Source organism: Cannabis sativa, chromosome 2 (assembly GCF_029168945.1).
Source record: "Cannabis sativa cultivar Pink pepper isolate KNU-18-1 chromosome 2, ASM2916894v1, whole genome shotgun sequence".
NCBI classification, from domain to species: domain Eukaryota; kingdom Viridiplantae; phylum Streptophyta; class Magnoliopsida; order Rosales; family Cannabaceae; genus Cannabis; species Cannabis sativa.
In genome coordinates, this window is record NC_083602.1 from 58,714,104 (window position 1) to 58,786,192 (window position 72,089).

At 34.4% G+C, this 72,089-nt stretch overlaps 3 protein-coding genes and 1 long non-coding RNA gene across 4 annotated transcripts; 2 read left to right on the forward strand and 2 right to left on the reverse strand.

Annotated features, from left to right (window-relative positions):
- The first annotated feature begins 33,217 nt into the window (after positions 1-33,217).
- On the forward strand, positions 33,218-33,938 carry LOC115721071 (uncharacterized). The gene has a single exon (XM_030650316.2). It carries the CDS (start codon positions 33,476-33,478, stop codon positions 33,770-33,772), a length of 297 nt encoding a protein of 98 aa, XP_030506176.1. The 5' UTR covers positions 33,218-33,475; the 3' UTR covers positions 33,773-33,938.
- Positions 33,939-35,515: 1,577 nt separating this feature from the next.
- On the reverse strand, positions 35,516-37,475 carry LOC115718429 (uncharacterized). The gene has a single exon (XM_030647208.2). The coding sequence runs from the start codon at positions 36,182-36,184 to the stop codon at positions 35,732-35,734; it is 453 nt and encodes a 150-aa protein (XP_030503068.2). The 5' UTR covers positions 36,185-37,475; the 3' UTR covers positions 35,516-35,731.
- A 135-nt stretch (positions 37,476-37,610) lies between these two features.
- LOC115718428 (josephin-like protein) lies at positions 37,611-39,317 on the reverse strand. The gene is made up of 2 exons (XM_030647206.2): positions 38,756-39,317; positions 37,611-38,360 (listed from the first exon to the last, which is right to left on the reverse strand). Exons 1-2 carry the CDS (start codon positions 38,837-38,839, stop codon positions 37,893-37,895), a joined length of 552 nt encoding a protein of 183 aa, XP_030503066.2. The 5' UTR covers positions 38,840-39,317; the 3' UTR covers positions 37,611-37,892.
- A 5,553-nt stretch (positions 39,318-44,870) lies between these two features.
- On the forward strand, positions 44,871-46,851 carry LOC115709612 (uncharacterized). The gene is made up of 3 exons (XR_009686322.1): positions 44,871-45,126; positions 45,941-46,015; positions 46,290-46,851. It is a non-coding gene; the product is annotated as an uncharacterized LOC115709612 (long non-coding RNA).
- Positions 46,852-72,089: the final 25,238 nt, after the last annotated feature.

A 72,089-nucleotide genomic window follows, 5' to 3' on the forward strand; every position in this document is an offset into this window, starting at 1 on the left:
AAATTAATATTTAAGTTGATTTTCATCATCATACTTAAATATTTGAAATTTTTCTTATATATTAATTAAATAGGAAAATTATATTTTTTGTTGTAAATTAATTTTATTAATTAATTTTGGGCCAACATTAAATTAGAATAATTTTTCCAGGATTTATTTTTTATTTTAATATGCATTTTTCGAAAATTGTATTCTTATATACTTTAATTTTTCGAAATGCAATATATATTTATAGAAAATTAAATTTGAGTTGTAAATTAATTTAAATTAATTTTGTAACAACTTAAATATTTTTTCTAAATATTTATTGGAAATTATTACTAAGATGGAAATAATTCATGTTATTTTCATATCCATCTAAGTAAAATTTATAAATATTAAATTAAAATTTATATTTAGAATTTTTCATTCTAAATTGGAAATTTTAATTAAATAAATATATATTTAAAATAAATAGAATAAATAAAGAGAATAAAAGAAAATACAACTCTTTTTAAATAATGAGCTTTATTATCAAGAGACATTCGATCTCCATTGTGGGTTTTACACCGCGTTTGTTTTAGTGAGTAATCCTCCCTAATGGAGGAACGTTCATTAGCAATTTCGCACCGTTTAACCTCGCATGATAAGTAGCTTGTAAGTGTTTTGTATGGTATGGATCACCCTAATGGTGGCGACCATACTTGACTTGCAAATTATGAAACAATGGTGGAAGCTCATAAGATAGAATTGCCTTGACTCTCGCCTAAACGGGACAACGCTGAATTCCAATCTTGATCGAATAAAAGGTTGCTAGAATGTTTAACATTTTAGACGAGCTGACAACTCTATTCAATGAATGGTACCTTTGACTCTCGCCTAAACGGGACACTGATATCAGTTTGTTGAAAACCTTGGAAATTATTTAGGATTATAAGTTTTAGTATTTTCACTTTTCATTCCTACTTGCTATATGCTTACAATTTCTGAATTATGTATGAATTTATATTGAACCATGTTATTTTCTGTTATTAAGTTGTAGTTTAATTTCGAATCTTCATTGTTGGTCTAACTTGGCTTGTTTATCTAATGAGATAAATCCCTAGTGGATTTTCACCATTAGACATTCATAATAGTGTTAGATCTCCAAAGATAAATATTGTATATGCGACATCTAGCTGTTCATCAATTGATGACACCTTAGACTAGTATTTTTACGATATGAAACAAGAAGATTATATAAATAAGATTACTTTGACTTTCGCTAATCGAAGCATCGTTGGATTCTTATTTTAAACGAAATTATCCTAATTCCTCTTAGCTTATTCATTTCGAATTAGCTTTCAAAACATATCATTGGATGAATGGTCTATAAATCATTTCATGTCATTTTATATGACGCATATGATTATAATCCCGAAATTCTATTCTCAATTGATATAAATCCTCAATCTTAGAAATCTCCTACTTGTATGGGCAAATCTGACTTAGAGTTTGTATTAGTAGTGCTGGTCCAAGATAGAATTACTCATAATATTTGGTATAAATTTAAGTCTTTGACTTTAATTTTAGATTCCAAATAGAAATTTTCTTATATTTCTAATTCCAGAATACAATACAGTTACACTTTTTTAAGTGTTTAATATCCATCTTCTATTAATGGATTAAAACTGTATGGAATATGAGTTAGGTATTCTGTGACCAGGATCCACTTAAAGTATTCTAAGAACTCTTTCATGTAACTAAACCTATGTCATCAATAGACACTACCATTTTTTTTAATCTATGGCATTTGTATCTTGTTCATAGTGGATTTGACAAGATCAATCTCTGCAAAGAGTTAATATGCCTATATCCACTGAAAGTAGTTCATCTCATTCGCAGATGGATGTACATTCAGGGGTGGATATGAGTTTTTCGTTGTATTCTTAAAACGATAACTCTAGATTATACCTTTTAGTAAGAAATTTGAAATGTTTAAAAAATTTCATTAATTTCTAGCGATGGTTAAAACCATTAAGGTAAATGGTTAAAGATCTTGCGAACTGATAGGGGTGGAGAAATAGTTAGTAGATATGCAGTTCAAAGATCATTAAATTGATTTTTGAATTATATCCAAACTTACCTCCCCAGAAATTTCGAGTCGCATGTTGATGATTAGTTACTAGTCGTTGCCTAATTCCTTCTATGGTAATACAATTTCAGAATGATGTAATGGTTGTATACTTAATGTAAATCATTACTAGATTCATGGATGACCTAATCAAAATCTTAAGAAAAGCTAGAACCATTAACCATGGTTTGTTAGCTATTCTAAGTGATTAGGGGTGGACCATCCCATTGTCAATAGATAACAAAGTGTTTGTTCAAACAAATACTACTTTTCCAAGATAATGACTAAGTCTGAAAACAAGTAGAAAATAAAGGAGATATTTTTTTCTTGATTCCAAAAGTGTTCTATCATCTTATATAACATATGATGATCCCACTGCCTCTGTTGTCTTGTCACAACCGAAGAGATCAATACCATTTAGTTTTTCTTAGACATAATTCACGGTGCCTTGTCGTAGTGGGAGAGTTTCTAGGAACTCACCTTCTTATGACTTGGGAGACACTAGTGATTAAAAATCCATTGTGAGTTTAAACAAGTAATGGATTGTCAAGATAAGAAACTAAGAAGAAAGCCAATAGAACTATGGTTTAATCCATTCACATGGAGTAACCTAAAGTTTTCTATTACAAGGACATAAAAGGAAATTTTCGTTTATAAGTCCATTCAATGGACTTAACAAAACTTCCTGTTCCTAGTATTATAGGTTTGAGTTTATCTAAACCTATGGCTTGTGGTATACCTGGTAATTACTTACTCTAATGCAAGCAACTTACTTTAGTAAGATGCTGAAGCATTTTCTTTCTAATGGCAATCTATAGAAGCTTCACAACTTCTTAGACATAGATTTTATTTATCTAAGGAAAAGTCTCAACTATTCCAGAAAAGATAAAGCCATGAAAGAATTTCTTATATCAACAGTGAGAGGTCTTAGATATGCTTTTGTATGCCTTAGACCGTACACTGCTTGAGTGGGAGTAATGAGTAGGTATCAGATTAATCCAGGAGAAGAACATTGGAAGACAATCAAGTAAATTTTAAGATTAAGAAGAGGAACTATATGTTAGTCTATAAGGGTGTGTTTAAAACTCTTAGACTACACCATATCAGATTTCGAAATTTGCCTTTGTGCTAGAAAATCTTTCTGATAAGATGGTGATTACTCTGGGGGTGGAATAGTGATTTCGGAGAAGTGTAAAAACCTATCTGAAGTCTCTAGGTCTACCAGAGAGAGACTGAATGTTAAAGCTGCAGGAAAGGTACTTATTCAGTCTAAGGAAAGTTCTATACATCTTTGGCACCATTCCAAATTGCCTTAAACTACTAGTGTTAATTTCCTGATTAACGAAAAGTAGTTGCCAAAGGTATAGAATCCAGTATCCCAAGAGAGTAAGCATATAGAGAGGAATTTCACATTATCAATGATTTTGTGATTAAGGAAGAGTAATAGTGGAGAAAAGGTTGTGGTTAATTCAACCTTTCAGATCCTATTACGAGGAGTTTACTACTACTACACTTGATTTGTATATCAAGGTGTTGAGATTAATTGAAACGCACTTTTTGTTTTATATTAGTGCAAGTGGGAGTCTGTTGGGTTTTATGCCCTAAATAAAACTCATTTCAATATAATCAGATTTACTTGTTAATATAGATCAGAAATAACATTTAATGTTGCATGGTTCACATGATTTATTTCATGATTATATGTACATAATGTATAAATTCATCTGAAACCCTTTTCACATACTTGATCCTGTTTATTGTGCCGTCAACACATTGGAAAGTAAACATGACTATGTGAATAAAGTTTCCTAGATTTATCAGACACAGGGTTTTACTGATATGATAATCTACAACAAGAGTTTACTTGTATTTGGAGAAATACTATGTTCTTTCCAGAGCATTGGTTAAAGTAAAGCTCAGGTTGGATGCATGGAGTATGCATCGGAAGGGACCGATATTGAACTTTGACTTAGATTTAATTAAACTTACCGTAATATCTATTCAAGTCAATATCGCCTAGTTGATCCTAGATCAAATGTTCTTAATCCTGTTATGATTAGGCTCAATCTTGAGAGGCTATTCGTGTTCTTTGATTTGTTAGTTAAGCCTACTTTTAGGTCAGGGTGATACGTACATTTTGGGAACACGGTAGTGCAATTGAGTGGGAGCGCTATCATAAACATGGAATCTATAGCTTCTATCTGGCGAATAGTAAGCAAAGGATGATCTCCTTCGAGCTTGACCAAACGAACATAAATGGTGGAGTACTCATTTCACATTAGCTGAAATATCATTTATACGGGGTCAAGTGTTTTAAGGAATAAATACATTGTAGGGTGTAACGGTAATTTAATCCCTTTACGTGCTGTAGATCATTCATATAGAGGATCATTGATCACATTAGGATTATAACAATGGATAACTAATGATGTGTCTATATGGTGGAACATATAGAGCATTCTATATACTGAGAGTGCAATTCTAAGTTCTATGCGTGGATTCAACGAAGAATTAATAAGTTAGTGAATTTTAGTGCTAAATTCTTGATCTACTTATTGGAGGCTCGGTTATATAGACCCATGTTCTCCCCACTAGTTGAGATAATATTGCTTGTAAGACTCATGTAATTGGTTTTGATTAATCAATTATAATTCTCAAATTAGACTATGTCTATTTGTGAATTTTTCACTAAGTAAGGGCGAAATTGTAAAGAAAGAGTTTATAGGGGCATATTTGTTAATTATGATACTTTGTATGGTTCAATTAATAAATATGATAAATGACAGTATTATTTAATAATTATTTATAGTTATTAAATAGTTAGAATTGGCATTTAAATGTTTGAATTAGGAAATTGGCATTTTTGAGAAAATCAGATACAAAAGGTGTTAAAATTGCAAAATTGCAAAGCCCAAGGCCCAATCCACTAATGCTTGGCCGGCCACCTATTGTAGCTTTTTTAAATTGATTTTTTCATTATTTTAATGCCATATAATTCAAATCTAACCCTAGTGGAATGCTATAAATAGACAGTGAAGGCTTCAGAAAAATAACACTTTTCTTCTGACCTTTTCTATTCAGAAAAACTGAGCCTTCTCTCTCCCTATCTTTAGCTGACCACTCTCTCTCTTCTTCCTTAGAATTTTGAAATCCTTAGTGTATGAGTAGTGCCCACACACATCAAGCAATACCTCAATCATAGTGAGGAAGATCGTGAAGAAAGATCATCAGCAAAGGAGTTTCAGCATCAAAGATTCAGAGAAAGAGATCCAGGTTCAGATATTGATAATGCTCTGCTACAGAAAGGAATCAAGGGCTAGATATCTGAACGGAAGGAGTCATATTATTCCGCTGCACCCAATGTAAGGTTTCCTAAACTTTATATGTGTTTAATTTATCGTTTTAGAAAGTTCATATTTAGGATGTTAATAAACATACTTGTGAGTAGATCTAAGATCCTGGTAAAATAATTTCCAACAGATTCACCTTGTTCTTCCCTTTTTGCCTCTTCATTAAGCAAACTATCTTTGACTAAATCTATAGTCAAAGTCCCTTCTGGCATGGAATTAGAAACCGTTATCACCAACGTTTTCCAACTGTCAAGTAAAGAACTGAGGAGTAATGATGCTTACATCTCATCATCCATATTCATCTTCATGGCAACTAACTGGTTTACAAGACTCTGAAATTGACTTGTATGCTCAAACATACAACCACCATCCTTGTACTTCAAATTTACAAGTCTTCTAAGTAGAGAAATTTTATTACCAGCCATTCACTTCGCAAAGAGATTTTCTAGCTTTTCCAAACGACATTAACTCTGGTTTCATTAAAATTATGCTCATGAAGATTTATATCCATCCATCGTCTAATATAGGCAATAGCTTTTCTATGTTGAACTTCCCATTCCTCATCATCTAACTTAGACGGCTTCTCACTACCTTTAATAGGTTTGTACAAATCTTTACAATAGAGCAAATCTTCCATCAATTCCTTCCAAGCAGAATAGTTTGATAAGTTCAATTTCATCATTCCATCAGACTTATCCAATTTTCAACACACAAGAATTCAACACCAATCAACTTTGGCTCTGATATCACTTGTTGGGAAAACCTATTGCAATTAACCACAATATTTTCCCTCTTTGTATGTCAAAAATGGGATACTTATTAAACACAACAATAAGCAATTATCAAAACCAAAGCACCACAAATAATATAAAACACACAAATCAAGCATAAAAGTGAGACACCAAGATTTTTACGTGGAAACCCAATGCGAGAAAAAACTACGGGACCGTAGTCCGCTCAAATCATCCACTATCACCGAAGTTCAATAATGGGATTGCAAAGTTTTTCTCTAGTAAAACTAGAGACTCAGAATAATATCAAGATTAAACAATTTTGGATCACCAGTACAATCATCATCATCATCTCAAAAGATGGATACTCAAATAGAAAATTTTGGGTTTGACTAAGTGGGTATTGTAGAAGAGAACCTTCAAGAGGTCAATCACCAAATCGGAACTGGTAGATTTGAAGAACACCTTGCAAGGATTCACCACCCAAAATTTGAGATAAAATGGATGAGAATCAACCACTTGATCTTCAATGCAAAATAGCAAAACCTCTTTCTCTCTCTAGCTTTCTTTCTCTTCTTTTCCTCTCTTTTTCTTTCTCTCTTGGCTGCTGGTAGAACTTGTTGTCCACGACACAACAATCAACCTTTTCATTTTTTTTTTCTTTTTGTTTCCTTTTAATTATAAATGGGCTTTAGCCCTTATTTGGTCCAAGCCCAAAAACAAGGGGCGGACCCAACAAAATTTAACATTATTGAACTACTGGAAAAATAATTTTTCAATTTGGTTGCATAGAACTCATTTTTGGTAGATTTTTAGTTTTCAAGAAAATCGAAAAGCTTATTGAAAAGTTAGGATTTTTGATATTTTTCTAATTTTCTTGTTTGAGCATATTTTTTTAATCATATATCAACTGTTAGAAAAGATTTTGCATGAAAATTTTACATAAAATTAATATTTGGTAAGTAAGTTGCTTAAAATGACCTTCTATGGCCAAAATGAGTAAACCTTGCTAAAATATCTTCTTTTTGAAGCTTTTTCTATTTTTTCAGCTTTTACACTTCATATTAATCATGATTAAGCCGATGCAAAAATAATTTTTCAAAAAAGATGCATAAAACTTAGTTTTGGTACATATGCTATTTTTGCTTAAATTTTTGAAAAACTTACCAGAAAGTCTCAATTCTTGTCATCTAATCAATTTAAGTGCATACACATATTTGTTTTATCATACTTGAGGTATGAGAAAAGGTTTAAAATCATAACTATATCATTCTTTACGTGTCTCTCTTACTTTCAAGGATTTTGACATGATTTTTGGCAGATTGAATGTTTAACTTGTTTTGACTACATGGCCTTTCATCTTTTTATGCATTTTGAAATTTCTCTTTACCTATTGTATCTCATTGGTATAAGTAATATCTTGTATGATTAAGGGGGAAAAATATATTTAGTTTGACCTTGCTTCCTATATGCCACCCTTTTTGATAAAATCCAAAGGGGGAGAAATATTGGAATTGATTATTTTGGCATTAATCATATTATGCTTCCAAGTATTAACAAATTTATTGAGTATATGATTAAGAGAGAGCTTTATCATGTCAAGAAAAGATAACAATAATTATGCAAAATTAAAACAATATAAATCAATATATGAATATATTAAGGGGGAGCTAAACTCAACATGTTTTAATTTACTTTTCGTTTCCTTTAAAATGATTAAATATTTTGATATCATCAAAAATGGAGAGGATGTTGACTAAAGTCAATCACTCACTTATTTTGATGATAAATAAATATTTGATTATTATTTGTTAGTAATCTTTTCTTGATTATTTTGCAAGTAAGTTCACAAAGTATCAATATTTGCTCGGTAAAGTCAAACATAATCAAAGAACTGGACTCAACAAGTATATCAACTACTTTATACTTCATAAGAGCAAAAGCTTCATTAAGAGATCAAGAATTCAAGACCCTATCTAAAAAAAGATTTCAAAAGTTTAAAGTCAAAAATAAACCCAAAAGTCAAAGTCAACTCTTGAGAAAAAGTCAACTTTGGATCAAAACATGCAAATCAAGCTAAGAAGTTCATCTACATCAAGACTACACACAATCAAATGGTATAAATTTACTTTAGTCTTGTTAAAGTGATTTGCATAGTACACTAGTGTTTATAAGTTCAAAAGTTTCACTAACTTGTGCGACAAGTTATTTCACAAAAATGATATCTAAATTTTCTAAATTGATTTTTAAGATCACATATCATTTAACTAATAGAACACAACTAGAATTTTCAAAATCAAATAAATGAGTAAAAAGTTATGCACGTTTTAGTTCAAAAATGAACTTTTTACCCCTGTTATCCATCCAGAATTCTGGTTTCCATCCAAAATTTCAGTTGTAATCGATCCAAAATTCTGGATCACGATATAATTGACCTCAAAAAATGTGCTAACAACTATAAATGAATAGATTTCATTCCTACACTATATGAACTCGTTTTTCACTTAAAAATTAAGGTTGGTTGAGCATTTGATCATCATATAACATCATTCTAAGTGTTCTAAGCTAAAGAATTATCATCTTTACATAAACACACCAACCACACACACTTGAGCCAAACTTGTTCTTATCTTCTCTAGTGTGCTTGCAATTCTCTCTAGATTTCACATTGTTTTTCATCGTATTAGAGAGAGTTTGCTTTATATTTCAAAATTACATATTCATTATATTGAGAGGTGAAGCTGGAACCGGTAGAAAAATAACTCGGTTATAGGGGAGGTTGACACTGATTTTGTAAACAACCCGAGAAGAGTGAGATTGTCACTACAACAATCTGAGAGTGAGATTGACACTTTAACAATCCAAAGAGGTTGATATTCCTTCATAGTTGAGGTAAAGTTGGCACCGGTAGAAAAATAACTCGGTTGGTGAGATTCGCACTTTAACAATCTGGTGAGATTGATAGTCCTTAGAAGAAAACTATTATGAGAGATTTGGGAAAACTCTTGGTGAAAGTTCCCTGGTTGTAAGGGTTAGTAAAGCCCATTAAATTGGCTCGATAAAGCTAGGTCCATAGCGAAGACCGAGGACGTAGGTGGATTAGTATTACCAAACCTTGTAAAAATCAAGAGTTTGCAATTTCTATCCCTAAACTCTTTACGTTTCAAGTTTGTTATTTTTTATACTTGTAATTATCTTTGTTATTGCATTAAGCTTGAATATTTGCATGAATTGTCTTTGGGGTTTTTATATTTTTGAAATTAGTTTAAATTTTTAATTCACTCTCCCTCTTGGAAACATATCTTGGGCTGATAAAAATAACTTTGCGGGGTCCAAACACTTATTTTGGAGTTCCTGCATGAAGTCAACCTGGGCGCAGAGTTAAGGACCCCTCCCTGGTCGACTACTATGACTCGAAGCTACTCAACTCTGTAAATATTTTTTTTTTATCACATGTCAAACAAACCAGAGTTTGTTTCTGGGTAAACAAAATTTATTAAAAATATATATTTCATATAATAATTATTTTGACTCTTAAGAATATATATTTTTAATTAACATAACATGAAATAAATTTGTTACTTTTAACATATTTAATATCAATTTTAATAATTATATCAAATATGTTTTAAGAAAAAGTAAAAGATAATTACTATAAATGTATATATAAATATATGTATAATAAATAAAGTGCAATTTTAAAGTATTACTATTATATATATTTTTAAATATTATCATTATTAATATTCATTTTTAGTAAAGGTAGTTAGGAGTTTTCGTTACAAATATTTAGCATTATTTGAAATGAATAGTATATTAGAGATATGCTAAGAAACATTTAAGGTGGTAAGTACCTTAAGGTATAGTAAATTATTATTGGTATAATTTAACATGGGGTTATATACTTTTCAATTTAATAAATAATATAAGAAACTAATGGCTGCTCACAACGTGCTACATAAGTACATAGATTTAGTGTTAGACAAATACTAACTATTCACAACACTTAATAACAATATAACAATGTTCAATGTCTAAATATGTAGAAGCCTATTTTTGTGACAAATACCAACTAATTAATAATTATTGTTAGTATTTGTTGGTCTTTGTTACAAAAATAAAATAGGCTTCTACATTATTGGGGGCAAAAAAATTTAGTTGGAGAGTAAATGTAAAAATGAAGACGTAATAAAAATTAATTGTAAAAAAAATAAAATAAACATATATAGAAAAAATATTCAAAAAGAAAGAAAGAAAAGGTGTAAATAATAAAAAATACTTACAAAATTAAAGTATAATTTTTTTTTAAAAAAAGAACTAATTTATAAATAATAAAAAAACTTAAATATTAAAAATTTAGGGATGTCCACCCTAATCTTATGCTGGTACGCTACTGATAGTCAGAGGTGAGAGAGAATATTTATTTCTTAAAAAGTATTTTTCTTTGTAGCTATTTCTTAAAAAATGAGCAATCTTGCACTATGTAATATCTTTATATATAAAAAGTGGCTATCTAACTATTTTTGTTGGTTCAAAAAAATATACTTTAAAAATAAAGAATATTCCATTAAATTTAACAGATTTTGTTAGAGTATTGTTTGTTTTATAAATTTATAAACATTAATATTATTTTTATTTAAGTTTTCTTCAATTTGTCTTTACCATACGAATTATATAAAACTAATATTTTAATTTGATTTTATTATACATAACTAAATAGATGTAGTTTGGAGTTCTTACTTGCTCTTTAATAAACATTATTTGATTTTAATTAATTCAAATATATATTTTTTTAAAAATTTAGTTAAAATAATTTTTTTTTGAGTTGACATTATTAAAACTAATTTAGTTAAAAGTTGGAGATTTTCTATTATTAAAAGGTGGATTGGTTTGTGACCCAAATAATAATAAGCACAAAGTGATGTTAGTATTTATCATATATAGTAGCCTTAATATACTTCGTCATGAATATTGTGTTGTGACCTTTCATTTTTAATTTATGTGTTTGTTATATTTATAGTTAATAGCTACACAAAATAAAGAATTGGCTCGTTATTTTTAATATATTTTACTAACATTTTTTATTTAATTTTATTTTTTGTAAGAAATATTTATTTTTTTTTCAAATTATTATTATATGTTTTTATATTTTATAGTCCTTTATATTAAATATTTTTCTCTATAAAAATATTATTTATTTAATTAAATTATATATAACATTATTTATTATAACATTTGAAATTATATATATAACATAGGGTGACTATTCAATGGTTACATTTTTATTGTAACCATATGGTTACATTTTTCTTTGACCTGTAATAGTAGGTTACTAATATGTAGACATTCCTTTTTTAGAATTAATTAATTATAGTTAACTATTTTCTTAAAATAATTAATTAAATATTTAACAAGACATTTTTTAACAATTAATATTATTTAAATCCTTACTCTAATTATTTTAATAATTAAGCCATTTAATTATAATATTTACAATAAAATTTATTTTTTTACAAAAATTAAACTTTTTTGGACACAAATTAAAATTCTCTTCTTATAATAAATTTTTAAATAATTAATTATTTTGTTACAATTAGATGAACTAAGTATGAGGTCTCAAGCTAGTCAATCGATAACAAGTGCAGCCATTTTTTTTCTAAAAAATCCTTCAACTTATTTCACTTTTTACTTTTTAAATATTTAAATAAAAAATTAAATAATTAAGTGTAATAATTTAAAATTAATATTACAAGTATAATTATAAAATTTAAATTATGAAATTATATGTGTATAATTTTATATTATAAAAAGTTTTACTATAAAATTTTAAATAATTTAAGTGCAAAAAAATAAATTGCTAAAAGATCCTTATATAGTAATAAATTGCAAAAAATTAATTAATAATTATAATTAATTTAATTTTAAAATATAATTAATCTTAATTAAAGTTTTATTAGGAAATAAATTATCAGGTTACTTTCAGGTTACAAGTTATTTATTATTTATTTTTTATTTAATTTCTAAATTAATCACAACCATTTAATAGTAATCTAATAGTTTAAAAAAATGTAACCATGATGGTTACAATAAAAATGTAACCATTGAAACCTCTTCCATATAATATAATATAAAATTAAACATTCGTATCTTGCACATAACATTATCTAATTTAATCATGCCCGACGGTCTAACTTTAAAAAAAATATATTTAATGAAATGTACATTTTTTTAAGGAATATTTAATTATGTACCTCTTTTTTCAGGAATATTTATTATTTAATTATGTACTTTAACTTGTTTCATCATCTTATTTGTTTAATTTGTCAAATATTTATAATATTGGCTCACAATTAATGCTTACGTACGAATAAGTTATTGAAAATTTCTAGTAATATATTTTTTTTTTCTATGTTTAACATCAACGAGTACAAGTTTACAGAAAGTGTCAACTATACCATATGAAGTCCACAAGATGATTTTTTTTTCATTGTTTTTAGTGAGAATAGTTTAATTTAATTTACTTGTCGTTTTTGGCGACCAAAATATAGTCGATAAGGGTGAGAATGAGAGAGTAGTTAGAGATGGTTTACCTGAAATGAGAAATATAGGACCATTTCGTTCTGAAATAACTAACAAATATTATAAATATATTTATTCTTGTCCAAATATATATATAAACATATTCTTAAAGTAAAACGATCAGATACTTAAGAGAAAAGGCTAAATTATACTCTAATAATAATGAAGATTGATATGTATAGTAAATTATATGTGAGAGAGTGAGAGCACACTATTAAGTAATTAAAAACTTAATTTTTGGTTGTGGGAGATAAAATGATTTCTTTTTCTTCTTTTTATATATTTATACATATAACAGCTACATCATGATCAACCCAAGTCCACTGATTTTAATTAATTTTCATGTCTATATTACAACTACAAATGAAGGAAACTGTATTTAGGGTAAACTCTAAAGTCAAAATCCTAGCGTGGACGCCGCTGTGCAAATTAACGTATATCAACTCGGTTTCTCTTTTTTTAATATTACTTATAAATAAATTAATATATTGGAAAATTCTAGTGTAGCCTTTTTTTTAAGCTATAGGGAAATAAATTGAACTAATTAAACTTTTAAAGAAAATAGAATGTATAAAAATTTTGTTGGCACACGTTAGGTGATTATTTTCTTCTATTTTTATTTTTATTATTATTATTTAATGGATGTAATTATTTTATTATTTTCACTTTTATTGTTTTATTTAATTGTTACAGTAGGAGCAACTAATATATTCGTTCGTTGGGAAATATCGACCACGTAATACGGAGGGGAGAAGTCGACGAGTTGAGGAGTGAGAAGTCGAGAAGCTTCTGCCGTAACTGTGTAGGCGAGTGAGTCCAGGAGCGTCGCCGGCGGGTCATCGTCCGTTCGGTCCACGTTGACCGAAGTCACCGATCAATGATGGCCACCGCCTTGTCTTTTGTCTTTTGTCTTTCGTTCGGTTTCGTTACCGCAAGTCTTATCTTTTGTGACATGGTGTGATTGTTTTATGATGTGAGATTGATTCTTGTTTATTGGTTTGAGATTGTTCTGGTTTTTGCCATTGTTATTCTGGTTTGAAAGTCTAAGTTTTCTAGTTTGAGAGACTAAGTTTTCTAGTTTGAGATGTTTTATGGTTGTCTGGTTTGAGATTGTTGAAGGCAGGTTTGGGTGGGGTTGCGTGGCTCGCGACTGCCATGGTAATATCGTGGAGGTTTTCAGTCGGGGTCATGTAGGGAGGGTTCAATCTGAAGTTGCTGAGATGGTTGACAAAGAAGCGTTAAGTTGGATTGATCGTCATAATTGGGGACAAGTAATTTTGGAATCAGACAGCTTGGTATGCGTACAAGCTATTCAAAGTAAAGTCTCTATGTCATCTTCTTTTGGTCTTTTAGTGCATGATGTTCGTGCGTTGCTTTTATCTTTAGACAATGTTGAATTGCGTTTTGTCAAACGATCTGCAAACAAGTTGGCTCACTGTTTAGCCAGAGATTCTTGTTTCTCTCCAGGTCGTGTGCTTCAGTTGGAGGATTATTCCTCTGAAGCACGTTCTATTTTTTTAACGATTTGATTAGTTAATAAAGATACCGATTTGAGTATAAAAAAAATAGAAACATTCATTCGCTCACACTTAATTTTGGATTCTCTAAAGTTGTACAAAAATCATAAAAATATGTGGAATTCAGTTAATTTTGATGTACAAGATTAAAAAGAAAATTAGCATCATAAAGAGTTTTGCCACTATTTTACTATTACGTACTTTCTTTATTAAATGATATGTTCGTTATTAAAACACTAAATATAAAAACCATTTCCAAAGTCATGAGAAATACTAGGAAGATTATGTAGCTTTTGTATGCACTTCATTGACTTTCTGTTGGAACTTTTTTATGAAATTATGTAAAAATAGAAAAGTGAAGTGTGTGAGTAAGAGTCCCACATGGGATAGAAACACTTCACTTGAAGTGTATAACTAGTGGAAGTTTGAGATATGGGTTTGGGACCTAAGGGGTACCCAGTTTTTTGCGCATGGGTGAGGACTCAGACACTGGACCACTAAACGCGCGCACGCCGCCGCCGCCGCCGTCCATCTGACCAAGCTGGGTTGGGTTAGTGGGTGAGGTGTCACTTAATTTTTTAAAGAAAAGCTATTTAGTTAAATAAAGATTTAATTTTTTTATTTTTAACACGTGATCAGAAGAAAACGCGATCAGTCAATGATACGCTTTTTACTCTCATGATCCAACTTCTTCACGAACGATAACATTACTGTTTTCTTACTGTTTATTCTTGGATCGACTTCTATATAATTCATACTAGAACAACGTAAGAACATATCTTTTCCAACATTAAAAAAATCTTTTCTTTCTTCCTTACGATTTTTCTCAGAGCAAACTTTAGGGTGTAACAGAGCGATATAGTTCGGTGCAGAACATATCGTACGTATACAGAGGTTGTTTTATCATGGGGACACCGTGGTTGCTAGACTGCCATGCACACTTCGGGTAGAGCCGCATAAAGTCTTAAAGAGAGCGACATTGTCCGCGACTCAGCCAGATTATTATATCGGTAATTCGTTCTAATTTTATTGTTTTTAATTTTGGTCTAACAATTTTGAGACGTTTCGTTCTGCTATGGCTGCTACCGATGAATTTTCTTGGTTCTGCTTCTAACGATATTAATAAGCCTTTCTGTTTTGAGGGATTACATTTTAAGCGATGGAAACAAAAGATGATGTTCTACCTGACGATGAAAAAAGTTGCTTTCGTTCTCATTGCTCTGAAGTCGGTTGTCTCTGAAGCTTCTACCGACAAGGACAAAGAGGCTGAACGCGAGAAGCAACAAAAGGATTTGGACTCCTGGGTCAAAAATGACTTTCTCTGTAAGAATTTTATTCTTAACGGTTTATCTGACGATCTGTATCACTATTACAATTCAGATAAATTGGCAAACGAAATATGGGATGCTCTGCAAAAGAAATACGATACTGAAGAAGCTGGAACTAAAAAGTATGCTGTTAGTCGCTACCTCAAGTATCAAATGCTGGACGACAAACTTGTGGAAGCCCAATCTCACGAGCTTCAGAAAATTGCACATGAGATCATCTCAGAAGTTATGACTTTAGATGAACAGTTTCAAGTTGCTACACTAATTGATAAGTTACCCCCTTCCTGGAACGATTTCAAAAGTACTCTCAGGCATAAGACTAAGGAATTTTCCTTAGAAAGTTTGATCACCCGCCTTCGTATAGAGGTGGAAGCAAGAAAACAAGACCAGAAAGATGAAGTGCTTGTTGTTTCAAACGACAGCACTAAGAAGTCCACACTAGCAGTTCTGAAGCCGAATGGCAAAAATTTCAAGAATCAGAATCGCAACTCGAATTCCAATTCTAACCGCAACAACCCTCCTCGTAACAATAATCAGAGTTGGAACCATAATAGGAACCAACATGGAAGGCAGCCACCTCCACATAAACAGAATGACCATGCACAATTTTTGTGTTACAACTGTAACAAGGCGGGTCATATGGCACGAAAGTGTCGGAACAAGCCTAGCACTGCTCCGCAGACTAACTTGACTGAAGAAGCTTTTACAACTATGATCTCTGATATCAACATGATTGGTGGATCAGAAGGGTGGTAGGTAGACACTGGCGCCTCTCGCCATGTCTGCTATGATCGTGCTATGTTTAAGACATACACTGCTGCTGATGACAACAAAGTGTTATTGGGAGATTCCCACACCACTATTGTTGCTGGAACTGGAAACGTGGAGCTAAAATTTACCCCGGGAAGGACCTTATTGCTGAAAGATGTAATGCATACTCTCGAGATGAGAAAGAATCTAGTTTCTGGTTTTCTGCTTACTAAGGTTGGGTTTACTCAAACAACTGGGGCTGATTTGTACACCATCACTAAGAATGGTACTTTTGTCGGGAAGGGTTATGCTACTGATGGAATGTTTAAATTAAATGTTGAATTTAATAAAGTATCTTCTTCTGCTTACATGCTGTGTGATTTTAATGTTTGGCATTCTAGACTTTGTCATGTTAATAAACGTATCATTAAGAACATGAGTAATATTGGCTTAATCCCAAAAATGTAAGAAAAGGATTTTGAAAAATGTATTTTTTGTAGTCAAGCAAAATAACTAAGACACCACATAAATCAGTTGCTAAAGAAACTGAACCTTTATATTTGATACATTCTGATGTATGTGAACTTGATGGAACGCTAACCAGAAATGGTAAACGTTATTTTATTACTTTCATATATGATTGTTCTGACTTTACTTATGTGTACTTGATGAAAAATAAAAATGATGCACTTGACAAGTTCAAATTATTCGTAGCTGAAATTGAGAATCAATTTAATAAGAAAATAAAAATGCTTCGTAGTGATAGAGGAACTGAATATGAATCAAATTTGTTTATTGAATTTTATAATTCACAGGGTATGATACACGAAAGGACTGCACCATATTCATCTGAAATAAATGGTAAAGCTGAAAGAAAAAATAGAACATTTACTGAATTAGTTGTGGCTATTTTGTTGAATTCTGGTGCTGCATCTCACTGGTGGGGTGAAATTTTATTAACTGTTTGTTATGTTCTGAATAGAGTTCCTAAATCTAAGAGTAAAATTTCACCTTATGAGATCTTGAAAAATAGGCAACCAAATGTGTCTTATTTTAGAACCTGGGGATTTTTAGCTTATGTTAGGATTCCTGATCCTAAGAGAATAAAACTAGCTAGTAGAGTCTATTAATGTGTATATATTGGATATGCGCTGAATAGCAAAGCATATAGATTCTATGATCTGAATGCAAATGTTATAGTGGAATCTAATGATGCTGATTTTTATGAACATAGATTTCCCTTTAAATTAAGAAATAGTGGGGTACATCTACTAGCAATGTTCCTACCATTAGGAATAATGAGCACACTGAGAGCATGAAATAGAACCTAGAAGAAGCAAGAGAGCTAGAGTAGAAAAAACTTTTGGTTCAGATTTTTGTGCTTACACCTTAGAGGAGGATCCTGCCAACCTCCAAGAAGCCTTGTCTTCCATAGATGCTGACCTGTGGCGAGAGGCTGTTGATGATGAAATGGACTCACTTATTAAGAACAAAACCTGGCATTATACAAACTTACCACCTGGGTGCAAAACTATAGGTTGTAAGTGGATTTTGAAAAAGAAATTGAAACTTGATGGAACTGTTGACAAATACAAAGCTCGTTTAGTAGCAAAGGGTTTTAGACAAAGAGAGAATGTAGATTTCTTTGACACTTTTTCACTTGTCACTAGAATAACATCCATTAGAGTTTTAATCTCACTAGCTGCTATACACAATTTAGTTGTGCACCAAATGGATGTTAGGACAGCATTCCTTAATGGTGAATTAGAAGAAAAAATATACATGGATCAACCTGCAGGGTTCATGATCCCAGACCAGGAACATAAGGTTTGCAAGTTAGATAAATCTGTGTATGGTCTTAAGCAGGCACCTAAGCAATGTCATGAGAAATTCGACAATTTAGTTATCTCAGATGGCTTCAAAGTGAATGAAAGTGACAAATGTGTTTACTATAAATCTGATAATGACATTTGCACTATTATATGCCTATATGTGGATGATCTGCTTATATTTGGTTCAAATATCCATGCTGTGAATGCTGTGAAATCACTATTATGTGCTAACTTTGATATGAAGGACCTCAGAGAAGGTGATGTAATCCTTGGTATTAAGATTACTAGGTTTGAAAAGGGAATTTCTTTGGATCAATCTCATTACATTGAGAAGATCCTCAAGAAATATAATTACTTTGACTGTAAACCTGCTTGTACATCATATGATCCAAGCGTAAAGCTATTCAATAACACTGGTGACGGTGTGAGACAATCTGACTATGTGAGCATCATTGGCAGTCTTCGATATGCCACTGATTATACGAGACCCGACATTGCCTATGTTGTGGGATTATTGTGCAGGTTTACCAGTAGGCCTAGTATAGAGCATTGGCATGCTATTGAGAGGGTAATGAGATACCTTAAGGGCCCGTTTGGTACGCAGGATTGGACTGGATTGGACTGAAAAGGATTGGACTGGACTAGACAAGATTGGATTATGCTGAAAGTAATCCTGTGTTTGGTTTAAGAATGGACTGGACTATTTTATTTATTTCCTTTTAGAAAAAAAAAACTTAAATTAAATAAAAATATATAATAATAAATTAAAATTAAAATATATAATAATAAATAATTCGTAGCAAAAAAAAAATAATATATCATATATAATTAAGAATATATATAAATATATAATAAAATATTTTGTCATATTTTTTATTTAATAAATAATTAAAATAGTAAAATAAAAATACTTGAATAATATAAAATTGTTTATCTTAAACACTAATTTAATCACTAATTTAATATAAATATTAATTTTTTAAAATATTTATATAATTTTTTTAGTAATTTAAAAATAATATATAATTTTATTGTTATATTTTTTTTTCTTAGAATCAATTTAAGTAACTATTATTTAATTAATAATATTCTAAATTTTAAAAACTTATGTATAATAATTCAAAATTATACATTTTCATTAATTTTAATAAATAAGTTTTTGATAAAAAAATGTATAAATAAATGTGTGATAATTATTTCCTTTAAATTCTTATTGAATTTAAAATATATTAATAAAATTAAAATTAAAAAAACGATAAAAAAAAATATCACCTGCATGGGATTATTTATCCCACCCTGCTGGATGGGATAAATACTCCGAGACAGATGAGGTCAACTGGATAAGTTATCCAGACATCTAACATGCCCAAACACTGGATTGGACAAATTAGCCTGTCTAATCCAATCCAGTCCTGCGTACCAAACTGGCCCTAAGAGAACCATGAACCTTGGATTACACTATTAAAGGTTTCCATCTGTCCTTGAAGGATATAGTGATGCAGACTGGAACACTTTGTCAGATGACTATATTTTTAACATAGTTGGTGGCGCTGTTTCTTGGAAGTTAAAGAAACAGACTATTTTAGCACAGTCCACCAAGGAGTCTGAAATGATAGCACTAGCCTCTGCTAGTGAAGAAGCAGGTTGGCTTAGAAGACTACTAGCTGAGATCCCTTTATGGGAAAAACCGATACCAGCTGTGTTGATCCATTGCGATAGTACCGCGACTATTGCAAAAGTCCAAAACTGTTATTACAACGGTAAGAAACGACAAATTTGTCGTAAGCACAACATTGTTAGAGAGTTCCTTTCAACAGGAGCTGTTAGAGTGGATCATGTACGCACTGATGACAATTTAGTAGATCCTTTGACGAAAGGACTAGCTAGAGAGAAAGTCTATAAAACTTCAAAAGGAATGGGACTATTGCCCTTAGAAAGATGAGTCACTCATAATGGTAACTTAACCTAATGACTGGAGATCCCAAGAATTAGGTTCAACGGGTAATAACAAGTTATGAGGTGATATGTGTTGATCATGATATTGATATATGAGAAGCATGAAGTCCTAAAGTGATAAGAGGATGAGTTAATAGAAACTCTTAATGAGATCTATACTCTATGTGGAGTGGAGTACCGAGCTACAGGAGTACTATTGATAGACTCACCTATGTGAATGTGGGAGTGGGGCCGTTTCCTATGGAATTTGGGGCAAAATTTCTAGAGCGTTCACTATGATGGGATAGACATGCATGGCCATTAACGCACGGGCTTATTTGAATATACCCTTGAAAGATTGGTGCGTGGTTCGATGTTAGAGATAGAGTTCAAGACTTCGAGTCACTCTAGTAAAATCTAAATCGTATTCACTACGCAAGATTCAAATCGAAAGATATCTTTGCTGAATCACTGTCTTATAGTTGTTTGATATTGCTTGAGAAAATATTTTTAAAAATTTCAAGTGGCGGATTGTTGGAACTTTTTTATGAAATTATGTAAAAATAGAAAAGTGAAGTGTGTGAGTAGGAGTCCCACATGGGATAGAAACACTTCAATTGAAGTGTATAGCTAGTGCAACTTTGAGATATGGGTTTGGGCCCCAAGGGGTACCCAGTTTTGTGCGCATGGGTAAGGACTCACACACTGGACCACCACACACGTGCGCGCGCCGCCGCTGCCGTCCGTCCGACCGATCCGAGCCGGGCTAGGTTGGGTTGGCGGGCGAGTGAGGTGTCACTTAATTTCTTATAGAAAAATTATTTAATTAAATAAATTTTTTTTTTGTTTTTAACACGTGATTGGAGAAAACATGATCAGTTAATGATCCTCTTTTTACTCCCATGATCCAACTCCTCCACAAACGATAACATTACCGTTTTCTTACCGTTTATTCTTTGGATCGACTTCTATATAAGTTTTATTAGAACAACGTAAGAACATATCTTTTCCAACATTAATAAAATCTTTTCTTTCTTCCTTACGATTTTTCTCAGAGAAAACTTTTGGGTGTAATAGAGCGATATAGTTCGATGCAAAACATATTATCCTGGGGACGTCGTGGTTGCTAAACTGTCGTGCACACTTCGGGCAGAGCCGTGAAACATCTTAAAGAGATCGACATTGTCCGCGACTCAGCCAGATTATTCTATCGATAATTCGTTCCAATTTCATTATTTTTAATTTCGGTTTAACACTTTCCAATTATGAGTTCTTACTATTTTAATTTGATTTTGCATTCAAATTTAAAATAGATCAAAGATGTTCTTGTAAGCCAATTATCACACAACTATTATACTTAAACTATTCACTTGATCAATACATCAATAACAATTTAGGACCTGTATTTTCTCTATGTAATACTACACAAGATATATAAATTGAACTAAATAGGAGAATATACATTTTATTAAGGTCGACGAATGATAAAATGAATGCATATAGAACACATATAATAGAAAAACGTAAAAACGAAGCAAGAAGTTTGGACATGTATGAAGAAATTATCTTTGAAGGTTTCAAAAAAATCGACAGAGACTTCATAATTGACCTAGTTAGCAAATTTTAAGTATATCCTGCAAGTTTATGAAGGTTATAAACCGGAAAAATGAATTTTCCAGTCATGCTACTTATTAGTAGATTATTGAGTTGAGTAATGTGAAGTGAAGAAGATGATATTAGGGTTGTCTTAGAGGTTTAAGGCGAAATTTAAAATAAGGTGTTTTTCTTTTATAAAAATTTAAAGGCTAATTAGGATTTTTGACCCCTGAACTTTGACATGTACCAAATCATGCCCCCTGAACTTTTACGGTTGTTGAAAATGTCCGCTGAACTATTGAGATTGTTGGATTTAAGGACTTTTGTCTAATTTCATTCAATTTTACTATTTCAGTGATTGCTTATGTACTAAACTATGTTCCCAAGATTAGCATTTCCTGTCCAATCTGCATCACTAAAACAAGCCAAGTTAGAATTAGTATCTTTAGAATACAAGAATTCCAAAGTCGAGAGTACTATTAACATATCGAATAATCATTTTTACTGCAAATACATGAGATTCCATAGGATTACTTTGATATCAAGCACAAACTCCCACACTATAAATAATATCAGGACGACTAGCAGTCAAATACAATAAGCTACAAATCATATTGATACCTTTTGGTCTTTGAACCAAAATCCGAATCTTGATGCGGACAAACTGATTAAGTTCTTCTTGCATTGTATTGAGCCATTCTTCAAAAGTCATAGCTTCCTTCACATTTTCAGTTCAAATTGTGAGACAACACAAAGAAAACTAATCAAATTAACATACCTTCTTCTTGTTACCATGATTTCTTCAGGATTTCCAGGAATGAGATCTTTAGGATGATTCAGTTTTACTCTGGTGCTTGGTTCCTTCTAGATTGAATCAGTAATGATGTTTGGATGAATCGAGATAGGTTGTTCGGGTTCACCTGCCTCAGTTGCAGCAGCAGATTTGTCATTTGCATCTTCAGAATTCAATTTTGCTACATCACAATCTACATATGCTGCATCTGGTAGGGTATCTAGAAAGCTATCTATCTCGGCTTCTGTGGAAAATTCTAAAAAATCTTTAAAATCATCAATAACCACATTAGTAGATTCTAAAACAGTTTGAATTCTCATGTTGTAAACACAATAGGCTCTACTACTTAAGGAATATCCAATGAAGACACGAACATCACTTTTAGCATCAAATTTTTCAATATGCTCACGATCTCTAGAAGCATAGCAAACACATCCAAAGACATGAAAGTGACTTACATTTGGACGCTTACCTTTCCATATTTCATAGGATGTTTTGGAGGTACATGGACGAATAAACACTCTGTTTATTGTATAGCAAGCTGTGTTTATAGCTTTTGCCGACAACTTTTTTGTCAGCTTCTTGTTATTTAACATCACTCTTGCCATCTCCTGTAAGGTTCGATTCTTCTTTTCAACAACTCCATTTTGTTGAGGAGTTTTGGAAGCTGAGAATTCATGAGTTATACTTGTAGACTTATAAAATTCATCATAAATAGAATTCTCATACTGCTTACCATGATCACTCTGAATTCGAACAATTTTTCCAATGTTACATCCTTTTTCAACTCTTAATCTCAAACAAAGAGTTTTAAAAGCATCAAATGTGTCAGACTTTTCTCTAAAAAAAATCTACCCAAGTAAAATGAGAAAAGTCATCAACACACACAAAAATATCACTTACCATTCAGACTTTCAACTTGAATTGGACCCATAAGATCCATGTGAAGTAATTCCAATACTTTCATAGTATTGATATCAGACACACTTTTGTGAGTGATTTTTAATTGTTTACCAAGTTGACATGGTTCATACTTACCAACATTTTCTTTACCCCAACTATAAATAAAATGGTTGTAGAAGACGTCCTCTAGAACCATACATATCTAGTGTATTACACATATGTAATATATAAAGAGATAAGAATAAGGGGTATATTCTCTCTCAACAGAAAAAAGAATAAGAGGTACATTGAAAAATACCTATTTTATTTATCAATTAACTAAATCTACCTCTAATTTATATTTAATTGAAACATATTTCGTTTTATATGTACTGTACCCAAAATATTCTGACATAAAGGAGTTACATGAAGAGTATATTGAAGTGACAGAAGTAAAATTGGTAAAGTGTTTAAAAAAGAAATAAAAATGATAGATTTTAAAAAAGGGGAAAAAATAGAAAAATACAAAAAAGGAAAAAAAAATTACAAAAATACTTTGGGCCGGCCCATTAAACATTTATACAGTCCACATACAAATATTTACAAAAATACCACATGCACTAAGCGTTCAGCTGTACAGAGCGAACCATGAAGATGAAAATACCTCGATCGTTTCAAAACCGCAAAACAACCAAAATGAAACCAAAACGAGAAAAATACAACTATTAATTCTGGCGAAGTCAACTGGAAAAGAAGACCTGCAATGATCTAAACAGAAAATGACGAAAAAAAAATCAAAAAAACTGTGAAGAAACTGAAATTACACATTTGTTTTCTGTTTTATTCGATCAACATAACTCCCCCTAATATCGAAATCCAGATTCATGAAATGTAGATCTGTAACAAACAGATCTGGAGCTCCCACCAAATCCAAAACAATGTATGATATGAAAATTTTTAAAAAAAACCTCATGAATAATACATCTACGTTATATACAGCTGCATTTTGATTGATTACTGGTTTCAAATATAAATATATTTTTTTAAAAACACAATAAGAAGAGTAAAATCGAATTAAGGTACAACCAATTACGTATAAATCTGTTTATTTTTTGTTTTGGTTGCCTTATAGTTGCATTATCGTTTTATGATAGTTTATATATTATGCAGAAATTTAATTTGACGGGGACTAAGAAATAGTAGTTATACATAGTAAGTTTTGTGCAAATAGTTACATATTAGTTTTATAATAAAATAACATATGCAAGTAGCAAACCTATAATAAAACTACAAAACAATTTTATACAAACTAAAATACAGGAAAAACTCTTTGAACATCAACATCCATGATAAATCTCATTGTTACCCATTGATGATATAAAAATGGACAGGAAACAACTAGATAAAAAATATATTAAAAAAAATACATACAGAAGGTGTTTACACTATTAAAAAACTATGAAAAAACTATTACAAAATGAGAAATCAATAAACACAAAACCCACAAAAGTTGAATATGAAAAAATTTCAAAAATGGGGGAAAACCTAGAATAGCACAAACGAAATACACAAAAACGAGAAAAAATGCAAAATACAACAAAATCTAGAAAGAGGGGAAAACTAAAAAGAAACGGTAAACAAACCTTAGTTCGAGGACCACCACCAATATTATCGTTTTTTCCAGCAACATCTTGAGCCATTTTTTCTTGGACACCCACCTTTGATTTCTTCTTAGGAGGAGCTCGACCACGCTTAGATAATGGATGAGCAAAATCAGAGTCATCCTCCTCCATAACAGGTCGTTTACCCTTGTTCTTATTAGCTAAGGATTTCAAACCCATTTTAGAGCTTTTCTTTTGAACGGGAGAAGGAGATGATGAAGAACAGGTAATAGCCATATATATACGGATTGAGAAAGAAATAGAAAGAGGGAAACGATTATGGGATTCGGTTACTAGGATTTTAAAAAAAAAATGAAAAACACAAAGAGGAGGGAAAATGGTGGGATCATGAAGAGGGAATGTTCAGCAATGGAGGTTACTAAATTTAAAAAAAAAAAAAAAAAAAAAAAAAAACTGAAAAGAAATAGAAAAAAAAAAGGAAAAAGAAAAAAGAAAGAAAGGGACATGACGGATGGGGGATTGATTGATAGTGGTCACTCACATGATTGATGCATGGGAAGAGTGTGCATGTGGTAAAATAGTAATAAAATAAAGATGAAGGATATAAATGTTTAGTTTGCCGTGTAGTAGTATTTAGGTAATAAAGTTATCATTTTATATTTTTGATGTAAAAATTTCTTTAAAAAATAGGATAATATAAAACTGGTATAAAGTCTAATTTCCTCTAACAATAAGCACTCTGTTATACAGGTTCGATTCTGGGCTAAGACGGGCTAGGTCCATGCTTAGGGCCTACTCAAATCTAGGGTCTAAATTTTTATATCGTATATTTTTTTTAGAGTTTTTACATCACATACTAAAATTTTTAATTTTTTTATTCTTTTATTATGGACGATTTTTTTTTAAAAGATACACAGTTGTTTTATACTGTGTACTATGTTAAATTTTCACTGTTGTTTTACAATTGTTTTTTAGTTGTTCCACTGTTGTTTTAATTGTTCTGTTTTGTTGTTTTACGGTTGTTTTATAAAAAAGACAGTATTTTTGTAAAAAAATCTGTGTGATAGTAAAATTATAAATTTTTGCCCAAAATTTAATTTATTTTTGTAAAAATTCCTATTTTTGCATTGAAAAAGAATAGTATTTATGAAAATTTTTATAAAATGAAGTCTAATAATATTTATATTTTATTTAAATAAAATACGCACTCAATAAATTTTTTGGGCCCAATATTACTCGAGACCCTACTGTTATAGATAATAAAAACAGAGTATATATATAGTTTAATTTTGTTTAAGTTGTTTAGTGTAACTCACAACTTTAATAGAGATTTTTATTTTATTGTTCAGATGGAGTGTTCAGTAAAAATGATATTTCTAGTGAATTTTTATCTTGTTAGACTATTATTTTTTACTTTTAAAATAAAATTTGTGATATTTATTTAATCTTAAAATTAGTAAATGAGATATTTTTAAATAACCGTGTTAAGAGACAGTGGGGTCCCACTTGATAAAATGTTAGTTAAAACTGTTATTATTGGATCATTAAATAATGTTAGTTTAAATGTAATACTATATCATAAAAAAAAATAGAATTCCTCAAAAATGTAATACTATATCAAATATTATCTTTTATTTAAAAAATTATCATTTGAATTTATATATAAAATATTATATATACGTGTGTTTCAGGTTCTCAATTTCCAAACTTAGCTTTCAATTTCAAAGCTTCCAAATTCAGTCCACCAAAGTCTTTGAGCTCATTATTTGAATAACTATGGTGTATAATAATGAGAAATTTGACTTTTTATACTTACAAATACCTAATATTTTTCTCCTAAACACATAACATGTAATATTTGTGGGATATGACACATTTTATAATATCCCTAAAATTACTCCATTTACATTATCCCATATCCCCTCTCTTCTTCTCTCTTTCTTCATACCCATCGGACCCCAATCGGGTCCCCATCGGACCCTTCAGACCCAAAAATCTTCTTACCCAACACATGCATCGTACCCCAATTGAGGTCCTCATCGGACCCAAAAGTATTTCCAGCACATGCATCGAACCCTCCAATCAGGGTCCCATCGGACCCGTCGAACCCAAAAATAGAATTTTTTCGCACATGCATCGGACCCTATCGGGCTATCATCTTTCCCAAACTGCGATTTTCCCAAATCGCAGATCTAAACCTTAGACATTGTTGGGCACCGTTTGGGTCTCCTTTGTGACGCGGTGATGAGGGTCGGAATGGTGGGTGTGGGTCTCGGTCGGAGTGGGTTGTGTGGGGGGTTGTGCGATGTGGGTTCGGGCGAAGGGGAAGAGGCAGAGAGAGTTTGAGGGAAGGAGAGAGAAAGGGTTAGGGTTTTTGAGAGGGGTATTTTTGGGGTTTTGGAAAAGTGGTCATATGTTTTCAATGTTGGAAAGTATTAGTTTAGGCATAAAATATTAGGGTATTTTATGCATATTTTTTCAAATTTCCCTTAATAATTTAATACATGGGATTAGATTTCTTTCTAATGATGAAAAAATAGTTGGATTTTATGTATACAACAAAAACTTCAACACTCATCTACTTCAACCCAATCACATTTTGGATGTCAATATTTATGACTTTCATCCTCAAGAACTCACTCGTAAGAATTCAATATAATAATATTTTTTTTAAAAGGACTTTAGATTTTAAGGAGCCAAATAAAAAACTAACTCTATGGAAGATGGCCGAGTATCATTTGCTTGAATCCAATGACACGCAGGTACTAACAAATACCCTTAATGATCATTACTGTTCACTTTAAATATTGAATGCATGCATATGTACGTATTAATAAAGTCTAACTTACTTTTAATTTATTTTTTGTAGCAATGTACTTGGATATTGTGCAAGATTTATAAAATGAAATCAAAAGAAATAAGACGTTTACAAATAAAGAGAATGAAGAACCAAACACAAAAAAACAAAAATTAGTACATGAGAATATTATGGTAGCAGAGCAAGAGTCATCTGAAGTATTTATGAATGAAGAGAAGAATATCGCAGTACAACAAGAACCACCAAAGAATGCGTCAACAGAATTAATGAAGAATGAGCTCGAGAGCATAACTGCCAATCTCGATAACTTATTAGCAGATCAAATTTTTCAGAACATAATAAATTCCATATTGTCACTAATAACATGTTGTTTACCAAACATATGAAGTCAAAATCACAAACCATGTATAATAGAATTAACTACCTTTCTGTGTGTAACACAGGTGAAAGCCAGATTGGTATGTTTGAATAATACCACTGAACAAGAAGTATCTAATTCTGATGATTATAAAATTTGTGAATAGTCTCTTGCTGAATCATACAAAGTCATGTATGAAAAGTGGATACAAGTTACTTCTGAAAATAGAGTGTTGATTAAAATGAATAAAAAAATGTCTTATCAAATTAAAACTTTTGAGTTAAAAATAAAAGAACATGAGATAGATTTTTGTGTTAAAGATGAAAAAATCATTCTTTTAAAGAAGGAACTTGAAAATTTTAAGAAAAATGTCCAAATGCTTAATCCCGAATCTTATATTTTTGAAGAAGCTCAAAATGCAAGTCAAAGAGGCTTTGCTGGCATTGGATCAAATAGTTTTGAAAGTTCTGGAATCACGAAAATTTGTAAAATCTAGTGTTTCAACGAACTTTCCTGATGCTACAAATTTGATGTTTGCTGCAACAGATTCAAAGCCTGTCATTGTAGCAGTTGTTTCTACTGAAGCAAAGTCTCCAAGAATTTCAAAAAGAGTAAGATCTCAGGTAAAAAGATTTATGCCTATTTGTCATTTCTGTGGTAGGAAGGGACATATCAGATCTAAATGTTTCGCCATGTAAAATATGCATAAAACAAATTATTTTGGTAATTTGGAAAAATCTCAAAAGAAACTTAAAGGTATGAAACAAAATTCGATTAAGAAAAAATGTCTGGTTTTTCTGATAAAAGAGTTGCCTCTCAAATGTGGTATTTTGATAGTGGTTGCTCTAGACATATGATAGGTGACAAGGATTTTTTGATTAACATCTGGCATATGCAGTGTGGGGAAGTCACTTTTGGCAATGGCTTAGATGGAAAAGTCGTTGGATTAGTCATAACAGAAGTTAGAGCAACATTCTCCGAATTTTCTTGATCATTCCAAGTGACATTAAAACTTTTCTTATTCTTTTCAGAGTGTTTGTACACTCAGATTGAATATGCCCAAATCCTTCACATTCCCTACACTGAATGCCCTTTTTATTAGTCACATAGGGTTCAAAAGATGTATTTCTGTTTGAAAACTTTGAGTTATTCTTTTTATTACCCATATTTTTCATATATTTTTGAAAATTCTTAGTTAATAAAGAAATTTCATCATCACATTCATTATCAGAATTTTCATGTTCAACAACTTTTAAAGTGATACTTTTACCTTTATTAGCAATGGATTTGAGTTTGTCTTTTGTCTGATTTATTGATTCAATTCAAAAGTACACAAGGAACCCATTAATTCTTCCACCTTCATTGTGCTAAAATATTTAGCTTCCTCCATGGCCAAAAGTTTAGCACCGAACCTCTCTGGAAGAACTCTAATAATTTTTCTAACAATGATAGAATCATCAAGCTTTTCACCAAGAGCAAAATATTCATTAGCTATATCAGATAGTCTTTCATAAACTTTAGTTAGGGTTTCATTTTCAGACATCCTAAGCTCATCAAATTTGGTTTGAAGCATAATAAATCTAGAATGCTTAACATTAGGTGTTCCTTCAAACTGAGTTTGAAGAATCTGCCAAGCTTCCTTAGCAGATTCACAAGACGATATAAGCTTAATATGACCTTCACCTACTCCATTAAATATGGCATGTAATGCTTTGCTATTGTAAGCAGAAAGTTTATCATCTTCAATAGACCATTCCAGCTCAGATTTTATTTTAGAATTACCTTCAGAATCTGTCTCAACAAGAGAAGACCATCCTGACAGAACCATCCTCCAAGCTTTCTCATCTTGAGATTTGATGAAAGCTCTCATTCTAACTTTCCAATAAGGATAATTAGAATCATTGAGCAATGGTGGTCTAGAAATCGAACTTTCTTCTGCAAAAAATGACATTTTAGACAAAAATACACGAAACTGTTGAAAGGATCACACTAAGAGTTTAGTGTCCCGCTCTGATACCAACTGAAAAACTAAGTTTTTGCAAATATCAATAAATATTAAAGAAATATAAAAAAAAAATATATGACTGTAATTGTCTGCAGCAGCAGAATGTAATTATGTTACTACAGAAAATAGTTTTGTAGAATCAAACCAGAACCAGCAGAATATTAAAAATAATTGCAGAAAATTAAATTACTTGACACAAGAGATTTGTACATGGTATCAGTGTTCTTTTGAACACTCCTAGTCCACGGGGCCACGTCCAGAGAAATAAATCAATTAATAAAGTGTCAACAATTACAAAGATAATTGACTTAAGCAAGTTTAGAATCCCTCTAAATTTTTACCGCAATCCTTTGTAATGCACTTTATGAATCTGATTTCAGAACCACCTTCAAACAGCGAACTCCCTTTGTCTTTGAAGTGTGAGTGCTTACTTCCTCCCGAAGAAAGGCTTGCACAAGCCTTCTCCCGAAGGCCTTTCTCTTGTTCAATCAAGATGTTCTAACCAACACTAAGGCCAGTATAAGAACAGATATATAAACACTAGAACCTAGATGAACAACTAGGCTCTCACAAAAAGAACTCTCTCTTCACAAATGAGAATATACAAAAAATGAACGCTAGAAGAGTTTATTCGAATGGTTGCTCTCTAGGTTCTATTTATAAAACATAGAAACCTTAGAGACAACCACAAAGTCGAATCTACAACTGTACAAAACTTTCCTAAAGAAAATCCTGTTTTGCAGCATCAAAGACAAGTTCTGCTGCAACAAACTAGACCAGAAAAGGAAACTTGCCAAAAACATGTCCGATCATGTATTTGGTCTTGATACCTGCCAAAAATAGTGTGTTTGATCTAATCTTATCAAGACACAATCGAACTCAATAAAGAAAATAAGAATAGTCAAAGTTTTCATTAAAAGTAAACTTTCTATAAGAGAATTTCTTTTCTTACAAGAAGTTTCCAAGCAAACAAAAAGCGAGGTGAAATAGAATCTTTCCTATGATAGAAAAGAGCAATAAAAATATTTAAATAAGGTGAGAAAATCAGTTTTATAAAAGCCAACAAATCGCACCATAAATAAAAAATATTTTAGTATCTAAATTGCCAAAAAAAGACTTTACAGATTCCAAGTCTTGTTTTTATTTATATAAAATATATTAGTATTGGCATGACTATTGTATATTTGAATTGGGAGGAACAAAGAAGATATAAATCAAAGTTTTTTTTAGATGAATAAAAGTGGAAGTTGAATCAAATAGGATTTTATTTGGTTTTTTATTTATTAAATCATTTAATATTTTAAAATATTTAAAATTATATGAATTATTTCAATGAGGGGTAATCTAGTCAAACTAAAAATTTAGGTCTACTAAATTCAAAGAGATGTACCAAATGGGTATAGGATTTGTAAATAAAGGGTACCAAGTGATCACTATTAGAAACATAAGGTACTAAGTTTGTATTTTGAAAAAACATAGGATAGCAAATAGTTATTTACCGCCTAACAAATTAATTTTAAAAGAAGTAGAAGTCTATTTTTTGTAAAAAAAATATATATATATATTTTATTGCAAATATTATAATCAAATAGTTTGAATATTAAAAATATTATAATAGGGATTTAAATGTAAAAAAAAAATAATTTATAAATATTAATTACTAAAAAAAGTCTATTAAATATATTAATTAATTATTATATTTTAAGTATATAGTTAATCATAATTAATTTAATTCTATAAAAAGAATGCTTACCTATTAATAACTTATTATTAAAGGTAAAAGAAAATGTAACCATCATGTTATGCTACATGAAAAATGTAACTATTGAATAGTGACTCATATACTATATATACTAACCAAATTATATACTACAATTAAAATATATGTATATCATGACAACAAAATTATATACCACTATTATACATAATAAAATAGAAACTAATTAAATATTATTTAAAATAAATAATATATCACACAATTAAAATATATAAAAATAATAATTAAATATATGTAACATGCTACTAAAATTATATACCTACATTAAAATATTTTTATATATTATGCGAATAAAATTATATATCACTATTATATATAGTAAAATAAAAAATAAATATCACCTAAAAATAATAATTTACCATATAACAATATAAAAATATATTGTACAACAAAATAAATATACCAACAACTCACAATAACTTATAAAAATTTTAAAAAAAAATCGACATAACTTTAAAATAAAAAATATTTTAACAAAACTAATATAGATGGACCATAATATTTAAGTAATTTGCTTCTAATTCTAAAAAAAAAAATATAAAAAAATAAATTATAATTTTTTATGTGATAAAAGACAATATAAATAATAAACAATATAAAATGATCATTTTTCTACAAATTTTGAAATAAATACATTTACTATGATTTTGGGTCATTTACTATAATATTTCCAAAAAAAAAAAATGAGGAAATTACACAACATACCTCTTTTAACTTGATGCCGTTAATTTTTATTCTCTTTTTCAACCTATATTATATTCACCTATTTTTTCAATCATTGTACTAATTTTACTCATTTCACTTCACGGTAATTTTTATTCTTCTCTAATCAAAATTTTATCTCAACTTTTCCACAAAGCCACACATCCATTTACAAAGAATACAAATTTATTGTGTTTGAAATTATATCTTAGTTATGTGAGTATATGAGAATAATTTGGCTACAATACTTATAAAATGAGGTATATTTGAATTAAATTTTATTTAGAGATAAATTTAACTAATTTATAAAAAAAAAAAATATTCTTCAACTTCTCAAAAATAAAAAATCAAGTTCTTAGTCTCAGTGGTTGGGCCAATGAGGACTGGCGGCCCAGGATGAATGTACGGACCCATAGCACTGATCACATAACTACCACGTGTCAAATCAACAGCCACTCTCTACTGAGGGTGAGTGAGGATGACCGGATGAGCCTTTGTCCAAATTTTCTCCTTACAAAAAAGCGATTAAAATAAATTTATAAATTAAAACTAAAAACCACAAAAATAAAAATAAAAATAAAAATAAATAGAGAATGAAGATAAGACACTTGTGGAGAGCTCGTGGTTTAAACACTTCCACTGAATCTAAACAGCCATGGCGAAACTCATCGGACGGCTGAGATTGAATTGTACAGACCCAAACCACATATAATATAATTATATTTATCCCAAACCTCACACTCCTACCTTCCTCTTGTTTAACTTCCACTACTATTCCCTTAACAAAAATCCACACATTATCCTAATCATGGCTTCCCTAACTATGATTTTCGCTCCGGCAGCCGGCGGAAGAGTGTTTGCAGCGACGGCAGCAAAGAGCGCCGGAGGAAGCAAAGAGGAGGAAGGACTGCTAGACTGGATCTTGGGAGGGCTAGCCAAGAAGGATCAGCTGCTGGAGACTGATCCCATTTTGAAGAAGGTAGAGGACGAGAAGACCGGTAATGGCACCGGGAGCACCACCATTCGTGGCCGGAAGAACTCTGTGGCGATGCCTCCGAAGAAAAAGGGAGTTTTTGGTGGCCTTTTTGCCAAAAATGATGAATGATATATATGCTTTTAATAAGAATTTGATCATGATTAATTGGAATTGTTTCTTGTTCCATTTCTCGCCTTGAATCCGTTGAAAATTATTGTTGTTATTATTAATTACGGAACTCTGAACTCAAGTTGTGTAATTCTTGTTATATATTATTATTTTTTTTCTAAAATTTATAATATATTTATATCCAAAGAATGTTAATTTAGGTCATATATGTGATGAGCTGGCTTAGCTGCTATAATAAACCAAAGGAACATTTTTATTTATATAATTATATTGGTTGTGTGTCTTTTTTTCAATTATCATGATTTTCGTTTGTTGGATGAAACCTTTATTTATAGATGTCATATATAAATGAAAATTGAGATATATTCTTTTTGATACGTGTAATTGTCTTAAACTGATACCTTTCGCCTGGGAAAATAATTCATGAATACTAGTACTGCTTTCATGGTCTTTATTAAGAATTAAGATAGGAATTGTTTTTAATAATTATTTGTTACAGATTGGTTGATCCTAGTAATCTACATTATGATTTATGACAGTATATATAGTTCCTAAAAATGTACTGTCAATATATATTATTTGTATCAAGCTCTAATCTGGTGTTTAGCCTTTGTAGTTTGTACTCAGTTGTTCATCTCTTAAAGGTACAAGTATTTCAAAAAAAAAAAAAAAGAAGCTTCCTTTTTTGTATTGGGCCTCAAACATTTTTGTATGATATTCTATGTGAAAGCAATAAACTAAATAAGAAATTTTTTTAGAAAGTTTGCATACTTCTCTCTGAGTCAGCTTAGCATATATATACATCACTCAGTGATCCCATCTCTCAGTGTTGTACAACACTTCCTTTCAATTAATTGCTTAATACTTTTCTCATTTAACAAAAATTATAAAATGTGAGAAATTAATTGCATAGTCCATGCTTTACAATAATGTTAAATACAACTACTGAATTATTATTATTATTTCTTTTATTAGAGCAACTACTGAATTATTACTTCCTGTATCTTCAAGCAATGAATGATAAATAATACATAAAATAAGAGGTACAGTTGTTGAATTAATGAGTGTTGTCGTTGATCAATAATTGTAGTAAAATCAATATTTATGTTTTTTTGATCAATATTTACATGTACTGAATCAAAAAGCAGTACAATGTTTATGTTGATAAGACTAGGAACAAGTAATGACGCCTAGGCGCTAGCTAACACATGAAGGAGCAGTTCAAGAACTGTCTGGTACTAGATAGTTTTAAAAAGCTTAGAACTACCTTCATAAATAAATTAAAACTTTTATTAAATTAAAAACAAAACCCCCTCCGCTCTAGCAACATCTTGTGAAGATCTCTACTATTCAATATTCATTCATCACACACACACTATATATATACATTTATATGTGTGTGCATGAAAGTACATTACAACATTGTTCCCTATGGATTAAATGTAAAAGTATTAAGCCATATATAAAAACATGGATTACTCTACTCATATAGCAAATTAGTTTTGAGATGGAAGCTCATGATTCTTAACAATATGGTATCAAAGCCACATTCTTAGCGGGCTTTCAATCCACACCTAAATTCTTAACACCAAGTGATTGATTGATAAGAATACAAGCACAGTTTATACAAATTTTCTGGAAACATATTGGACACTGCACTTACACAAGAAGCAATCATAGTAAACAACAGGGAGATCTTATATGCATATAGACATATAGCACATTTGGTTTAAAAGCACATGATATGGAAGTTTCATATCTCTATAAGAAACAGGGAGATCTTATGCATATAAACATAGCACATTTGGTTTAAAAGTATATAATGGAAATTTCATATCTCTATAAGAAACAGATCTGGATTGAGCTATGACTGATCTGAAAAAAGAAAATGAAAAAAAAAAAAAAAATCCATGTACTCTGATCTTTCATATAATAACAAAATTCTAAAAAGACATTAGATTAAGTAGCGGTGGAGTTTGATCTTGACAAAGTACAAGAAGAATTGATAAACTGAATACAATCCTCAATAGCTTCCATTCTATGAGAATCAAGTGGAGCCACAAAAGGTTTTGATCTTGCAGAAGAAGAGTTTTTTCTTGAGGTTGATGATGATGATGATGATGATGATTTTCTTCTGGTCCCAGACACCATGCATAAAACTCTAGCAACCTCTCCAGCAAAATGCTTCAGTAATCGAAACGGAGCCAAGAAGGAAGATTGGCCTTTTGGAAGCTGGAATCGATTATTATTATTATTACTATTAGTACTATTACTATACCCACAACAATTTCCAAACCTCTTACTTCCTCCCCCAACTGATGATCTCCTACCAGAATTTTGCTTGTGATAAAGGAATGATTTTTCTTCTGTGTATTCTCTACTGGGCTCATGGGAATTACTTCTTGATAACATATTGAGAGAGAGAGAGAGAGAGAGAGAGAGAGAGAGAGAGAGAGAGAGAGAGTGGAGTAAGAGGAAGATTTGTGTGGGAGTTATTTATATATATATAATTATTTATAAAAGATACTGTGTTGTGTGAATAATAAAAGTAGAAGAAGAATAGGAAGGAATATGCGATGCCAAAAGGGGTTAGTAGAGTCGGTAAGAAAATAGACGCATAAGCAGAATCCAAAAAGTTAAATTACTTAGCGTCCCCCAATACAAAATCTACTCTTGGTTGGACTAGGTGAGTTCTACTTTTTGGCTTGCATGCAGTGCAAGCATAGGGAAAATGATTCCTTCCAACGAACAAAATACCAAAAAACCAACAAAAGAAGTGAAAAAATAAAAGGTGAAGTAGTAATGATTCTTGGGGAGTGTTTTGGCTACTATATACCATGATTTGATTGTCATCATGCAAAACTGTTCGACGGTTGTTTCAATTTCGAAAGAGCCTTTGTCTTTGAGAACCCGCTTTTATTTTATTTTTTTACTTATTTTGGGACACAGCTTCAATAGTTTCAATCAACAAAGACACTCTTTGAAGTAGTAAATATTTAAATTAGAAAGAACAAACATATCCCATGTGACTTCAAATGAGTACACTTTCGAGTTTCAATCCTGTCAACTTGGTTGTAGTGCCAATTAAGACTTGGATTCTCATTTCTCACTGTAGTGTTAAATAATCTTTGTCGTTCTTCTCATACACCTTGGATTTTGGTGTCTTTTAAGTTAAATTTTCTCTCTTTTTCCCTCCTAATTGAGGATTAAGAAATTTTAAATTGATAAAGGCTTTTCAAGTGTGAACATCTAACAGACTAGACGTCTGGAAGAAATACCCCTTTTAAGTGCTATGAGAATTTCCCTTTTTTCCTTTCGGAGAAAAAGTGGGGAGAGAAAGGGCTGGTGGTGGTAAGGGGATATTGAAAGTAGAACAGAGATTAGAAAATGACTATGGAAATGATGAGAAAGAAAAAAGATTCCAAAAGTAAATTGATAACAGGACAAAAGGGATTAAAAAAACGATTGGGGAGTTGCAAAAACACTCTTTTAAATGCAAAGAGTTGCTTTTTTATATAATTATTTCGATTCACAGTTAGAATTTCATAAAGAAACTTTCCACCAAGAGAGATAAGAAAAGACCAGGGAAATAAGGGATAAGAGACTAAAAGTGACATTAACCTTCGGTTCCTTTATATAGCACGACCAATTTTCACTTGCAAACAAGACCAAATTGATGGCTTAATTAATATATTTGCATGATTACCTACTCCTGCTATGTTCCAGAACTAAATTCAACATTGTATAAACCATAACATCTTTCACCATAAAAAAGAATAATAATAATGAAAAAGAGTACCAATCAACCTAAAAGCATGTTATAGACATTTAAACAGAATGTATGAATCGAAGCAACTCTCACATAATAACCTTCAACCTTTACAAAGATTTTCAATTATTCACAGTTACATTAGGAGACAAGAATCTAGTTCAGACAACTCCTAAATTGCCACAATAATTTCCCAGTAAGATTTTCCCACAACACTCAAGAATCTTTAAAGCCTAAAAAGAGTTAACAAGAGAAGGTAACTTCCTTTGACTGCCTCCAAATACCAATTCGTGTAACAAGAGTTCTGTACACACAATTCAGACAACTTATCTCACACTCAGACAAGAAGTGTCATTGTTTAGCATTCATAACCAGAAAAACCTCCCCACCAATCCTAATCATGGTGTCCAAGAAATTTCTTACTTCTACAGTATCTTTAAAAGCCATAGGAGAAGCAAGATCACTATCCAAATTATACCATGTACCACCAATCTTTCTTAGTGTTACCCAATGCCTATTAGTACAAATCCCACCAAATCTTTTAACAGGAATATTGAGCACAATCCCCATTAAAGCTTCTTCTTCAGGCTCATCTAGATCAATGGAAGAGGCTTCCTTTCTACGATCATGCCAGATCAAATTCTTCCCTTTCCCTTCCAGAGCCGCTATTAGAACATTTACGTCATAGTTTCCAGTGAATTTATTATAATGAGGCTTAAAGAGTACAGATAATGGCGTCCATGTTCGCTTCTCTGCTTCATCAAGAACAAGACTCTCAGCTATCTCATTCAAGCTTGCTCGTGTAAATGTCTCCTTCATCTGTTTTACAACAAATTTATAAATAAATTAATATAATGAACAAAAAAAAGAAAAAGAAAATCTTTAAATGAAATCGAACAAAATTTATACACATTATTAACAATGTAGTCATAGCATATAATTTTCTTTTGAGAAAGAGGCCCCGTGGTTTAGATATAGACATAAATAAGAAATGGGTTTGTTCTATCTTATGCCAAATTACTAAAAATATCATATTTTTAGCAATGCTCAATTCGATTTTCATTATCCGTTACATTTATCCATAAAATCGATATAAATTAAAGAAGCAGAAACCAAATTATACAAAAAAAAAAAAAAAAAAAAAAAAAAAAAAAAACCTGGAACCGAAATTACAAATAAGATAGTGAAGATAAATGAAGTTCGTGAAAGGGTACCTGAAAGAGATTGTTTAACGAATGTAAAAGGCAGAATTGAAGCCTTTGCCTTTCATGGTAGATTTGGGGATTATTGATCGCCATCTTCACTTTATTGAATCCAACGCCACAAAAATCCCAATAATGAATTGAGCTGAAACGTACTGAGAACTTCGCCGCCTTAAGAAAATCTCGAGTTTTGGTTACTTTGATCGGAAATCGAAGGAAGATGGTGCTCCGCTGCGTTCTTATACGTAGCTATATAATTGAGTTTTGGGCAAGTCCGAATCCGTGGCGGCTTCTCTATATATTCTTCTTGCTTTCTAGTTTTGTTTGATTTCACATGATCCGTTACATTTACTTACAGTAGTTATCTTTCTTATTTGAGTTCAGCCGTAATTTTTTGTCGTTCCCTGGTAAATTTTGTCGTTATATAAACTATCAAACGACAAATCGTCAATTTAAGAGTTTTTTCTTTGGTTAGAATCACTTCATGAGGATGAAATGAAACCCAACATGACAAAGGAAGGGATCAAGCTATAGAGTCAAAAAATAACACCAAAAGAGCAAGCACTTATGCTTCAAAAGCTAAATAAAGTGTGACCCATAATATATAGAGTCACAAAAACGATAGTATTTACGATAGGTAAAATGACAACGGCAACACTTAATTTTTATAGAGATTTAGCTCTAATTTTTACGGTAATAACTTACTTCTTATTTAGTTGTATTATCTTCAATTCTACACTAAAGATGACAAGAAAAGCTCAAGTGAGTTTCCCGAAAACAAAGAGAATTACAAATATTTTTCTACAGAATTTTTGCTTACAAAAGTTTTGAACCCCTTCCAAGGTGATGGAAGGCTCATATCTATAGGTGAAAAGAAATCAATCAGCATTTATTTCCCAAACTCGCACCTCAATCAACTTCCTCAATCGATTTGATCAATCTTTATTCTCCAACAATCTTCAGCATTAAATGAAGATCTTGGCTTTGTCTTCACATCCGAGAGGGGGAGCCTAGGTGTATGTCGCTCAAGGTATACCTGTGCTCTCGAAACGGTGTTGTGTTGTCTTATTTCCTTCTTGCAAAACATGTCTTGTCTTTCGAGTAAACCCTATGCGCAAGAATTGTTTTGCGAGGTTACAAGTGTAGTTGAGATAATTCTTCATCTGTACCCTAACTGTACGCTGCCAAAGTGAGTCTACACTCGTGGGGAGCCCAAGTGTATGTCGCCCAGGATAAACATGTTAATGTGTATATATTTACACATAGAAAATATTTAAATTATATTTTTTTAACAATCTTGAGCCATTGTTAGATTTTTATTGCATTATTTCTTATCGACGTGATAAGATTATATGATCATGCATTTACAAAATGTGTAAATTTATGTATTTCTAATTATACACGTATAACTCAATCTTAGAAATAAATTAAGTTCATAAGTATTGAACTTGAAACTGAAGTTTATTGAACCTGAAGTTCAATGTCATATAGTATATATGAGTTTAAATAGATATTGATTCATTATGATATATTGAAATCCCTACAGGTGTATTAATATTATTAGATATCATAATTTTTAAAAATTCTCTCGATCAGGGGGAGAGAAGCAGTTGGGATCGATGATGTTATCCCAAAATTGGCACTCTGACATGGCATCACAAGAATGGTGACACGTGGCATCAACTTAGAGCACCTGGTCGGTTGAACATACCGAGCAGGATGCCTCGCTGGCATGTCCATGATGGAATACTCAACGAGCCGTGCAGAATGAGCAACACTTAGCGAATTCAACCAAGCACTTTGTGAGTCACCAGCTCAATCTCTATAACTCAGGGATCAACTTGCGTGGATATGGCATACACACGATTCCACTATCGGTGTATACGGCCTCAATCCCACGATCCTAGCATTCAACAATGATCACATGATCTTTGTGTTTATGCGCTTTGTAACGAGAGAGGAAACTCATCCTCCTCAAGTTTCCTGCCCTATAAATAGTGAGGAATGTTCACTGGGCAAGGGGAGAGACAAGAGAGATCGATCGAAAACTGTAAAACAGACATCATACGCCGAAACGCTATTAGCTAAGGCTATCTAAGAATTATATATTCAGAGATACTATTGTAAGAGGTATAAGAAAAGGAATCGTCTTCCTTATTCTTGAGTCAATACAATTAACGAGGATTAGGCTATTACCGAATTGCTCGGGACTGAACCTCTATAAAATTTATGTGTCTTCTTATTATTATTATTTGCTTTATTACGTATTCTTATTACGACACATCGTTTATCGCTTATCAAAAAGACTCATTGTCGTTGGCTAAAAGCGAAGTCAATATTTTGGTGCTTTCATTGAGAGAAGAATCACAGATCACTCTTTCGACACGATGGTACGAACTCGCAGAGGCCTGTCCGACCCAGCAAACTCATAGACGCTGGATCCGATGTTGCAGGACTTAGGGAGTTCGACGGTTCCACCTGCTGTCAATCCTGGACAGACGGGAAGCGTGGTGAATGATGGAACAACTCCTGTTACTGAGACTGCGCCTGGTGTGCAAGAGACTGGAAACAACGGTTCTGCACACAGCCAGGACGTTCATAACATGACTGTTCCACCAGGCATCAACGCCCAGACGACCATCGGAGATGCAACTGAATTGCAAAACCTCCGTGCTGCGCTTGGACTCATGCAGGGCCACAACAATACCCTGCATCACGATCAGGAGGAATTATGTGCCGTAGTAAACCTCGCGTTTGACAAACAGAGGCATATGTTCGCCGAGTGGAAGGATAAAGAGATGGAGGCATTAAGGGCTCACCATGCAGAAATCGAAGATCGAAGTCGGCAAGCTACTGTGCTGATACGAAGAGCCTATCAAACTGTAGGCCAGCATGCGCCGAGCGTCATTCCCCTTGGAGAAACCGAGGATGACCCAACGGTGAATGCTTCCCAAAAAAACAACGGTCAGCCGTCCAATCCCCGGTCACGAGTTCCACTCGTGGGCCAAGAGGTAGGCGGACAGACCTTGTCCGGGAATTCATCAGGAGGAGTCATGCTTGATGGATCCACGCAAAATAATGGAGCTATTCCACCTGCCAACCAAGCGAACCAATCGCTAAGGCAGCCAGGTTCTTCTGTGTTCGAAAGGTTAGGAACACCCCGTGACCTAAGGGAAAACCTAAACAGAAGAAGGGGAACAGACAAGCAGAATACTACAACGAATGTGCACTCCGGAGCCCATACTCAAATCCCCGCTCAGAAAGACGCTGACGTAGCCCAACCCGACCAGAATGCCAATCAAGTCAGCCCAGCCGTACAGGCCCAGCTTGACGAACTGAAGAATATTTTTCATGGCATGGCCGGGCAGCGTAACAATGATCTTGAGTTAGAGCGTGCACGCAAAACTCCTTTCTCGCTAGAAATCAACCTCTTGCCACTACCCCACAAGTTCAAGATGCCAACGTGGAAGATGTACACTGGGAGAGAAGATCCTCTCTCTCATCTCAAGTATTTCGAGATGCAAATGGATTTACAAGGGGTGCGAGGAGACGTATGTTGCAGAATCTTCTCCGCAACTCTATCAGAGGCCGCACAGCAACGATATTTCAAATTGGCTCCGGGAAAGTTTAGTTCATGGAAAACCTTCTCTTCGGAATTCCATGCACAATTCTCTTCCTCACGCCAACTCCCATTGCATCTGGGAGATTTGGTCGAAGTAAAACAGCGACCAGGCGAGCCACTCCGGGCATACATCAGCAGATTCATGACGGAAGCGACAAAGGTATCACGGGTAACCGAGGATGGAAAGTTATCCACGATACTGGGGGGCATTGAAGTCCTTAGCGAACTATGGAAGGACATAAGGAAGAACGGACCAGTCGACTCAATGAGTGATTTCCTCGACCGGGCCGAAGGTTTCATCAAGCTCGAAGAAGCCATTCAGCGAGCAGAAGGTGAGCAAAAGCCGAACAAAACGAAGGCTCCTTCTACTGGAACGTCCGCCCAACTTCCCCAATATTCCAGCAATTCAAGTGGCAAACGTTCAGGCAACAACCACAAGCAAGGGAACGGGAAGAAGGGAAAGTTCGCCGAAAAACCCAGACAGACTCCCCGTGATCGCGCCAAACACACTGCATTCACTATCTTAACTGAAGATATAGAAAGTGTGTACATAGTGACTCAATCGCTAATTCCGTACAAGAAGCCCGGGCCCATGAAGATAGATACCAACAAAAGGGACATGACAAAATTTTGTCGGTTCCATGGAGATTACGGCCACGACACCAACGAATGTTACAACCTGAAGCGGGAAATAGAACTTCTGATCAAGAAGAACAACCCGCACCTACAGAAGTATGTCAAGGCCAACCAAGGTCAGAACAACCAGGATCTGATGCCTCCGCCAATAGATGGACACTTGCAAGTCATCATTGGAGGCCCGCACATCGCTAGAGACATGGGCAAAGCTCGAGAGCGATATGCCCGCACAACTCAGTACGAGCAAGAAGAAGTCATCCTAGCCGTGGAAGAAAGGAAGCCCAAAGTTCCACGAGCAAGAGAGCCAACCATAACATTCGGCGACGATGATGCTGTCCAAATAAGATTTCTGCACAACGACCCGCTGGTCGTGGAGGTCCAGATAGCAAACAAAATGGTGTCCAGAACCATGATCGATAATGGGGCTTCTTCAAATATTTTGTTCAAGACTACTTACTAGAAGATGGGGCTCCAGCTCAAGGATTTAACTCCATGCCTTCAGCCCGTCTATGGTTTCTCCGGTCAACGAGTTGCGCCTCTGGGACAAATCTGTTGGAAGTTATTTTACCAGGAACTTAGATCTACTCACAAGTATGTTAATTTAACAACCTAAATATGAACTTCTAAAACGATATGAAATTAAACACATAAGAGTATCAGAAATCTTACAGTGATTGCAGCGGAATATATGTCTCCTCCCACTCAGATCTCTAACCCTTGATTCCTTTCTGTAGCAGAGTATAATCAAGATCTGAACCCGATAGTCCTTCTTTGTTGTTTCTGAATTCTACACAGCGTTCCTCACTATGATTGAGGTATTACTTGATGTGTGTGGGCACTACTCTAGCACTTATACATTTCGAAACAGTGAAGGAAGAGAGAGAGAGAGGGTGGCGGCTCAGAGAGAATTTTCTGAGAGAAAATTCTTTCAGAATAATGCTGTGAAAAGGTTGTACAGTTGTGTGCAACTCTAAAGCCTTTGCCTTCTATTTATAGAAGACCACCAAGGGCTATGATTGACATTTGGAATTGAAAATATCAAAGAGAAAAGGAAGCTAAGTGGCCAGCCTAGGCATTGTGGAAACAAGGCTTGCCACTTTTCCAACTTTCCTTTTCCTACACTGATAGTTTCCTGTTTTGTGAAAAACTGCCAATTCCATTGTTCAACCACATTAATGACAAATCTAATTATTTAATAATTAAAATTAATTATCAAATAATATATTATCATTTATTTTATTAATAATGAAACTAATTAAAGTTTCTTAATTAATAAATATGCCCTTCAAAATCTCTATTTACTGTTTTGCCCTTAATAAGTGATAAATTCTCAAATAGACAAGTCCATCTTGAGAATTTTTAATTGATTAATTAAAATCAATTAAATGAGTCTTACAAGTAATATCATCTCAACTAGTGAGGGGACCATGGGTCTATATATCCGAGCTTCCAATAAGCAGATCTAGAATTTACCACTTAAATTCACTGACTTATTAATTCTTCGTTGAATCCACACATAGAACTCAGAATTGCACTCTCAGTATATAGAATGCTCTATATGTTCCACCATATAGACACATTATTAGTTATCCATTGTTATAATCCTAATGTGATCAATGATCCTCTATATGGATGATTTACACTGTAAAGGGACTTAAATTACCGTAACACTAGGAATGGCAAATTGGGGATTTTTCGCGGTTCGAGTCGAGGCCCCGATCCGATGGGGCAGCCCCGCCCCGATACAATCGGATCTCTAATCGGGTTTTCGCCCCGCCCCGCCCCGCCCCGGTCAGATTTTTTCGGATCGGGGCTGACCCGATTCGGCAATTCATTATTAACTAAAAACAAAATTAAATTTCAGTTCAAAAATCCCTAAACCCTAAATTGCAAATTCGAAGAAGCCCTTTTCCTAGTCTCCTTCCTCAAATACAGTGTGATTCTGTGCAAGTGAAATCCATTTCATGGAATCCGGCTATGTCAAGGATTTTCTTGCTGGGTATTGACGAGGAACAACCGAACAACAAAAGAAAAGAAAGCTCCACTGCTTGGTTATAGCCAGCAAGAAGAACCACCACCGAATCTTCCCTCTAGGGCTCACCACCGAATCACTCTCTCATTTCAGGTATGATTATGCTATGTTCCTTCTCATTATAAACGATATTGTTCCATAGGGTTTTTGAAATTTGCGAAATTTCCTCCAGCTTTGGTTTTCTATCGGAAGATCAAGTTTTGAAGATGGTGAAAGAAAATATTAGCAATAATAATTGTAGTAGTAGTTGTAGTAGTAGTAGTATTAGTATTAGGACTAAATTGACTAGGCATCGTAAGAAGAACAGTATGGCTGTTCTTCTTAGAGCTTTCAGAAAAATATTTGTGATACAGAATATGGGTAAGAACAATAAGAAAAAGAAGTAGTAAATTATACATATCGATTATACTTTTTGTAAATTTTAATTTTTATTTATTTTGTAAAAGTGTGAAGAAATTCGTGTCTATATTTGCTTGACCACTTTCGGATCCATAGTTGAATATTTCATTCTATATATACTCATCACTCAGTCTTAAACAAATTCGTTTGACCTTCTTGATGCAGATTTTCATTTTTTTTGTGTATTAAATTCTCTTGTATGAGTTTCATGAGTGTTAACAGTTTTTTTTCGAAAGAATAAATATGTGAAAAAGAAAACTTATTATCATAATAGCATCATGTTTGGATTATTTACTTAAATTAGTGATTTGTGGTGTGTGTGTATATATATATAACTCATAGATACTTTTATAGGTATTAACTCTTTGTAATTGAATACAATGTTCCACCGAATCAGTTTGACTCAGTTTCACTATTTGAGTGGTCATTTGTTTTCTAATTTTTGTCTACTCATCATTGTCCTTTCATGTACCAAACTGAGAATGCAAATTCTATTCTTATTTCTTAGGCTTTGACGCTTTGCAAGTGGAAATTTTAGTCTCAACTTCTGCAGCAACTTATCACTTGATCTATTACATTGGAGGTATATTTTATAGAATTGTTATATTACATATAATTCAATAGAAGAGTTTGAATATCTTATATATTCATCCATAGAGAAGTAGGATCTGTGAAATTTATGTCCTGCGGTGATATAAGGATGAATTGTGTATTATCTGATTGTTTGTGACTGAAATTAACAGATGGTTAGGTTAATAAAATAGGGGAAATGATGTCCGATTTTTTAAAAATATATTTATCATATTTTCTAAGTAGTTGTGTGCATTGATAGACATGAGAATATGATGTTATTGTAGGTTGATTAAAGAATAATGTCTGGTCAAATCGGTTCTAATTCGGAGGATGATGTTGATTTTGTGCCATCAACTAATGTTGAAGAAATACAATCTGTTAGTAATACATTAGATGAACATCAGAATACAGGGAGAAAAAGAACTTCTCGTGCTTGGGATCATTTTACTCGACAAGAAATTGATGGTAAAATTAAAGCGGTTTGTAATCACTGCGGGCGTAAGTTGGTGGGAGGAAGTACTGCGGGGACTACGCATTTAAATACTCACGTGAAGAGGTGTCCAGTTAGAAAGGCCCAACTTGCTGCTAATCCAACTACAAGTCCTTCAATTCCTTTCAATTTTGATCCTGATTTAGCAAGGATCAAATTGGCTCAAATGATCGTTAAGCATGAGTATCCATTGTCCATGGTTGAGCATAGCGGGTTCATCGAATATTCAAGTACTCTATGTCCTACATTTCAAATGGTGTCAAGGAATACAATTAGGTCTGACATCATGAAAATGTATAAAGCTGAGAAAGAAAAATGTAGGCAAAGTTTGGAAAAAAGTAGGAGTAGAATAGCCATAACCAAAGGATGACATGTGGATCGCTAATCATCGAAGAGGGGATATATGGTCAGTAATGTACTCATTTTATTGATGATTCTTGGAACTTGCACAATCAGATTCTGAGTTTTAAGTATGTTCCATGCCCTCACGATGCTCCAGCACTACTTGAGGCACTAAGATCTTGTCTTAATGAATGGAAAATAGAAGACAAGATCAGTACAGTGACTCTCGATAATTGTAGTGCAAATGATTCCATGATAGATCTTTTGAAAGGACAATTTGAGCCTGACAGTTTTATTTTGAAGGGAAAGTTGCTACATGTGCGTTGTTGTGCACATATTTTAAATCTAATTGTCAAGGATGGCTTATCTGTCATTGGTGATAGTGTTGACAAAATTCGAGACAGTGTTGCTTATTGGTCGGGCACACCAAAAAGACATGAAAAATTTGAGGACACTGCTCGTCAACTTGGAGTACCATACACCGAAAAATATCACTTGATTGTGTAACAAGGTGGAATTCCACTTTTCTAATGCTTAGCACAGCTTTATCGTACAAGACAGTATTTGAACGTGCAAGGTTACGTGAGTTGAGATTGAGGTGTGCCCGTTCGGAAATTGATTGGCAAAATGCTCAACAATTATGTGATAAATTAGAGGTGTTTCATGAAGTGACAGAGCTATTCTCTGGAACAAAGTACCCTACCGCCAATATTTTTTTCCCTAAAATTTGTGAAATTAAGACAAATATTGACTCATGGATGTCATCAGATGTGCCTTTTATTAAGGACATGGCAACTCAAATGATGTCTAAGTTTCAAAAATATTGGAAAGAGATTCATGGGCTTATGTGTGTGGCGGTTGTTTTAGACCCGAGATACAAGTTTATGTTGCTCGAATACTATTTCCCTGTAATCTATGGAGATGAGCAATATGTAACTCAAATTGCAAATATTCGTGAGCTTTGTTGCGAGTTACTGGAGGAGTATGGGTCTAAGTTTCCTGATTTGAGAGAGAGAAGGGTTCAGGTAGACAATGTATCATCTTCTTCGACACGGCGAATGGATGCTCTTTCTAACTTTGACAGATATGTTAGAGCTTCCTATCGAGTAGAAAATATGAAGTCTGAACTAGATTTATATTTGGAGGAGAACTTGGTACCTAGGACTGAAGAGTCATTTGATATACGCAATTATTGGAAGGTGACGGGCCTCAAATACCCTTTGTTGAGTATGATTGCTAAGGATGTGTTTGCTGTGCCTGTTAGCACTGTTGCATCAGAATCTTCATTCAGCACTGGTGGTAGACACGTGAGTCCTCATCGATCGAGACTTCATCCTTCTACATTAGAAGCATTAGTATGCACACAGAATTGGTTGATGACTGACAAAAAAGGTAAATATCATTAAATAAATAATTATATATATTTGTGTATATGTTTCATAATTAGTATTGATTTTGTTTTGGCTTTTTTTACAGTAACAATAAATGATGAAGATGTTGATGTTGATCCAACAATGGTAACTAGTTCAGTTTTCGTAATTTATCAAAAAAAATTATCAATTTTTATTATTAATATTTTTCTTTGTTTTTTTTTTCAGGAGCCTTACGTTGTTGATCTTGATGATTAGAATATATGTTGTTTTATTGTTAGTTTTTATTATTAATGTACTTTGTTATTAGTAATATGAATGTAATTGATATTTCAACTCAAATTATAATTAGGAAATTTGTTTAGAACTTTATTTTTTGGGTATTGTTTAATTTTAATATGAACATCTTTAGAAATTTATTTTTAAGTATGTCTTTATGAATCCAAGAGATGTTTGTTTGTTTGTTTTGTTTGAAAAGTAATATATAAATATAATATTATATATGTGACATAGTGTGAGATGAAGAATCTATGTCACATATTTCAATCTCAACTTTTAAATATTACCATTTAAAAATAAAATCATGATTTGACCCAATAATTAAAGATAAATTAACAAAATATATGCTATAGCCTATAGTCAATTTTGTTGCATGCAATGCATTACTAAATATCTATATAAAGCCAATATATTCTTTTTTTCCATCGATTTATATGGTGAAAAGTAATTTTTAAATTTACTCGGTTAGTAAAAAAAGTTTATTAAGGAATATAAAAAAAAAATAAGAGAATATATATTTTTATTAAAAAAAAACTCTTAATGTTAAATTTGATAAATTTTAAAATAATTATAAAATATAATTAAATACTTTAATTGATTCAATAAAATTTCTTATAAAATTTTAGGAAAATATTTTTCTCTTAACTTATAAAGTCACTTATAATATGAAATTTGAAGAAGTAAATTTGGAGGAAAAAAAAAAAATCGGGTCAAACCCGACCCAATTGGGTCGGGTCGGGTCAGACCCAATTAATTGTTTAAGGTAATCGGGGCGGGGCGGGGCGGGGCAAAAGCTTGTCGGGGCGGGGCGGGGCAGACCCGCCCCATTTGCCATTCCTACGTAACACCCTACAATGTATTTTATCCTTAAAACACTTAACCCTGTATAAATGATATTTCAACTAAGTGAAATGAGTACTCAATCATTTATCTCGTTTGGTTAAGCTCGAAGGAAATCACCCTTTGCTTACTATTCGCCAGATAGAAGCTATAGATTCCATATTTATGTTAGCGCTCCCACTCAATCGCACTACCGTGTTCCCAAAATGTATGTATTGCCCAGAATAAAGATTTAGGCTTAACTAACAAATCAAAGAACACGAATAACACTCTTGAAATTAAGCCTAACCATATCAGGATTTCGATCATGTGATCTAGGATCAACTTATGATATTGAATTGAATAGATGTTTACGGTAAGTTTCAAAATCTAATTCAAAGTTCAATATTGGTCCATTCCAATGCATACTCCATGCATCCAACCTGAGCTTTACTTTAACCTATGTTCTGGAAAGAACATAACATTTCTCCAAATGTAAGTAAACTCTGTTGTAGATTGTCATATCAGTGAAACCCAGTGTTCTGATAAATCTAGGAATACTTTATTCACATAGTCATGTTTATTTTCCACTGTGTTGACAACACAATAAACATGATCAAGTATGTGAAAAGGGTTTGGATGAATTTATAAATCAAATAGACAAGCAATTGATTAAGTGAACCAAAACATACACAAGTGAATGAAAAATTACTTCTGTTACTTTATTGATATTGAATAATCTAGATTACATTGAAACAGAGGTTTATTTAGGGCATAAAACCCAACAAACTCCCACTTGCACTAATATAAAACAAATCAGTACATTTCAATTAATCCTAAATTCTGACGGTGCTTTTCGAATGAAGTTACTGCCAAGACTTTGGTGAATGGATCTGCCAAGTTATCCTGCGTATCCACTTTCTCCACCAGTACATCCCCTCTTGCCACATATTCTCTGATAATATGATACTTTCTTTCTATGTGCTTACTTCTCTTGTGGCTCCGAGGTTCCTTACTGTTGGCTATAGCTCCAGTGTTATCACAAAGCAGGACTAGAGGCTTTTCCATTCCAGGAACTACACCAAGACTGGTGAAGAACTTCCTAAGCCAGACAACCTCTTTAGCTGCTTCAGCCGCAGCTATGTATTCTGCCTCCATGGTAGAATCCGAAATCACAGTTTGTTTAGCACTTCTCCAAACCACTGCTCCACCTCCAAGAGTAAACACCATCCCCGATGTAGATTTCCTGTCTTCAAGACATCCCTGGAAATCTGAGTCTGTATAGCCTAAGGGATTTAAAGCACCACCCTTGTAGACTAATACATAATCTCTTGTACTCTTTAAGTATTTCAAAATATACTTAACAACATTCCAATGTACCCTTCCTGGATTTGACTGATACCTGCTCACGATTCCAACTGCATAGCAGATGTCAGGTCTAGTGCATAGCATAGCATACATTAGACTTCCAACTGCAGAAGCATAAGGAATTTTTGCCATGTCTTCTATCTCTTGAGGATCAGTAGGACACTGTTCCTTAGATAGACGGATACCATGTCTAGAGGGCATGTTTGCCCCTTTGGTATTGGTCATGGAAAATCTCTCTAGAACTTTGTCAATGTAAGTTGTTTGAGAGAGAGCAAGGGATCTGTTCTTTCGGTTTCTGACAATCTGAATACCAGGAACATAGGCTGCCTCACCCAAGTCTTTCATGTCGAATTGAGCGTCAAGCCATTCCTTGATGTGAGTCATTTTCTTGACATTGTTTCCAATGATCAAAATGTCATCAACATAAAGGACCAGGAATACTACTACTTGGTTTTCCTTGAGTTGGTAAACACAAGGTTCATCTTCATTCTGATGAAAGCCGTAGGTCTTGATGATCTCATCAAACCTTTTGTTCCATGAGCGAGAAGCTTGCTTAAGCCCATATATGGACCTATTTAATTTGCAAACTTTATTCTCCTGCCCATGAAGAACATAACCTTCTGGTTGCTCCATATAGATGGTTTCTTCAAGAAGCACATTAAGAAAGGCTGTCTTGACATCCATTTGCCAAATTTCATAATCTAAAGCGGCAGCTATGGAGAGAAGAATTCGGATGGATTTGAGCATGGAAACAGGACTAAAAGTTTCCTCATAGTCCACACCTTCTCTTTGGGTATAACCCTTGGCGACCAGCCTAGCTTTGAAAGTCTCGACTTCGCCTCCAGCACCTCTTTTCTTCTTGTAGACCCATTTACATCCAATTGGACGAAAATCTTCAGGTGGTTCTACATATTCCCAGACTTTGTTCTTTTTCATGGAATCCATTTCTGAATCCATACCGGTTGACCATCGCTTCCGTTGCGGACTTGCCATTGCCTGTTTATTGGTCAATGGGTCGTCATCAATACCGTCACCAACGACCATATTGATTTCACCATCCAAGCCATAACGAGATGGTTTTGTAGAAACCCTCCCACTACGACGAGGAGCGGTGACCTTCTGAACAAGAGCTTTAGTAGTAGTTTTCTCAGTTGCTACAACTGAGGGAGTGGGATGTTCCTCTTCTTGAGTAGAAGAAGATGGTACATTTGAAGGAACAGTATCTGTGAGCATTTCCTCTAATACAATTTCACTTTTCGGTTTGTTGTCTTTCATATAGTTGTCTTCAAGGAAAGTAGCATTTGTAGAAATAAATACTTTGTTATCCTTGTGACTATAGAATAGTCCACCCCTAGTCTCTTTAGAATTTCTGACAAACATGCAAACCTCAGTTCGCGATTCCAGTTTGCCTTCTTTCTTTCTTAAGACGTGAGCAGGGCACCCCAAAATCCTATAATGGCGCAAACTAGGTGTGCGACCATTCCATAGTTCGACGGGTGTCTTAGGGACTGCTTTAGATGGAACAACATTTAAAATGTCGTTTGCCATTTGAATAGCATATCCCCAGAAGGACGTAGACAGAGTTGAGTAACTCAGCATAGACCTAACCATTTCTAAGAGAGTGCCATTTCTTCTTTCTGCAACTCCATTCTGCTGTGGAGTGCTTGGGGCAGTATATTGGCATTCAATTCCAAGTTCAATTAAATGATCTTTGAACTGCATATCCATATATTCTCCACCCCTATCAGTTCGCAAGATCTTTAATGTTTTACCTAATTGGTTTTGAGCCAACGCATGAAATTCCTGAAACTTTTCAAACGTTTCAGATTTCTTTTGCATTAGGTAAAGAAAACTATATCTAGAGAAATCGTCAATGAAAGTGACGAAATACTCATAACCTCCTCTGGCTTTTACATTCAGCGGTCCGCAAACATCTGAATGTACTAACCCTAGGGGTTCTTTGGCACGCTCTCCCTTTGCAGAGAAAGAGCGTTTGGTCATTTTTCCTTCTAGGCAAGACTCGCAGACTGGCAATTCTCCTAAGACGACATTTTTCAATGGACCGTCTTTGGTTAGCCTATTGAGTCTATCAAAACCTATATGACCTAAACGTAAATGCCATAGATAAGTTTGATCATCATTATCAATCTCTTTTCTCTTAAGGCTTCTAGGTTTAGCTACATTGAAAAGTTCAGTATTTAGTGAGATTTGAGTATCAGGTCTTAAAACATATAGCCCTCGTTCCATGTTTGCAACACATATATGAAATCCATTACGAGAAATTGAACAATTTGTACTCGAAAAATTCAATATATAAAAAAGTGTCTATAAACATGAAACACTAATCAAGTTTCTGCTAAAATTAGGAATATATAAAACATTCTCTAAAAGTAAAAACTTCTTAGAATTAAACTTGATTCGGGCTGTTCCTCTTGCTTTAACTGATACCAACTCGCCATTTCCAACTTTAAGCTTTAACTCATCTGGGTGAAGATTCTCCCAAGTTTCAAGCAGCTGCAATGAAGAACATACATGGTTAGTAGATCCAGAATCAACAATCCAGGAGGATTTTTCGTTCTCTAAAACACATGATTCAAATACAAAAGCATCACCTTCGTTTGAATTGTCTAGAAGCCTGGGACATTGTTCTTCTTTATGTCCCTTTCCATTACAATTCGCACATAGAACATGATGTCTGATAATTGTATTTGAAGAAGCAGCTTTGTTAAAGCCCTCATGCTTAATTTTCTTCCTCTGATTAAAGCTTGCAATGCTAGGAGGTCTCATTGCAATCAGATCCCGCTCATGGGCCCTCAACTCAGACTCGAGTTTGTCCATGTCGGAGGAGTTAGGATTGTTCAATAAATAATATAGAACAAAACTGTTATACTCCTGAGGAAGACTATAAAGTATGAGTTTTACCCATTGTTCCTTTGATAAATCAATTCCTAGTAGATTTGCCTTTTGGAATTTCAGATTCATCAACAATAGGTGCGAGTTAATGCAACTACCAGGATGCATTTTCACACTATTGAGTTCTTTTGCAAAGATACTAACTAGGAGTGGATCGGGATGAGGGTTATTCATATTGGCACTACAACATATCAATAAACAGAAGTAAGGTTTTGGTTCTATAAATTCATACACAGGTTCAGAAAACAAATAATCACATATGTTATAAAAATACTAAATCTAACATAGTTTATTTTCCAAGGTTTCCAACGAACTGATACAGTGTCCCGTTTAGGCGAGAGTCAAAGCATCATCCATTGAATAGAGTTGTCAATTCATCTAAAATGTCAAACATTCTAGCAACCTTTTATTCGATCAAGATTGGAATTCAGCGTTGTCCCGTTTAGGCGAGAGTCAAGGCAATTCTATCTTATGAGCTTCTACCATTGTTTCGCATTCTTATAAGTCTTACATAGTCGCCACCATTAGGGTGGTCATGAACCATATAAATAAACCTATAAGAATACTTATCTTTCGAGATTAAACGGCGCTAACTTGCTAATGAACGTTCCTCCATTAGGGAGGATTACTCACTAAAACAATAGCTATGTAAAACCAACAATGGAGATCGAATTTCTCTTGATTAAAGCTCATTATTTAAACATGTATTTTGTTTAATCATTTATATTCCATATCTCAATAATGAAATATTACAAATTAAAGTAAAAACTTTAATTAAATTTCAAAATGGAATAATTTTGAAAAATATCTTATTTAAGTTGTTTAGAAAAAAAAAAATCTAAATACCCAACTTAAAATATTCTTCAAACAATGACTTAATTAAATATTACCAATTAAGTAGTAATCACTTAATTTAGAAGATATTCCATTTTAAGTTCCCATATTTAGAAAATATCAACTTAAAAAATATCTAAAGAATCTTAATAACCAATTCTCAAAATTCCTCAACTTAATTTATAATAGGAAATTCAAAAATATTCAAATCTAAGTTGATTTGATAGATTTAACTAAATCTCAACTTAAATAGGAATATTTAATGAAATTATAAAATTAAAATTCAGAAAGAATTTATATGGTTATAATTCCATATTTAATTAAAAACAAGAAAAATACATATAGCTTTCCAGAATATAACTATTCAAACTATGTTTTTCTTAAATTAATTTCAAGGAAGAATGAAATTAATTATGTTGCTAATCAATTTTTTATTAGGTCAAACTAATATAATTAACCTAGCACAGTTATCCAAATCAGGCAAATGGGCCTTCACAATTGGGGTTGTTCATGTGAGGGGGGCTGGGTCCAGTATGTCGCACCCACTTCTAAGGCTCCCAACTCTCACACAAGGCCCAAAAGAGAGGAATTTAACCTTAAAATGAATAACTGTTATTAATTGAATAGGCTCACAACTAAATGAGCCTAAATAAAATCTATCAGTTATGATATTTTATTTAGCAACAACAACCTATATGTATCTATAATAGAAATTAAACATATAGGCTCACACAGGCATACACATTTGGATGGATCCTATCATGTTGCTAGGTCATACACAGATGAAAGAAGTTTGTAAAAATTACCTGTTACAAATTATTTACTTGATCTATCGTCAATTGAACCTTTGGTTAAAACTAGATCATCGGATCTATCATCAAGTTAACCAAGGCAATTTAGATCAAGCAATAATAGGTTTTAGAAAACTTACAAACAATCTAAAACACATACTCCTGCAACAAGGTTAGATTTGGATAGTTGGATGTAGGATTTATTTAATTTTAAACATTTATTTCGAAAATAAAATTAAAATTAAACCTACCATTTTGAAAAATTAGGTTTTTGGGTAACCTAAATGTCATTTCAAAATAAATTGCTAACTTTCCTTTTAAATTCATGTTATTTAATAAATTAAATAATAAAATAGAAAATGGTAAATACATACCCTTTTTCTTGTTTTACAATTTAATTTAATTAAAAAATAACAAAATTTAAAAGTTAACAAAAATACCTTATTTTCTCTTTTAAAATTACCATGATTATTATGATCTTATTTTAATTAAGGTCAAGTTACCAAAAAAAATAAATATCTGACCTTAAAAAAATAAAATAATCAAATTTTGAAGGAAATAAGAAAAAGGTAAGCAAAACTTGATTTTTTTCCTATTTTCAAAATCAAATTACACTAATATCTAAAATTAATTTATTTCTGATAATTAGATTTGAAATTTGAAAAACAAAAATCAACATACAAAACTACACAAAAAATCGGAATTTAATTCCATGAAATAGCATGAAAAATCGAAAAAATTGGAAAATTGGATGAGCTGTACGGATGGCATGCAGTGCATGGCCATCCGCGCGCGTATCCTGGGTGCTTGACCGAGAAATCACGGCGCAGGAAGGCTGCAAGCAGCCATTCCGCGCGCGTGATGATGTTGCTCGTCACCCAGATTTTTCCAATTTTCAAAAATTCATAACTAATTCAAATTAAATCGAAATCGAGTTCTGTAAAAAAGTAAATTGCTTAGAATTTTCCAAACTATCCAACAAAAATAATTACAGAATAAGAACAGTAACCATTTTTCCCAGAATTCACAAACAACAATCAAACATCAATATGACACTCAAAGCAACATGATAGTATCCAAAAAACAAGCAAATCGTTTTAAGTCCAAATTTCTTGCAAGCAAATCAATTACCATGGCTCTGATACCAGTTGTTGGAAGTTATTTTACCAGGAACTTAGATCTACTCACAAGTATGTTGATTTAACAACCTAAATATGAACTTCTAAAACGATATGAAATTAAACACATAAGAGTATCAGAAATCTTACAGTGATTGCAGCGGAATATATGTCTCCTCCCACTCAGATCTCTAACCCTTGATTCCTTTCTGTAGCAGAGTATAATCAAGATCTGAGCCCGATAGTCCTTCTTTGTTATTTCTGAATTCTACACAGCCTTCCTCACTATGATTGAGGTATTACTTGATGTGTGTGGGCACTACTCTAGCACTTATACATTTCGAAATAGTGAAGGAAGAGAGCGAGAGAGGGTGGCGGCTCAGAGAGAATTTTTTGAGAGAAAATTCTTTCAGAATAATGCTGTGAAAAGGTTGTACAGTTGTGAGCAACTCTGAAGCCTTTGCCTTCTATTTATAGAAGACCACCAAGGGCTATGATTGACATTTGGAATTGAAAAAATCAAAGAGAAAAGGAAGCTAAGTGGCCGGCCTAGGCATTGTGGAAACAAGGCTTGCCACTTTTCCAACTTTCCTTTTCCTACACTGATAGTTTCCTGTTTTGTGAAAAACTGCCAATTCCATTGTTCAACCACATTAATGACAAATCTAATTATTTAATAATTAAAATTAATTATCAAATAATATATTATCATTTATTTTATTAATAATGAAACTAATTAAAGTTTCCTAATTAATAAATATGCCCTTCAAAATCTCTATTTACTGTTTTGCCCTTAATAAGTGATAAATTCTCAAATAGACAAGTCCATCTTGAGAATTTTTAATTGATTAATTAAAATCAATTAAATGAGTCTTACAAGTAATATCATCTCAACTAGTGAGGGGACCATGGGTCTATATATGCGAGCTTCCAATAAGCAGATCTAGAATTTACCACTTAAATTCACTGACTTATTAATTCTTCGTTGAATCCACACATAGAACTCAGAATTGCACTCTCAGTATATAGAATGCTCTATATGTTCCACCATATAGACACATTATTAGTTATCCATTGTTATAATCCTAATGTGATCAATGATCCTCTATATGGATGATTTACACTGTAAAGGGACTTAAATTACCGTAACACCCTACAATGTATTTTATCTTTAAAACACTTAACCCTGTATAAATGATATTTCAACTAAGTGAAATGAGTACTCAATCATTTATCTCGTTTGGTTAAGCTCGAAGGAAATCACCCTTTGCTTACTATTCGCCAGATAGAAGCTATAGATTCCATATTTATGTTAGCGCTCCCACTCAATCGTACTACCGTGTTCCCAAAATGTATGTATTGCCCAGACTAAAGATTTAGGCTTAACTAACAAATCAAAGAACACGAATAACACTCTTGAAATTAAGCCTAACCATATCAGGATTTCGATCATGTGATCTAGGATCAACTTATGATATTGAATTGAATAGATGTTTACGGTAAGTTTCAAAATCTAATTCAAAGTTCAATATCGGTCCATTCCAATGCATACTCCATGCATCCAACCTGAGCTTTACTTTAACCTATGTTCTGGAAAGAACATAACATTTCTCCAAATGTAAGTAAACTCTGTTGTAGATTGTCATATCAGTGAAACCCAGTGTTCTGATAAATCTAGGAATACTTTATTCACATAGTCATGTTTATTTTCCACTGTGTTGACAACACAATAAACATGATCAAGTATGTGAAAAGGGTTTGGATGAATTTATAAATCAAATAGACAAGCAATTGATTAAGTGAACCAAAACATACACAAGTGAATGAAAAATTACTTCTGTTACTTTATTGATATTGAATAATCTGGATTACATTGAAACAGAGTTTTATTTAGGGCATAAAACCCAACAAAATCCGCCTACCCCTCACAGTTAGACAAGCTCCAACGAGCATAACTATCATGGCACGATTCCTGATATTGGATGTTCCTTCAGCCTTTAACGTAATGTTAGGCCGACCAGCCTTGTACGACTTAAAAGCTGTCACATCAATATTCCACTCGTGCCTGAAGTTTCCAACCAAAAACGGGGTAGGGTGTCTTAGAGGGAACCAGCAATCTGCTCGGGAATGTTACAACCTTGCAGTGGCCAAGGATAAGAAGGAAGTATCCTCCAGCCAGAGCCCGGACAAGAAAATAAACATTCCCAAGTAGGAAACCGCCCAAGGCGAGGATGAAGATGTGGATCCTCGACTTGGAGACCCAAGCAGCAATGTTGGACCTGTGGAAGAATTAGAAGAGATCGAGGTCGATCCAGATGTCCCGGCCAAAAAGCTGAAATCGGAAAGGGTTTGTCACTCAAAGTAAAATCAGAATTGATAAAATTTCTGAGAGCAAACCTAGACGTTTTCGCCTGGTCACATGCGAATATGGTCGGAATCGATCCTTCTATTATTTCGCACGTCCTGAATATCGATCCTAATATCCGGCCAGTTCAGCAAAAACGAAGATTGTTGGATAAAGAACGAGCAGTAGCCCTGAAAGACAAAGTTGAAAAGCTGTGCAACAACAACTTCATTATTGAAGCTTTCTACCCGGCTTGGGTCGTGAATCCCGTACTCGTGCCTAAACCGAACAAGAAATGGCGAGTCTGTATCGACTTTACAGACCTCAGCAAAGCGTACCCCAAAGACTGTTTCCCACTTCCAAGAATCGATCAGCTCGTCGATGCAACAGCCGGGCGCGAAATATTAAGCTTCACGGATGCTTATTCGGGCTACAATCAAATCAAGATGCATCCGCCAGACCAAGAACATACAAGTTTTCGGACAGATATGGGTCTCTACTGCTACAAAGTCATGCCATTTGGTCTTAAAATGCCGGAGCTACATACCAAAGACTGGTCAAAAAAATGTTTAAAGATCAGATCGGCAGAAATATGGAAGTGTACGTGGATGATATGCTCGTCAAATCCAGAAAGGTTGGGGGGCACATAGACGACCTGGACGAATGTTTCAAAGTCCTTAGAAAATACAACATGAAACTGAATCTCCTAAAATGCTCCTTCGGAGTCAGCTCGGGAAAGTTTCTAGGCTTCATCGTCAATGCTCGAGGAATTGAAGCCAATCCGGAAAAAATCCAAGCCCTCCTGGATATGAACTCGCCAACAAAAACCAAAGAGGTACAAAGCCTAACTGGTCGAATCACTGCACTCAGCAGATTCGTGTCAAAATCAACGGATAAATGTCTCCCATTCTTCAACATCCTGCGAGGAAACAAAAAGTTTGAATGGACAGAAGAATGTGAAAGAGCTTTTCAAGATAAAGGCACAGCTCGCAAAACCTCCCGTCCTCTCTAAACCTCTGGACGGTGAGGAACTGGGGATATACCTGGCAGTAACGGAGCATGCCATAAGCGCCGTACTAATCAGAGAAGAAGATGGCGTGCAGCATCCAGTCTATTACATCAGTAAAAGACTCATCGAGGCCGAAGGCCGATATCCGTTGATAGAAAAGCTTGCCTACTGCCTCATCTTAGAAACAAGAAAGCTAAGACCTTATTTTCAAGCTCATCCTGTTCGGGTGTACACCGACCAACCACTAAGGCAAATACTGCAAAAGCCAGATGCCTCTGGGCGATTACTCAAATGGGCGGTGGAATTGGGGCAGTACGAAATCAATTTCCAACCCCAAACAGCTATCAAAGGCCAAGCCTTGGCCGACTTTGTGGTGGAATGCACAGGAAAAACTGAAAGCATCCCAGAAGGCGATCCCGAGCCAACACCACAGCCGACCAGCACTGAAAGCAAGTCGACATGGAAGCTTCACGTGGATGGATCGGCCACAGATCAGCTATTCGGCGTAGGAATTGCTTTTGCCACACCTGGGGGGCAACACCTGCATGCAGCGGTCAAATTCGGATTCAAAGCCTCCAACAATGAGGCCGAATACGAAGCCCTAATCGCTGGACTCAAACTAGCGAAGGAAATGAAAGCCGAGCACATCGAGATTTGCAGTGACTCACAACTAGTGGTTAATCATGTATCTGGAGAATACGAGGCTCGGGGAGAAAAAATGATAGCATATCTGAGCAAAATACATGATCTGCTCGCACAATTCAAAAGCTACAGCCTCAAGCAGATTCCAAGAGACGAAAATACAACTGCAGATGCACTAGCCCGTTTGGCGAGCAGCAATATAAGTGACAAGGCAAACCTGGTCCCGATCCAGTTTCTTGAAGAGCCTAGCATCACCGGCACGGAAGAAATCGAAATGATCGACACATCACCGAACTGGATGACGCCAATAGCAGCCTATCTCAACTCTGGGGAGCTCCCAGATAACCGAAATGAAGCTCAGAAAATGAGAAGAAAGGCAGCACGGTACATCATCGTAGATGGGATCATGTACAGAAGAGGATTCTCAATGCCCATTGCTCAGGTGCGTGACACCAAATGAAGCTGCACGGCTTCCATATGAAGTTCACGACGGATTCTGCGGAAATCATGCAGCCGGACAGAGCTTATCAAAGAAAATTCTAAGGCAAGGCTACTTCTAGCCGACGATGATCGAAGATTCGAAAATTTACGTCAAGAAGTGCGAAAAATGCCAGAGATTTTCAAAGATACCAAGAGCTCTGCCTAACGAGCTGACACAAATGCAAAGTCCGTGGCCCTTTGCCATTTGGGGAATTGACCTAATCGGGCAATTACCTAAAGGTAAAGGCGGAGTGCAGTACGCGGTGGTAGCAGTTGACTACTTTACAAAGTGGACTGGAGCCGAACCACTCGCAACTATCACATCAAAGAAGGTTCAAGACTTTATAGTGAAGAACATCATATGCCGGTTCGGACTACCGTACAAAATAGTTTCGGACAACAGCAAGCAGTTCGACAGTCAATCTTTCACTGATTTCTGCGCGAACCATGGCATCATCAAAAGCTTCTCCGTAGTGGCACATCCACAAGAAAATGGTCAAGTTGAAGCAGTCAACAAGACCCTGAAGGACACACTAAAGAAGAAGCTTGAAGATGCCAAAGGAAATTGGCCAGAAGAACTCCCCGAAGTTCTATGGTCATACCGTACAACGGAAAAAACAGCAACCGGTCAGACACTATTCTCAATGGCGTACGGTTACGAAGCTATGCTGCCCGTCGAACTCGAACCACCATCCCACAGAAGGTTGACGTACGATCAAGGTCAGAAATTCTTTGTGGGAGATATGGTCCTAAGAAGGGTATTCCTAAACACCAAAGACAGCACGTCAGGCGTACTAGGACCCAACTGGGAAGGACCTTATCAGGTGGTCGAAGTTCTCAACTCCGGAGCATACAAACTTGGTAAGTATGACGAAAAAATGCAACTCATTTTAGTACCACGATACTGGAATGGAGAACATTTAAGGAAATATTACCAATGAGTACTTAGGTCGGGTAGACCACTTCAAAGTACTCAGGTCAAATAGACCATTTCAAAGTAATCAGGTCGGGTAGACCACATTAAAGTACTATTGAACATTCGCTATAAGTGAATGGCCATTGGGCGGACTCCGCGCAAAGGCTTCGGAAACAAAAGTACTCATGTCGGGTAGACCACTTTAAAGTACAGTTTCTTATTTGTTTTATGTCATGTTAAGCTAAAAGATCTATTGGATCACTAGCTCTGATGTAAGTTACTACGGTAACAAATACATTTTCGATCAATAAAAGAATAAAGATAATATTTCCAATTCTATTGAGTCGAAAAAACAGCATGATTATAATTTACCTAGAGTGCGTACAAAAGGTTCAGTCAAACCCAAAACACCGAACAGAAAAGTAATATATTTGCGAAAGCAAGTGACCAAGAGTCATACGTCTGCTCGGTCACTTGGGGGGCACCTATACCTGTACAAAGCATCTAGTAAACATAAAACAATCACAATTGCACTGCAATTATAAACAGAGAATGAAATTCATTAAGGATAACAAGAGCATAAAATACCGGGATTAAAAGCTGCCCGGTCAGCCCGTTGTCCAAAAAATGAAAATTAATTCCAAGTTTAAAGACCGCTTGGCCGGTCATGATGTCTTAAAGGCCTTACGGCCATATATAATATATATATAAACAGAAGAGATAAAAAGATCAATGTCCAAACAGCTGGAGTCCCAGGCTCTAGATTTGGTTCTTCTGAGCCGACTGGAGTAGGAGGATCTGTTGTTCGAGCAGGAGAAGCATCAGCAACCTGGTCAGAAGCTTGGCCGAAAGTTGAAGCAACCACCTCTTTCCCACCATAGGCGACTTGGGCCGCGCAGGTACTCGAAGTACATGTCCTTGGCGTCGCCCAAGTAGTCAAAGTTGGCTTGGGGATTAGCCTTCCAAAAATCAAAGAAGAGCTCAAGGCCGGCAGTCTCCAAAGCATCGACCTTCTCCTTCAAGCGGTCCGCCTCAGCCGCCTGAGCGTCCTTATCTGCCTTCAGCCGAAGAAGGACATGCCGCAGAGAAGTCCTCTCATCTTGAAGACGATCAACCTCAGCGGATAAGGTCTCGATGGTTTCCTCAAAGCGATCAGTAGCCTCGAGGTCCTTTGTCAGCACGGTGACCTTCTTCTCGGTAGCAAAAAGCTTCTTGTTGGCCTCACCGAACTCATGGCGAACAGCTGCAGTCTCCGCCCTGGCCTCCTCAGCTTCCTTCTTGGCCAAGTCCGCCTCCGCCCTCAAGGTGTCGGACAGAGCCGTACTCTTGGAAGTAACAGATTAAGCCCGGGAGTAGGTATAAGCCAACTTCAAACCGGCCTGCATAAAGGAAAAAGTCAGTATAAGAAGCTAAGTATGAAAAGCTAAAAGGGAAGTGTCGAAAAGAAAAGACTAACCCTGGTAAGCTCCTTCAAGACTCTTCCCACCAACACATCCAGAGATGAGTCGTCAGCACCAGCCAGCTGCTCACCAACCTCAGGAACCAGCCAGTTCATGTGATGAGCCATCACCTCCCTGCCCTTCTTGACCTCAGGCAGCACGGGCATGGGTGGAGTTGGTGCTTGCACCCGTTCAGGAATCCTCCTGACCAGTTCGGACCCAGATTTTGGTGGCCCAGACTCCTTAAACTTGGCAGATATGGGAGTGGAAGGATTTGCAGTAGTCAGCTCCTCAGAAAGATCAATGACCTCTCCAGAAGGCCTCTTCTCTGAAGACCCCTCTCCGCTCTTAGACTTCTTGGCCGGAGGGGAGGCACTAGAGCTTCCGCTCATCCTCTTTCCTAAGGTGTCCATCATCTGCCGAGACATGTCTGCACAGAGCAAAAACAGCGTGGTTAGCAAAAACCAACAAAAAATACAAAGTATGAAAGTTAAGAAGCTGAAAAAGAAGTAAAGCGCTGAGTGACTGTCCGCCCAGAAAGTCAGAAGTCCATCATCACCTGACATCGACTTTATCTCAACCATAACGGCCTTCCCTTTTCCAGCATAGGGATGGGATGGCCAAACAGGTGAAATGGGCTCCCTTATGCGAATGCCATGTTCCATGGGCCTGGGCGTGGCCGGGAGTTTCTTCTTCCTCCTCAAAGGAGTCACCTGCTCAGCCTCAGCCTCAGCCTCAGCTTCATCTTCAGGATTCATAGACTCCTGAGCATACTGCTTTGCCCGAGCACCTCCCTTCAACTTAGGTTCACGCTTAAGTTGAATCAGCTCATCCTCCTTATGAGCTCGTTCAGGTCGAGCAGCAGCAGATTTTCCATTCTTCCCCGCCACGGACTTAGAAGAAAAGTCCTATCGATAAAGCCCGTACTGCACCAATTTTGCATTGGAGGTCAACTGGATAATATCCATGTCTTCTGCCAGCAACCGGGCAAGCTTTTGAGCCCTATCCCTAAGAGTAAGGGTGAGGGGAGGACGGTGATATGTCAGAATCTACTGAAACCGAGTCCGGGTGATGTTCGGATCCTTCACCATGAAGTACTCATCGACAAAACGCCCTATTTTGCTGATGGCCTTGTTGTCCGTCCCGCTCAACCACTTGAAGCCTAGCTGAGAGAAGTAAAAATACCCCGACCTGCCTTGCTTGGGGGTAGACTTCAGGTCGAAGAACCAAGCGACCTCGTGGGGAGAAGGAGCGCCCCATCCCTGGGAAGCGTAGAGGACGAAGAGAGCGGACAAATACTTAATGCCCTTGGGAGTAATCTGGGCTGGGCAGAGGCCGAAGAAGTCTGCCACATCTTGGAAGTACTTGTGCAAGGGCATCAGCGCCCCTTGCTGGCTGTGAGCCCCCGACCAGGCGCACATCCCCTTATCAGGGTTTGAGGCACGATTGTCGTGGGCGGGAATGAAGCAGTCCAGCTTGCCCAGGTATCCGTCCTGGTCGAGAGTGCGAAGGCGTGCCTCCGAAATCTTGGACGGAGGACTGACCCATCTGGCGCCCAAGGCACCCTTCCTCCTATGAGGAACCGCCTGAGTAAGCTCCTCGGTGACGTAGTCGACGCCCGCAACCAGGACGTCCCCGTCAGCATCAACTGGTTGCCCAGCCTCGTTGTACTCCCCATAGTTAGGGGGTTCAATTTCCTCCTTTCCCTCAGCAACGGGAGGGCTGCCCGGACGCACCTCGTCCAGTTCCTCAATCTCCTGGACTTCAGCGTCCCCCTCACGGTCCCCTCCATTGGGACCGCCAAATCCTGTTCGGCGTCGGGCAGGGTGGCAAGCCGAGCCACCTAGGGATCAGAAGCGTCAGCCAGACGCGTAGTTTTCTTCGTACGAGCCATCATTCTATGGCTGGGTACGGAATCAAAAGGAGGATTAGCACGAAGACGAGGGTGGACTTCGTGCAGAAGTTGAAGCAGTTCCTGGTCGATTTGATGCTCGGGCTCCCAAGACTCACCATGGTTCATCTACAAAAGACAACACGCAAGATGAGTGTTGGATGGAGTATCAAGCGAAAAAACAAGCAAATATGCCGACCAGGAGTACCCAACAGATTAAAGGAACGATCATGTTCAAAGAAAAGTCTAAGCTCAAGAAGTCAGAAAGTTTTTCTTGAGTCAGGGCAAAAAGTTCATGAAGCTTGAAGAAAGCAGAATGGAAAACAGACACAATGCATTTCTAAAACAAGCCTTACGGTTGAAAGCTAACGCAAGGACGTGGAAAAGAAGAGTCGCAGAAGTTTCAAACCCTAGGATTTCCTACGATGTTCTTTCTACAACAAAGTTACATTCAAAGCACAAGCATGCAAAGGAAAAACATAAAGGGGATCAGAAACTTACTCAAAGATTCAAGTGTCCGGATTCAAGCAAGCATGAAATCGTCTGTAAACTCTTCAACAACTTTGAAGCCTGAAAACTCTCTCTTTTTGCTCTGAAGTTTGCTTAACAACGAAGGGTGATGAAATGAGGTAATGTGCCAGTACTCCAAGTATTTATAGGCAAAAGGGTAACTGTACGTAAAGGAACCTTAGACGCCTCGACTTCCCGCCTCGAAAGCAAATATGGGAAATCAAAATAAAAGAGTGCAACCGTCAGCCGTGGAGAGAGAAATTCGAATTTTCAAAATATTAATTGTCAGAGCATTAATTAGCCAAAAACCGAAGGGACGCCTAGTCAGCTTCACATCGAGTCTCGAACGGTCATGCTCGACACGTGTCCCCTTTCCAAGGCAGAGCCAGCTCGGAATAAGTCTATACGCAACCTCGGAGGTCCCGTACAGACTTGGGGGGCAAATGTTATCCCAAAATTGGCACTCTGACGTGGCATCACAAGAATGGTGACACGTGGCATCAACTTAGAGCACCTGGTTGGATGAACATGCCGAGCAGGATGCCTCGCTGGCATGTCCATGATGGAATACTCAACGAGCCGTGCAGAATGAGCAACACTTAGGGAATTTAACCAAGCACTTTGTGAGTCACCAACTCAATCCCTATAACTCAGGGATCAACTTGCGTGGATATGGCATACACACGATTCCACTATCGGTGTATACGGTCTCAATCCCACGATCCTAGCATTCAGCAATGATCACACGATCTTTGTGTTTATGCGCTTTGTAACGAGAGAGGAAACTCTTCCTCCTCAAGTTTCCTGCCCTATAAATAGTGAGGAATGTTCACTGGGCAGGGGGAGAGACAAGAGAGATCGATCGAAAACTGTAAAACAGAGATCATACGCCGAAACGCTATAAGCTAAGGCTATCTAAGAATTATATATTCAGAGATACTATTGTAAGAGGTATAAGAAAAGGAATCTTCTTCCTTATTCTTAAGTCAATACAACTAACGAGGATTAGGCTATTACCGAACTGCTCGAGGCTGAACCTCTATAAAATTTCTGTGTCTTCTTATTATTATTATTTGCTTTATTACATATTCTTATTACGACACATCGTTTATCGCTTATCAAAAAGACTCATTGTCGTTGGCTAAAAGCGAAGTCAACAGATGATAATTTTTGAAAAATGATCCTTGCACAAAGTATATAAGAACAATATAGTTCAAAATGATATATACCAACTGCAAATTAATATTATTCAAAGTTGAGATAGAATGAGTTGAAAACGTCTGAAGCGTAAATGAATAATGTAGAAATTATTAATAAATGTTCTTTTGATTTATCCTGAAATTGTTAAATCTAGAGGTACTCATGGAGATACCTTAGTGTTATAAAGTATTGATAATTTAAAAATGATAACCGTGATGCAAACAGTATTCTAGAAGAGACTCCCAAGAGAAGTTAGACATAACACATTTGATCATAATTGAATTCCTGAAGTGGTTCTATATAGGTACCTATAAATGATAAACATATTTGAAAAATATATAATTTAAAGAGATCTCTATAAGTTATGTCAAAATGGGAGAAAATTATCATATAATAAAATTTTTGTCGACAATAGATGTTGAATGTTTGCATATGCAATAAACTAACATGAGATAGCAAGGATCATGGTATTAGATTTGTCGAGAATCATCGACATACATTTTGTTTTTGGGCAAAATACTATGACGCAGTCCAGGCAAGTTTACTCGCATAAAGTGAAGAAAAAACCTGTAGGGTGTGCAAATAAATATTTCTAATGAGAAATTTGCATATATGTATTTGTACATAATGAATTGTTGTACAAAGTTTGCATAGACATGAGATTGATTGAAGTAAGGCTTAAATATTGAGAAAATATAATCATGATTTGATTATAGCCTGGAATATATTTTATGAGAATTTATAAGTGTCACACAAATGTTGCAACAAAAAGTTATTTATTTGGAGCTCCTATTATAGTGAGAATTTGAAATAAGCCTTATCTAAAAATTCAAGAAGAATTTAATACATGTCTTAAGTGATATAAATTCAAAGTCGCCCGCACTATATGACAAAGATCTTTGTATGAAATAAAGACATGTAAGTAAATTATTGTTTGAAAAATACGTATGGTTGTCTATGCAGTATAATTCATAAATTAGACGTTGTGATAGACTGTTGAAGAGTTTTTAATTAATTGAAGAACAAACTTTTATTTCTTCTGTATATTGAGAAATATTAAATGTATAAAGTTTGTTCATTAGTATTGAAATCCTAAAGTACTTCATATGCATCAAGAATTATAGATATATGATCATTTGATATGGAAATTAAGATCATACAACTAGATGGAACAAAAATATGGTCTTGGAGTACCATCATTGTCACAAATGAAGATTTATATTATCATTAATGTGTTATGTTCATATCTACTTGAAATGTTAAATTTTAGTATGAACAAAATTGTATACACACATGAATGATACAATTAGTTGGATAAAGATTAATGTTCCACGAACCCCTCATCTATAATTTAGAAGTCCATACATACTTTGGAAGAGTTATAGAAAATAAATGATCAAAGATTGTATATGGTGATATTTTAAAAGTGATAACAATAATCTTATGAGATATATTATCACCAAAAGAATTATGGATCATATGTGCATGAGGGGGAGACATATTCATGTTGCACTCTTTTTCCCTTAGCTCAGGTTTTGTCCCACTGAGTTTTCCTGGCAAGGTTTTTAACGAGGCAACTTGCAAATAATTATGAATATGAAATATATATTGTACTCTTTTTTCCCTAGCTCAGATTTTGTCCCACTGGGTTTTTCAGGCAAAGTTTTTAACGAGGCAACTATAAATCATGTTAACATACTTGCATTTTATGAAGCAAGTAGAGAATATGTGGGAGTGAGATCATTGACATAGCATTTTCGGGAAACATATGGATTGCACTCAATAAAGAAGTATCAACCCAAGCAATTCTCTATGGATAATACTGCTTGCATCGCTCAACTAAAAGGAGGTTACATTGAATGAGATAGAGTTAGAACACATTTCACCAAATTCTTCTTTATACGTTTCAAGAAAATGCATATTGGTGTTCAACAAATTCAATCAAGTGTCAATCTTGCAAACTTATTCACAAAGTTATTACCAACATCAACATTTGAGAAGACGGCAGACAAGATCGAAATTCGTCGATTAGAAGATCTCCACGAATACCTAAATGAGGGGAAGTTAGTTTACACTATACTCTTTTCTTTTGATCAAGTTTTTAGCAAGATTTTTAATAAGACAGTTATTATGGACATCCAAGGGGGAGTGTTATAAATATTAATATGTGGTTGCCCATATCTTTTATTTATTACCATTAATTGTAATCAATATTCCTCTTTTATTAGTTTTTCTTTTTTTTTTTTAGTTTCTTAATATTTGACTCTTGTATTTGTATAAATAGGGGTTCACCCCATTGGAATAAACAACTGAGAAATTCTCATTCACTTTCTCTTTCTCTCTTCATCTTCTTCTTCTTTCTTTTCATCTACTTTATATTATTTTATATTATTTTATAACACTAATTATATTAACAAGTAGCTTAAAGCTTAATCATGTCAAGATTCAGATCTAATTGAGCTATGATAAACTATGTGATATTACCTTAGAATAGCTATAATAGTAAATTATGATAACTATTCTATTTGTCAATATTGGTCCCGTTTCGATGTAAACTCTATACATCCAATGACAAGTTTACTTTACTTAATGCCTTAGAAAAGACACACCACTTACCAAAGGTGTAAGTAGACTTTATTGATGATTATTATGCCAGTGTAAATCCAATGCACTAATAAATCATTGAACTTTAAAATATTCGAAGCATATAATCAAAATTATTTTCTAGTGTGATAACGCCACTATAACTATGAATAAATATATGTTCATGATTTAAATAAAATTTGTATATTGATCATATAATTACGTAAATAAACATGTGAACTAAGCGATTAATAAAGTCAAAATATGATTTCTGAACTTTATTGATTAAAAATAATATTAACTTGAATTTAGATTTTATTTAAGGTATAAAATCCAACATAAAAATTTATAATAATGTAGATATTCAGTTTTCTTTGGTAGTTCTCCAAGCTCTTAATTTCTTAGGGGCTTTCCAATAGTACCCATCAGTATCGCTAGGGTTAGTGGTGGGTAGGTCGTGCCTCCATTAAGGGATATTGATTTGGGTTTTATCCTGTCAAGGCATGAAACTATCAAGATTAACATTGATAATGCTCTTAATGTCGATAGAGGGTCTTCAAGCCTTGGTATTGTGGTTCAGGATGAATTTAGAGTGGTCTTGGCTTCCGCAGCTTGGTGTGTTAAAGACACTTTTAATCCTGAAATTGAAGAAGCTCTTACTTTGAGATCAGCGGTTTCGCCAACCCCTTTCTTTAGAGCATATTGCTTTGTAATTGTAAGGTGGTGTTCTTTGAGGATTCTCTAAAAAAAAAAAACTACTTATTTCCAATGGGAAATTTGACAATATATGCTTAAAAATAAATAGTACACTAAAACTATGCTAGCATTTTTTACATTATGAAAACTATACTTAAAACATTTTTCCCTTACAATTGTACCCCTAAAACAAATAAAAAATATTCATAACACTTTCTCTCTCTCTATCTCTCGGATTTCTCTCTCTCTCTCTCTCTCTCTCTCTCTCTCTCTCTCTCTCTCTCTCTCTCTCTCTCTCTCTCTCTCTCTCTCTCTCTCTCTCTCTCTCTCTCTCTCTCTCTCTCTCTCTCTCTCTCTCTCTCTCTCTCTCTAGAATACACACATTGCCACCACCGGAGCTAGTTCGGCCGCCTTACTCAAAGGGAACTTGAAACCAAACCAAAGCTCTAAGAAAGTCATTCCTTTAAACAATAATGGGTATGTAATTTCTTTAGTAATTATTGTTTGATTTAGATGTATTTATGTTGAAAGTAATAGATCTACACATATCCGTGGTTTTTATGTACCCTTTTGACACCCTTTGTCAATGAAACACGAAATGCAGCAAGTCTGCGAGTTTACTGGTTTTTTTGCAATTTTAGCGATATTTTTCGACATGGTTAGCGACATTTAGCGATTACTAGCTGACAAGAGGTTAGGGATGACATTTAGCGACATGTATCGACATGTCGCGACACAAGTCGCGACACATAGAATTATTGTGTTATATTGTGGATATTTTTATTTTTCTCGACAAGTTCGCGACGTTTGTCGACATACTTTTTTTTGTAATTGGTTCGCGATAAGTAGCGATAGGTTCGCGATATCTTGCGACATCTTGGTTTGTTATAATTTGTGGTCATTTTGGTTTGCAGATTCAAATGTGTTTGTAGTTGTACTATATGATGGGGCTTGGGCAGTTGAAGGTTTCAACTGGATTTTCAATAATCCAAAAAGTAAGATGTTAATGTTTGAGGTTGACACTACTTTAGAAAAGATGAATGATATTTTGTATGAAGAGTTGGATATAGACCCTATTGTGTATGAACTGAAAATAGAGGTGTGTTATATGTACGTGAAAGGCAATATGATACCGCCAGAAGTTTTAGTGAAAGATAGTCAAGTAAGATTGTTCTTAAGAATGAAGGCAAAAATGAGTGTGGAGAACTTGCTGCCACTGTTTGTGACTAAGGTTAAAAGGCATGCGCTTTTGGGGCCTACTCCGCCAACTGTCCTCCCAAGAAGTGTTGTTGGGAGTTTTGTCCCAGAAACAGATCCAGCCGTAGGGATGAATGAGCAGGCCCCTACTAATATAGATGAGGATAATAGGGTTGACTATGATTTGACCAGTTCAATGAGTTTGATGGTGCATTTTACAACAATGATCCTATAGTAGATTTGAACGAGGATGGTGATGCGGAGTTGGAAGTTCATGAACCTATAGAGGTACCTTCTTTAAGGTTAGAACTACCTCCACCATCTCCACTACGTCCAAGGGAGCAAAGGAAAGACCAAGAAAGAAGAACCCCTCGGAGTGAAAATCACGAAACACCGTGCACCAAGAAGCAGTAGCCTGTGTCCTCCTCGTAGTACTGTACCATCTGATTTTGAAGTTTGTACAAAATTCAAACCTATTGTGTGGACAAGGGAAGACATAGAGGAAAATAATGTTTATACAACTTCTTTTACTGGTACACATTCAGGGGAAATATATGTTGGCAAGCTGTATACAAATAAGACTGAATTGAAAAATGTGGTTGGAAGGTTTGCATTGAAAATGAATTTTGAGTTCATGGTGAAGAAGTCTGGGACCGATGTTTTTTATGCAACTTGCAGGGGTTCAGATTGCAAATGGAGAGTGAGGGGGAGGAAGAGGGCACGTTGTGACATGTTTGAGGTTACTGTATTCCACAACGAACACACATGTAGCCTGGATTCTAGACATGCTGATAACCGTCAAGCGACCGTGGGTTGTTGGCCACCTCATTAAGAACAAGTTCAAATCAGATGG

Bases quoted from the DNA above. Each gene is read 5' to 3' on its own strand.
- LOC115718428 (XM_030647206.2), bottom strand. From the start codon at position 38,839: ATGGCGATCAATAATCCCCAAATCTACCATGAAAGGCAAAGGCTTCAA. The intron at 38,361-38,755 runs GTACCCTTTCAC...GTTGTAAAACAG, and splicing joins CGTTAAACAATCTCTTTCAG to ATGAAGGAGACATTTACACG.
- LOC115721071 (XM_030650316.2), top strand. From the start codon at position 33,476: ATGGCTTCCCTAACTATGATTTTCGCTCCGGCAGCCGGCGGAAGAGTG.
- LOC115718429 (XM_030647208.2), bottom strand. From the start codon at position 36,184: ATGTTATCAAGAAGTAATTCCCATGAGCCCAGTAGAGAATACACAGAA.